Source organism: Clytia hemisphaerica, unplaced genomic scaffold, assembly GCF_902728285.1.
Source record: "Clytia hemisphaerica strain Z4C2 unplaced genomic scaffold, Clytia hemisphaerica genome assembly, whole genome shotgun sequence".
Lineage (NCBI taxonomy): Eukaryota > Metazoa > Cnidaria > Hydrozoa > Leptothecata > Clytiidae > Clytia > Clytia hemisphaerica.
In genome coordinates, this window is record NW_027103271.1 from 104,600 (window position 1) to 176,688 (window position 72,089).

The 72,089-nt window shown below is 33.6% G+C and overlaps 4 protein-coding genes across 5 annotated transcripts; 1 reads left to right on the forward strand and 3 right to left on the reverse strand.

The window, feature by feature from the left end:
- Positions 1–22,257: 22,257 nt before the first annotated feature.
- LOC136801625 (uncharacterized) lies at positions 22,258–23,233 on the reverse strand. The gene is made up of 4 exons (XM_067058269.1): positions 23,183–23,233; positions 22,951–23,057; positions 22,703–22,816; positions 22,258–22,446 (listed from the first exon to the last, which is right to left on the reverse strand). Exons 1-4 carry the CDS (start codon positions 23,231–23,233, stop codon positions 22,278–22,280), a joined length of 441 nt encoding a protein of 146 aa, XP_066914370.1. The 3' UTR covers positions 22,258–22,277.
- A 1,883-nt stretch (positions 23,234–25,116) lies between these two features.
- Positions 25,117–30,694, reverse strand: LOC136801636 (uncharacterized). The gene is made up of 8 exons (XM_067058280.1): positions 29,836–30,694; positions 27,996–28,454; positions 27,387–27,612; positions 26,698–26,810; positions 26,298–26,372; positions 25,822–26,036; positions 25,504–25,644; positions 25,117–25,218 (listed from the first exon to the last, which is right to left on the reverse strand). Exons 1-8 carry the CDS (start codon positions 30,380–30,382, stop codon positions 25,195–25,197), a joined length of 1,800 nt encoding a protein of 599 aa, XP_066914381.1. The 5' UTR covers positions 30,383–30,694; the 3' UTR covers positions 25,117–25,194.
- A 4,961-nt stretch (positions 30,695–35,655) lies between these two features.
- Positions 35,656–39,079, forward strand: LOC136801703 (uncharacterized). Of its 2 annotated transcripts, XM_067058359.1 has the most exons (7): positions 35,656–35,698; positions 35,999–36,092; positions 36,209–36,273; positions 37,426–37,521; positions 37,777–37,892; positions 38,198–38,316; positions 38,467–39,079. In XM_067058359.1, exons 3-7 carry the CDS (start codon positions 36,244–36,246, stop codon positions 38,733–38,735), a joined length of 630 nt encoding a protein of 209 aa, XP_066914460.1. In that variant the 5' UTR covers positions 35,656–35,698; positions 35,999–36,092; positions 36,209–36,243; the 3' UTR covers positions 38,736–39,079. The 2 variants fall into 2 exon arrangements, with proteins under 2 accessions (XP_066914460.1, XP_066914467.1); XM_067058366.1 differs by lacking the exons at positions 35,656–35,698; positions 35,999–36,092; positions 36,209–36,273 and adding an exon at positions 36,965–37,161.
- A 14,795-nt stretch (positions 39,080–53,874) lies between these two features.
- LOC136801646 (uncharacterized protein PF3D7_1120000-like) lies at positions 53,875–56,682 on the reverse strand. Its single transcript, XM_067058292.1, has 2 exons — positions 56,127–56,682; positions 53,875–53,939 (listed from the first exon to the last, which is right to left on the reverse strand). Exons 1-2 carry the CDS (start codon positions 56,680–56,682, stop codon positions 53,875–53,877), a joined length of 621 nt encoding a protein of 206 aa, XP_066914393.1.
- Positions 56,683–72,089: the final 15,407 nt, after the last annotated feature.

Here is a 72,089-nt window from a genome sequence, read left to right on the forward strand (position 1 = left end):
TTTTCTTTTGCGGAATAAATAGACATCTAGAACAAGAGATATGATAAAAAGTACACTTGTGTACTGATTACCCTGATACTCCTTTTCTAGACCTTCATTCAATTATTTTTTATGTGTATACAATAAATGGATGGTTTGAGAAGGTGAAACTTCGGTCAAACAAGAAAAGTAACAAAAATTCATCAAGAAAATGAATAACAAGTACACACCACCAAAAGTGTACTTTTTACCCATTTTTTAAAATGATATATTGATAATTTTTAGTGTATCTAATGACTAATACCCTCCCACTCTATACAATCGATAACTTTTTCCAATCGATAGATTGGATATCGATTGCTTCCGATAATTAACAGGTAATCGAGCCTTCTTTAAAATCCTGCTAATCGATTGGTAATCTAATCGATTGTTGATCGATTGATAACAATCATTGAATCTAATCGATTGTTGATCGATTGATAACAATCATTGATTGGGGTGGGGATCGATTGTTAATCTGTTCTACAGTGTAATCGATAGCCAATCGATCATTTACAAGCCAATCGATGACCAATCCGAATCGATCAGCAATCGATAACGATAGGTAATTTACCAATTGCCTATCGATTATCAGAACCAATTGATATCCAATCCATTGATTGGTCATCGATTGGAAAGAGTTATCGTTTGTTTCGAATGGGGGAGTCTGGATAAGAGGGGGAGGGGTGACCTTGGCTTATTTTTGGTTGTTTTTTCTTTTCTTATGGGGCGTTAGACACTTCGGCGAATGTGTTGTTTAAAAAGCCCTTTCAGTGTCATATTTGTAACATTTGAATGATTCGATTAATTTCATTATTACATTTGGAAATGAACATTGTGTGCTGAGTACGATTTCTCGTTCAATTTTGGTTCAATAGTACTTAAAACTAAACTGGGAAGGTGTTATTAGTTAGGGGGGTTGGTATTTTAGGTAAAATTGCTACACAGAGAAGGTGTTACTAAATGGGAATGGGTGGTTTTTTGCCAATAAAAACAAGGATGCCCTAAAATTTAGCTACAAATTAAATCTACTACTTAAATCAAGAAATTTCTTTGCGTGGCAGGGTATTTTCGAAGCACTTTTCCTTACCACCGCACCGTTTTGGTCTGAAAAATTGAGTTTCAATGCAGTGGTATTTAAATGTCGCCCACCATGGTTGGGCGGCGAAGAAAATTTTTGCCCTCTAAAGGTCCTAAATAGGTATTCTCATGCATCTTTAATAGCCTAAAAATTCTAACTTGATTATGAAATAACCTTTACTTGAAATGTCTTGTACCATTTGCATTATTTACCACCTTTCACATTTTTTTCACAAAATTGAGTTTCAAAACTCAATTTGAAATTGAGTTTTTGCCACCGAATAACGGTGGTAAAAAAGTGCTTGAAAAATATCCTGCTTGGTAAGAAGGGGGTTGGAATATAAAATGTCCTAGTTGGAAAAAATAATGCAAAAGGTAATTTGTAAAACTTTTTCCAGAAAATTGGTTTAGTAGGCATGCCCCCTGTAACCGATTCAACAGTACCTACGAACTGGTTAAAGGACAGTTGTTGAGGGTGGTAAAAAGCAATAAATCCAAATGAAGACCACACAGCATAGAAAATTTTTAATGAAGAATAATTTTTGTCTTTATTGTTATTATGCATAATTTTACTTCCCATTTTTCTGCAAAATCAAGCAATTTGTGCTTTTTTAGTTTGCATTTTACCCACAACAATTGTATTTACCTGATTCGACTATATGCAGAAAATAAACAGTTTTAAACTTCTGAAATACTTTAACTAGTACTAGACATTATGCCCTCTTGCACCTGGAAAGAAGATCTTGTTTTAAAAAGTCAACTTGAGACTTATGTACGTCAAAACTTCAAGAAAGATGAAATTTTGGACTTTATCAACAGGGATTTTTCTCATCATTTTTCTGGAGGTCCATCAAGCTTTCGGACATTAGGAAGAATGCTCAACCATTTTGGAATAAAGTTCATTGATAACCACTGTCCTCTTGAGGATGTTCGTTATGCTGTTGAGGCTGAACTAAAAGGTGCTGGAAAAAATTTGGGTTACCGTGCCATGACTCAGAAAGTGAGACAAAAACATAAACTAAATGTTCCCAGAGATTTAGTCTATGCAGTCATGGTAGAAAAGGATTATGACAATGTTAAACAAAGAGGCCTAGGAAATAAGAAAAGAAAAAGAACAAATCACTTTCATACAAATGGTGTCAACTACTTTTATTCAATTGACGGTCACGACAAAATGATGGGGTACCAAAATTCAACATTCCCCATTGCTATCTACGGAATGCTTGAACAAGCAAGCAGAAAGATTGTGTTTTTGAAATGCTGGACCACAAACAGCAATCCAGATATTATTGGAAGCTGGTACATGGAGCTATTGGAATCAAGTAAAATTTTACCACAAAACATACGTATCGATAGAGGCACAGAAACTGGAAATCTATCAACAATACATGCATATTTGAGGTCGAAACAAGGAGATCTGGTTGATCCTATGGATTCTGTTGTATATGGACCATCAACAGCGAACCAGGTAGATTTTAAAGAAAATTTGTTTCTTTAGGGAATAGTACATTGACAGGCAGTGAAATGGTTGGAATCTTATTTATTTTAAATAGCAAAAGCTCTATATGGAAAACTTTTTGATTGATTGACTAATTTATTTCCCAATACTTTCACCTCCGATTTTGATTCCAGCATAGGAAGGCCACTTTTGGCTCATGTAGGTTTTGAGAACCCCCCCCCCTTTTATTAGGTACCGAAGAGTAAGTTTGAACCAATATAACTGAAATATCAGCATGAATATAAACAATGATCAATGTTACCAACTATTACCTTAAGCTAAGGGAATAAATTAATGCGAGAATAAATTAACACGGAATTTATTAATGCGAGCGACCCCCCAAATTTTTATGTTTTGCGGAATAAATTAATGCAAATAGGCCCATTTTAGGGATTTTGTGGAATTAATTAATGCAAAATACCCTTTTAAATTTGGTGAAAATCGCCCAAAATTTTGGCGAAAATCTCTCAAAGGGTCCCAAAAATGTCAAAATTCTTCTCTCAAAAAACAATGCGGAACTTATTAATGTGAACGGCCAAAATTCTCAAGTTTTGTGGAATTTAATTTTGCGAAAAAGGGCTAAATTCGCATTAATTAATTCTGCATTAATTTATTCCACATTAATTTTTTCTCGCATTAATTCATTCCCTTAAGCAGCCTTAAGGTAATCATAGTTCGCACCCCCCCTTTATAAATAGCCATCTTCTGAAAATTTCAGAAAGGGGGGTTATAGAATTTTCTGTAGAAAGGGGGAAGTTTTCAAAAAGGGGGAGGTTCTACTAGAAAGGGGGGTTAACACATTAACAAAGTTTTTGAACCCATCTTTCTAAATTTCTAGTTTTCCAGTCTTAGACCGGGTTAAAATCCTAAAAATTTTCTTACTCGCTTCGCTCGCAATTTACTTTAAACAATTTAGTGAAGGGAATGTTGAGAATATATGCAAGTGCACCTCTTAAAAGAGTGAATGAATATGCTATCATTTTAGTTACTAATGGATGGTGAATAATACCTTGAAAGGGGTAAAATTTTGTTGACATCGCAATTTTGAAAGGGGGTAGAAAGGGTAGAGGGTTGCTCTAGACTGGGGGTAGTGACCCCCTTCCAAACTATGTTAATCCAACACCCATGGATATTACATATACACCTTTTTTACTTAAGCATTTTGGCTGAGGCTCAGGTTATGCTTACAAAATCTATTGTTCCAAACCATAGAGCTATATTGTTTCGAAGACCATTTCTGATCCTTAGTATGCTTTATGCTTATTATAAGAAGAAAAAGGTGTACATGACTTTTTATATTATTTTTAGATTGAACGCTGGTGGAGGGAGCTTCACGAGAGACTGGAAAAAGGGATCAAATTAGATCTTGTTCAACTCCTTAATGAAAATAGCTACAATCCACATTCACAAATTGACAGGTAAGAAATAGAATGTGCCTTTGTTTTACAAGGTTAAGAATTTACCTAAGAATTTAACTTCTACTTCAAATTAGGACTGAAAAATTTTATGTCAGATATCATAGTTTCTTTCCCTTCTATGTTTAGGGGGCTTTCATTCCTTTGCATGATATTTTGAGGACTATTATGTGCTCCAGTATATATAGGGGGGCTTCCAAAAATCCGGTATTGACCGGTATTCCGGTATTAGACGGAAAAATGACCGGTATTCCGGTACTGAAAGGCCAAATTTCCGGTATTCGGTACTCGTCAGAACATTTTGGCCGGTATTTGCAAAATTTTTGACCGGTATGTCGGTATTTCATGAAAAAATTACTGGTAATCCGGTATTTCGTACCCTCGGAAGCCCCCCACTATATAGGTCAAATCATTGTAAATTTTTAAAGTATTGAATTGGTAAAGAGGTGGCTAATACAATTTTGGTTTGAATAAAATCTTTGGTTTTGGTTTTGGATGAAAATTTTTAACTGTTTTTTTTACCTATAGGAATATCTTAGCTTTCATTTGTATTCCAATGGTTCAAAGGGAATTAGACGAGTTTAGAACTATTGTCTGGAATTCTCATCGAATAAGAAAGCAGAGGCAAACACTTCTTCCCGATGGAATTCCTGATCACATCTATGAATTTCCAGAGAAATATGATCTTGCTGAATGTGGTATGGTATACTCCCTATTAAGTGGACAATTAATCAAGTAAACATAATACTGTCTTTCGTTGTCTATAATGTCTGACTCTTTTAATTAAAGTTATCATGTTGGATCCTCTTCGTTCATAAACAAAATTTTAAAGAAGACTGTATTTCTTTCTCCAGGAATTCAATTGAATCAAGAAATGATTGAAGATGTCAAGTTTCAGTCAGGAATTGATGGGAATGTGCCCCACTTTTTGTCTTCAGATTTCAAAGAGAAATGTGAATCAATCATCCCTCACCCTGAGGAAATTCCGCTACACTGTTTAAAAGTTGCATATCTGCACCTGAAAGATCAAATCTCTCATTAATAACATTTATTAAAAATATTATTGTGATGACGTGAACATATTTCTAAGTTTGATATTTCTTTTTTAAATGATTTTGGATCTGAAAAATACATTAAAAACATATAAAAATAAGTACTACATGAAATAATATTATTCTATTATTCGTACACTCGCAAGCCCCCTTTCATATTTAATTAAGAGGAAGGAGAGCAAATTTTAAAGAACAGAGTTGAAGGGAATACTAACAATTTGTTATTTCTTTCCAACGACCTTTTTCTTTTGACTTATAATTGTTAACTTCCATCTGTCTAACTTTCAAGTTTACTTTCTACAGATTAAAAAATAATTATTATAATGGCAAAAAAAAAGAACAACCCGGAATGGGACAGAATTATGAAGGATTCTGCTAATAAACGACAAGGCAAGTCTCCAGTTGCACCGAAAAGTGCGAATACAGCAAAAATCAACCGTATTTTATACCGCAATGAATTGCTAGTACAGAGGATGACAGACGTAATGGAAGGTAAAACAAAAGCGAAGTATAATACCTTTGGTGCAAGACAATTCGTACGTTTTAATGATCCGGACGTTACCATTGACGGAATTAAAAAAGCCTGTCAGAGACATTATGGAAGGTTGGATTCCTCAATCAATTTCAATCATTTGTCTTGTGATGTGCTGGCGACTTGCTTTGGTCCTTCTTGTGATGATGTCGAACAAATCCCCGACATTTCACTTATTCTTGTGAGGTTCACAAGTGAAAAGCAATCGAAGATTAAACAGCGGGGTTGTTCGATCATTAAATCTCCATCAACATTAACTAAGGTTTCATCAACCTCAACAAAAGTGCAATCTTCGTTCTTGTCCGTAAAAAGTACGAAACCGAGGAATCACGAGGAGCCAGCACCCTCCTTGACCCTCTCTACAATGCTCAAGATTGGAAAAGGAATCAAGACCACGAAAGATCCATTAAAGATCAAAGTAAGCAATTTCAACCTTCCTACTCAAACTTGGGAAAATATGGGATGTGTCAATTTCTTCCTGGAAGATTCTCCTCTAGGACAGGGAACTTTTCGTAATGTATACAGTGCCACATCTGACGATGTAAGATTCCCTAAAAGATGGGTTGTCAAGAGGTACAAAAAAATTGCAATCGATCTCATCCATCAAAGGGAAAACACTTTAGAGAACCATACAAAAACTGCTGTTCAAATGACAAAGCTATGCGATAACTTTTGTTCTCAGCTTGAAAACGAATCAACTTCAGGGATCAATTTCAAATATGTGAAAGTTTTCTATGGTGTTCTGGTCACAGATGAAGGCAACGAGTACGTCACTATTGAAGAACAAATCGATGGGCACTTTAGAAAGTATTTGAATAACGACGGCATTTGCAAAGAGAAGGCAAATGATCTTGAATGCAAGGCTCAATGTCTTGCCCACTTCTCCTTTGAGAAGACCAACCACCAATTGCTTATAACGGACGTTCAAGGGTTCGGACAAAAGCTTACGGATCCTGAAATTGCTACATCTTCTTTTAAGGATGGTGATTTGCCATTATTTTGCGTTGGTAATATTTCGCGAAAAGCGATAAAGCGCTTTGCCCTTACACACAATTGCAATTCATATTGTAAACAAGTCGGCTTGAAATCCATCAATAAAGTAACTTATGCTGATTATGATGACAGTATTGAAGGAGTGGCTTGAGATGCATCAATAAAGTAACTTACCCTAATTACTACTACAATATTGAAGGAGTGGGTGCAAAGAATCTGTCTTTCTCCCTATCGATGTATTTCACGTTGATATTCTGTTCTGCAGACATTTTGTTCCAATTTATTTTGTTGAGATATTTAGTTTTGAAATTTCATTTAGAAGCCGTTGCAATTAAAAGTTGTTAATCATAGTTTCTAGAGGGGTCAAGACCCCCCCTTCAGTAGGAAGACCCCCCTTAAGTGGCAACCCCCTTACGAAAATGGAAAATTTTTTGAGACCCCCTTTACATTGCAACCAATGAAGTTTGAAGTACACAATATATGGTGAACAAGGTGAAAAAAGCACCGCAGGCAAAATCTTTACAATTTTCATTGTCAAAACAGAAGTACTGTAAACCTTTTAGCACCGCAGGCGAAAATTTTTTTCATCAAGATGAAAATTTCAATTTTTATATTTGAGATAACCCCCCCCCCTTAAGTAGGAATACCCCCTTAACTGGCAACCCCCCTTAGGAAATTCAAACTTTCAATACCCCTCCCCCTTGCTTGGGTTTCACCAAAATCCCAGACCCCCCTAAATGAAGGGTAAAGACTATGTGTTACCTATTGGAAAATAATTGGCTCAACATTACACCTCTCAGCTTGTACCGTTTCGTTTTAAAAATTTAATTTTGCTTGTTATTTTATGTCTGACATTGTTTGCTTTGTTTTTTTCACTGCTTTTGTCGTCATTTTTTCGACTTAAGTATGTATGTTATCTCGTTTATTGATTTTTACTTATAGTTTTGTTTGTTTTAGTGATTTATGACAAGGCTTATCCAATAAAACCATAGAATATTCCATTTAGGGAATTAATTTTTCGCGATTTTGGGTATAATTCGCGAAATTTAGTTCCGCGAATCATGATTTCTCCAAAAATCTGGAAAAAAAAAGTGGCCCAAAAGTCGGTGTCTTTCGCGAAAATTAGTTCCGCGAAATGCGCAAATTTCGAGTGTTATCCACGAAAATTAGTTCCCGAGAAATTTAATTCCCTTAAGGTACGTTATTTGTTTAAAGCAGTACTCTTCTGTGCCTAATTTGAAAGGGGATCATTTTGCAATTACTCAACCCCAAAATCACTTTATTATGACCAGGCCCCGTTTTGGCATTTATTGAGTTTTTTGCCAAAAAGGGAAATACCTTCATTTTCCTAGGTTTTTTTGTTAAAATCACCCCAAAATAACCTTATTATGACCCCCCCCCCATTTTACGGATTTTTTTGGAGTGCTACCCCCCCCCCCTGCTTATTAGACTATACCCTTCTTGCTTATTAGACCCCCCTACAGTTGGGCAGAAAAGAGTAGGTTTTAAAAAGTTTTTTTTTTAATTTTTGTGATTATTCGTGCTATATTTGCTATTTTACTGCAAAACTATACATGTTGGTTGTGAAATACGCATTATTAACGCTTCTTTAATGCCAGTAAACATTTATATAAGTTAACAAAACTGCTCAACGATCTTGTTTTAAAGATTTTGAGATTTGATTCTTTGACATTGCCTGCAAAAACGAAAGTTTAGAATTTTTAAGCTTGTTTGTATTTGTATATTTTTGCTCATTTTATTGTACATACATTTCAACGACGACTAAAACATCGATTGCTTCATTGAAGATTTATTGTCTATTGAAGAATTTTGTGACTTTTCCCATACTTAATTATTTTTTACATCCCCGCCCCCTAAGCTCCCCCTAAGCTACCTAACTATCGGGGAACTGTGGTTTTTGGGTTTTTCTCGCAAAAGGGAAGCTCAGGGAAATGAAGGTAATTTGGGCAAAATAATATTCTGAACAATTGCAAAGTGGCTCCTTCTCTCGAACAAATTCGCTGGCACGGTGAAAATTTTCGAATAAACTCTATAACTCGAACCTCCATAACTCGAATGTTCACTTCTCTCGAACGAATTTTCTTGTCCCTTGAAAGAATATCCAGAAGCAGCCAACGAGCCCATTTCCTCGAAATATCTGTTTCCCTTTTCCAGGAGAGCTTTTTTTGAAAATTGGGGAAACAGATCTGATTTTCTAGAAGAGACCTTTTCCTTATAACTATCTGTTTCCCCGCTCCAGCTGATGACGTCATCAGAGAGAAACAGATCAATACTTCTAGGAGATGACATAATAAATTGGGAAACATATCTGTTTCCAAAAAAGATGATATTGCATTGGAAACAGATTGAACTTTATGGGGGAAACAGATATCAATAACAAAAAGAAAGGGAAACATATGGAAATTTCCAGGAGAGGGGAACAGATATCCTATATTCGGGAAAACAGATCAAAATTTTAATTCTGAAAATTGTGGAAACAGATCAAATTTTCTAGGAAAGATACTTTGAGAATAAAAATTTAGGTTTTGCGGAGAAACAGATCTTCATTTCTAGGAATAAGATTTTTGAAATATTCGGCCAACAGATCAAATTTTCCAGGAAGGGTATGTCTGGGAAACAGATATTTAAAAAAAGGTCCTCGTTGGATGCTTTCGAATATCAGGCTATTTCGCCTCTATATATCGAACTCTCCATAAATTGATCGATTATTTGCTCTTCCATGAGACTCTACTGTATATTCTGACTCTCCCGAAGCTGAAAAATTTGGTAGCGAAGGACTATTCACAATTTCCGGGGTGAAAAATTGCGTATTTTTCTACTTATTTCACTAAAGAAGATTGATAACAAAATAGAGAATTCTTCCGTTCAATAGTTAGCCCTCAATTAACAGCGCTCCATATGGATCTCTCAAACGCAGTTTTTATTTTGAAACTTGCCGAAATTTTAGTGGCACAGCTCGGCCACGAGTTGGCCGACCGATGCCAGCAATTAAAATCTGAATAGAAAACAAAAAAAATTTAAAAACAAAAAACAAAAATAAAAAAAATAAAAAAAAGAAAATAATAAAACGAAAATAAAAAAACGAAAATAAAAAAAAATAAAAAAAACGAAAATAAAAAAAATGAAAAAACGAAAATAAAAAAAAATATAAAAAACGAAAAGAAAAAAAATAAAAAAAAATGAAAATAAAAAAATTAAAAACGATAGAAAAAGGAGAAAATCCGTAAAAAACTTAACTGGCATTCCTCGGCCACCATAGATGGCCATAGTGGTATAAAACAAAATTCCTTTCCCTTGGCAGTTCAAATGCTTAATTGCCTTTCCAACCTGAGATATTGACGGAAAAAATCCAATCCAATTCACCCTTTCCCCAATGGTAACAAAAAGCGTTCACATGGATGAATGAGGACAGAATTACCTTGAGTCAAAACGGTCTGATTTTGTGTTTAAGTTATCTGCAAATCTATCAATTGTGATTTTTCCAAAATTTATATAATCATACCGGGTGCAACAAAAAAAAGTATACAAGTTTGTCGAGATATTGTGAGCTTCAGGGTTTATATTTTTTGTTCATTCTTTTTTTATTGTATAGAGAATGCTCTGACTTGAATTTTACATTAAATTTTAAAAAGTATTTCGAAAGTTATTTCCAAAAAACTGACTTTTTTCAAAAAATCATTGATAAAAGCAGTCACGCTATAAATAAGACAAAATGACCAAAACACAATTTCATTGTCTTTTTTATTCTTTTTTTCTCCTATATTTGCCAGCGGTGTGTCCATCTTATTTACGCGTCATGAATATTTACAACACCAGCAAACTCAATGCAGACCCAAGTTCTTTGAGCAACTAGTTAAGGAAAGGTTTTCTCACGTAGCACACCACACCTCTCTTGGAGACTTCCAGGAAAATTTTCAGCTTTACCAAAAATATTTTTCCACATGGGAATAGCTTGTTTTACCATATTCTTAAATTCTGTAACTTCTGCATTTTTTGGTATTTTTATGTGTAAAGAAGGTAAGTGCCTAGCCTGGATATCCAGGCTGTAAACTATTTCACAGTCTAGTTTTTGATATTTTATGTTCTGGTTTACAGCCTGATCTCCCTAGAGCGATTTGCATTCTCTTTAAGAGAATGCAGTCCGCTTGCTTGCGCTCACTTCGTTAAAACCGTAAGGGCCAATCTACACGGCGTGGATCAATTCTAAAGCAAAAATAGGATAGTCCTCCAGTTGCTAGTGAAGACAGGGCTTTCTGTTACATGAAAGCATGAAAAAGAAGAAAACAGAGGCAAGTTCATTTTCCAAGAAAACATGGTTGGTCATGATAATGCATGCAAACTTTTTTATGCACTTTGGTGTAATCTTTGGATGTTTTAAATAGTTTTAGATCTTGTAAGACTGCTTTTTATTAATTTCTGTTTTGCTGCCCTGGGTTGGCTAGGAAACATGGGTTTGCACTTTCATTCTCTAGGGAGACCAAGCTCTATAATTTTAGAAATTTGTATGTTGAGGTAAATTTTGTTTTTTCTAAAATTTTGAGCTTGGATATCCAGGCTAGTAAGTGCCAAGAGAAAAGTTTGCTCGCTGTTTTTGATGATTTTTTGAAATTTCGACATTAAAAAAAAGTCAGTTTTTTTTAAATAATTTTCGAATTACTATTTCAAACCTAATGTATATATAATAGCTCAAAATTCAAGTTAGAGCATCCTCTATGCGATAAAAAAATGAACAAAAAATCTAAATCCTGAAGCTCACAATATCTCGACAAAGTTGTATACTTTTTTTGGTGCACCCGGTATATATTATATTTTAATATAATTAAAGCTTTCTGTATCGAAATGGCCTCCGCTGTTTGGTTATCATCTCTTGGGATCCATGATGATGATGAGAACTTGCCCTCCCATTTCTTTAACAAAAGAAACCAATAGCAACCCCAATCAGATCACTGCTACCCACGTGACCCTTTTGTTCTCCATTTTCCGAGCCCCTGCCCACAAAACCGCTTTTTGAGACTCGCCCTGGCATCGACTTGCCCTCTCATCTTTTTTTTGGACCTAAATCCGGGTACCCCGGTGGAGGTCCTCTAAACTAACCCATGTCGGTTCGTTCGTCCGTTCGTTCGTCTGTTGGCAGCTTTTCTCAGGATTGGCTCATTAGTTTTTTCTGATTATTGCACAATGATGCAAAATGGCAATGCCCGAAATGTAACGGATTCCGAAAAAAATTTCCGGCCGAAAATGCCGGAAATATCCCGAAAAATTTGGTTTTTTGCCACTTTCTCTAGATTTTATCATTAGTTTTCTGATTTTTTGTTCAAAGATGCGTATTAACAGTGCCCAAAACATGGCCGAGTCCGATTTTTGAGAAAAATTGCCGTTTTTCTGGATTTTCATTGGACTTTTTCCTTATAATTGGTTGTTTTTTCATTCAAAAACATTATTAATAGCAATGCCCACCATCAAGCATGGTTCAATTTTCAATGAAATTGATTTTTGAAGCCGGAACTATTCAAAAATCGCCGTAACAACCTATTTTCGCTGGAAAGACAGTATTTCTTGAATTTCTCGAGCTTAACTTTATATATTTTTTTGAAATTATGTAGCTTGTTTATTTTTATTTTATTTTTTTTCTTTCGTTTTTTATAATTCTTTTTTCAGATTAAGGTCTTTATATACAGCTTTAACCCTATAATAAGTAGGGTTAATCTTTACATTATCATGTCAACTAAGGGAACTTATGACTTTACGTTTACTTTTTTATGTGACTACAACATTATTTAATATTGAGGCACTGTTTCAAATTGGGGAGTAAAAAATAAATTTTTCTAATAATTTTTCTTTGATTTCAGACTTAAAATGAAAAAACAATATTTACAAAAAAATATATCTCATACTGCTAAATAAAATATATACACTGACACATGCATATTTCTGAATAATAATGTAATTTTTCTTTTCATTTAAGACAACATATAGCTTTCATATTAACAACTTATTACATTACTTTTCGCCATTTATTGGCATGTTGTTCCTGTATCGTCAAACGCAGTTGTTAGGAGAGTTTTTCATCAGGGTGATATTCAAAATAATTTTTGATCAACTTCGATGCGATTTGTAGACCAACAATACGACACATTCAAATGATATATTAAGCAGATATTCAATGGGTAAAAGTTGGTTATTGAGATTTATTAACCCAAGGTGATGTAATATTCAACGAGGCGAAGCCGAGTTGAATATACATCACCGAGGGTTGATAAATCCAATAACCAACGAAAACCTATTGAATATATGTTTTATTATATACCTAGAGGCAAAAACGAAACATTATATATGGCAATTGTTAAACGTTTCACATAAAACATTCCAATATAATTGAACGTTCGAATGTTTTTATCTTTTAATAATTTTCTTAATTACTTTGAGTCATAAAATGTGTTCATGAAATTGACAATAGATTTATTTTAATGAATTTCTTTGATATAACAACAAAAACGACAAAGAAATCAAACTTTGAAAGCAAAATTTGAAAAAAAAGTTCTACCGTGGTATAATAGCCATGGTATATCAGGAATTATTCAATGGCTGTTTTTGCCTACAGGTATATAATAACTTGTCACAGTAAAACCAATTTTCTCCGTCTATGCGAGAGTGTATAGAATATAACGTAGTCAGAAAAAAACACATCATCTTTCTAATGAATATTTCGGCCAACTGGCCTTTTTCAACCTAATATAATATAATAATAACAATAAACAAACATAAGAAATTTCAAAAAAAATATATTTCCTCTGCATAATCATTTAGTTTTACATTTTGTAATATTGTGGACTTTTTGCCGAGATAACAATTTTAGAACCTTAAAATCTACTATTTGTTTTTCTTTCGACTTCGTAGTTTTGTGGCAATGTCCTTTTGTTCTCAACTGAAAACCATTTTCGTGGTACCTTTAGTTTTTATCTTTTTCACGCCATCGTCCAAGTTTATTATAATTCCATCATCTTCATCATCCTCTTGTAAGACGCCAGTATCTCTAAAGTTTAGCGATTGGCCACTTTCTTCTTCGTCTTTGATCTCGCCTTCTTCGGGTTCGTTGTCTTCAAATTCTGCTTGCTCTCTCGCTTGAGAGACGGCATCACCCACTATTCTTGTTTTCTGAATGTTTGGAAGATGTTTATTCACTTGTCGGTAAAATGAACTGTCCTCCTCAGCGTCTACATTTTCGCTGTCGTCGATTTGTAAATGAAAAGACATTGAAATGAAAGCTTCGAGAAAAAAAAGTTTTGGGTTTTTTCATCTTCAAGACGGAGAAGTGAGACTCGGTCGTTGGAGCTATGATTGTTTTTATAAAAAAAGTGTTAAAAAAAGGGCACCAATGCGAAAGTTCAGATTGTAATCTGTTTTAATCAGAAATGTTAAAAGGAAAAAATCGATTATCTCCTCTTGTTTTGACTTTCTCAACGCTTTCCATTTACACAACGAGTCCATTGCTACAAAAATACAAAAAAGAACAAGTGATAGAAAAACAGTCCTTTGTGACTTAATTACAATTTAAATGGAAGTTCCATAACAGACCAGGATGAACATAGAAGGGATTTTAGATATAATAAGTTTTAATTTATTTTTTATTAGCGCGCATACACATCTTTTTACATTCTTTTATATGTGGTGGTATCTAATTAACACTGCTTGGCCTACCTACCTACACAACCCTATTTCCATCATATAGGAGGATATTTTCACAAATGGCCGAAATCCTGTGGAAAAACTGAGGAACACATAATGTGTTTTCTTGAAATATTTTTTGACTCATATTGATCACTAGTTTTGCATTGATGGATTTCTATGTCATGATATTTTCCTTTTCAATTCCAACCTGATTAATTTTCTGTGAATGTTCATTATAGATTTTTGTTGTATTTGTATTGTCTTTTTGTTTTGTGGGTTTCGTCTTTATTGTTTCCATTTTGAGTAGTTGAAGGTTTTATACGTCTAGACTATATTACCGTCTTGTTCATTCTCGAACCAGCCGAAGTGTTCGCTTTTTCCTCTTGTTCTGATTGTTCAGGCGTCTCCTTTTTCTGTTGTGAGTCCGGTGCTGTAGATACAAAACGTGAGAGAAAAATAAACAAACCGTTTAATGCAACTTGAAATAAGAGATTAAGTTAAAGTTTAAAGATTTATTTTACAACAGACATTTTACTGAATATTAAGATATGGATAAAATAAATTGACATTTACCGTTGAAGAAGTCTTTATTCATTCCCACGCCAGAGAAAGTGATTGCTTTGGAACACATCTTCTTTTTCTTGGCTGATGTCATTGCAGCTTTCTGACTTTTGACTTTGTGAGTCGCCAATTTCATACATTCTTTCATTTCATCATAATCGTCTTCTGGTAAACCAGAATCAAGGCGCCCAAGGACGTGAAGGGCCAAGCTAAAAATTCTGTAATAGAGACAAAATACAAGGATACTTGCTACAGGGTTAATTTGAAAAATAATCCGCAATAATTTTATAACAAAAATTCTATAATTTCCGCTTTTGTTTTATCTTATGACTTACAGTAGATTGATTAAAACGATTTGATTGATTAATCTTAAAACGAATTTTTCAGTTATTCGAGCTCCCGGTTATTCGAAGTAAATTCTTATCCCCCTTGGAGCTACGAATAACCGGGAGTCTACTGTTTTTTTTTCACATTGTAGGGATCGATGATCAAACAACTGGACGACCCAATTTACATTCCCAAGGGGTTGTGTAAGGAGCAAGAGTTCCTGAATATGTAAATATCAATAGTAGTTTTTAACATGTAATATATCTAGACATTGTCACTTTTTAATGATACTAAAAAATTCTCTCTTCACTATTTCACCCCATCCCCCTTTTTTTGAAGGGAAAATTGTACCCTTCGTTTGCAAAATTGGTTGTCACTTTGTAAAGATAGTAAAAAAATCTCCCGTCACTATTTCAAAGTTGTCTGATATGGAGAGTTCTACCATGACCACAGACAAAGAAGGTTTTGAAGGGCTAGATCAGAATCTATGCGGCAAAAAGTGAAGTCAATTTTGGATGGGATTTCTTAACGTTGGCAGGCGGTCAGCGCAAAATACCTCCGATTGATAGATTAGAAATAGAATTTTATCTACATTCACAAATTTTGTGACTTGAAAATAATTTTAACCATTGAATTTATGAAGAAAAATGCACGGGTATTCGAATTTGATGCCTTGTGCTTTATATCTATGGTCTTGACGGATTGGATTAAAATTTTTTTTTCTCTTTTATCACCAAAATAATGGTTATATAACAAATATTGTTTTCTTTTCTTTTTAACAACCATGTATAAGTTTTGTTTTTTGTTTTTAAATCCGGGGGGGGGCACTCATATGATCTGGCCTACGTCATGTGCCGCGCTTAAGGGTGGGGGTTTTTCAGTGAGATTGCACTGCGAGGGTCGAATTTTAAAACAAATTCAAAATAATTGATAAAAAGAAAAGTTTTTACTTCTCGTTTGTTTGAAAAAGTTTCTCTTGTCTGATAATTACAGCCGACAAGAATAATTTTCTCAGTTCTCTCAGAAACAGAAAAAAGCTTCTTTTATCACGCAGATTTACAGTTGAAAAATAAAGTGCACTGTAAGGGTTGGGTAAATCATGAGAGCTAGAACAACGGAGAATTCTAAATGTAAACAAAGTCAAAGTGCAAAGTTTGAAATTTGTGTTAATTTGTGTTACTTTTATTGTCTGAAAAAATATTATTTTGATAGAAGACTTTTTTGAAAACTCAATATTGGAGGCTTTAGTACAAATAAATAGTAAACAGTTTTCAGTTTTTCTCTTTAAGATCAATCTTTTTCAATAAATAGCAACAAACTAGCCGTCACCCGGCGTCGCACCCGCCGAGTAGAGTGTTGTTGAACACATCAAAAGCCCTTTGGATGGTGGGGAGTAACGCCTCAATACCAACATCACATTTATTATAGCAGATTATAGAACGAAAAAAATTTCGAGTCGGTCGGTCTAAAAAGTGAGTCGGTCTGTCATTCTAAAAAGTGAGTCGGTCGGTCGTTCTAAAAAGTGAGTCGGTCGGTCTAAAAAGTGAGTCAGTCGGTCTAAAAAGTGAGTCGGTCGGTCTAAAAAGTGAGTCGGCCGGTCTAAAAAGTGAGTCGGCCGGTCTAAAAAGTCAGTCCGTTGGTCGTTCTAAAAAGTCAGTCCGTTGGTCGTTCTAAAAAGTGAGTCGGTCGGTCTAAAAAGTAAGTCGATCGGTCTAAAAAGTGAGTCGGTCGGTTTAAAAAGTGAGTCAGTCGGTCGTTCTAAAAAGTGAGTCGGTCGGTCTAAAAAGTGAGTCGATCGGTCTAAAAAGTGAGTCGGTCGGTTTAAAAAGTGAGTCGGTCGGTCGTTCTAAAAAGTGAGTCGGTCGGTCTAAAAAGTGAGTCGGGCGGTCTACAAAGTGAGTAGGTCTGTCTACAAAGTGAGTCGGTCTGTCTACAAAGTGAGGCGGTCGTCCGTTCTACAAAGTGAGGCGGTCATCGGTCGGTCTACAAAGTGAGGCGGTCGATCGGTCTACAAAGTGAGGTGGCCGGTCGGTCTACAAAGTGAGGCGGTCGGTCGATCTTAAAAAGCACGTGCAAGAAAATGTCCTTAAATTCACAACCAAAACTTTTCCACCTTTAAAATGCATTTTAAAATATCAAGGGAAATTCAATCATTAGCTATCAGGTTTAAACTTGTTTACTTACTGTAAAAGCTAACCAGTTCTTATCTAACCACAACCATTTGGGTACCGCATCTACCATCTGACAACCATCATAAAAAAGTGAGTTCAAACTTTTTTGATGTTGCAAGTATTTAATTCTTCAATTATACCTAGCATTGTCAAAGTTGATAAAATGTCCATCCTGTTTTTCAAGAAAGAGATTGCATCTCTCATGCCAAACCAAACGAAGAATCAAATCCAGGAAAGATTAATAATAAAACTTCATCATCAACCATTTCTTGTAACAATCAAACAAAAATCATGATCCAATTCAACTCATTAAAGCATAAAAACCAAAGAAAAACAGCGAAAGTGCAGTAGCAACCACTTGTTTATTTTTGCCGCCATCTTTATTTTGACTGTTAGAAAGCAGTATGGTCCGATCAAAAATACGCTTCCGAACCGGGCGACGTTTCCCGATCGGCAAGGAACCGTAGGGATGTTTTCCGGTGACGTGTCTCAAAAGAAACGTACTCCGCCTCGAAAAAAGAACACTGTACTGTTTTCCCGCTCGGAGCTCGATCTAAAAAGAGACTTGGAAAAAATCCATAATGGCCACCCCACGGCTCATAGAAAATTAGACTTTTAGTATATAGAAGGAACAAAGTGTAATTTCAATCACTGTTTGTGATAAAAATATTTCTAATGTAAAAATGAACATAAAGAGTTGACTTAGCATACCTTATTGGTATATATTTTCGCGTGTTACAAATTTTCTCGAAACAACGTGTTTCGCCTGTATAAATTTCGCGATTCACTAAACTAGGTATTTTCAGAAAGTGGGAATATAAAGCAAGAAAAGACTGATTTTGCTTGAATACAACGTTTTTGATGTAAAAGTACTAACAAAATACTAAGAAAAATTTTTTCGCGAGTATTTAATTTCGCGATTTTGTAATTTTGAAATATTTAAACGGTATTAAATTTCGCGAAAATTGACCAAAAAACTCGCGAAATTAAGTACCCGCGAAAATTTGTAACACGCGAAAATATATACCAATAAGGTACTTTAGAAAGTTACGTACCAAACCCCTGTTTTTCTGATCTACAATGTTGGTCATAATATATTGGCAAAAGTCAATTGTTCTTGTTTCTTGTGGATAATTTGGGCCAAGACCCCCTTTTACCGCCAGTTCAATGTTGGAAAGAAGTTTGAAAAGAATTGCACACCTCTTCCACCCATCAACATTTATTTTGGGGGTGAAGGGGAGGGGGATTTTTTTATCTCAAAGGTTTTTGACAAATATTTTGTCCAACATTGTCTGAATTTTGAAAAAAAAATTAAAAAGGGGAGGGACACACTAGGAAAAATGGGCACAAAAAGCAAGCGAAATAAGGCATATCGAGCTTACATATACTATTTACATAACTCTCCAGACATCCCAGACAAGTTTTTCACCACAATATTTATTTTTGAATGAAAAATTTAAGTTACATCATAATCAAGTCATTACAAGCCTCAGGATGACCTGCTAACCACAAATTTCACTTAGAAAGAAAGTGCCGTGACCCATGTGGTACTTTATGTCCGGAGTTTTGCATATCCGGAATTTCGAGCGCCCGATTTGAAAAGAAAGATGGTAGCTGAAGTTGCGTAATGTTCAGCCACGAGCTTGGAGGGCCTGTCTGAGGCATGTCTGGAGTTCCAAAAGTGGAAAGTCCTACGTTTTAAAACTTCTATGTACATGGTAACTTCTATTTAGAATAAAATGCTCTATTTTAGATAATAAAAGTCAAGACTAAATAAAGTAAAGCACAAGATGGCTGAAGTTGGTTCTCGGTCTGTTTATTTGGTGACTTACAGTCAAGCGGACAGACGAAAGTGTGAAAGCGCAGAAAAATTTGCAGAAATTATCACCGCAGCTTTTGAAAATTGCAAAGTTTTACAATAGGCAAGTTCAGAAGAATCACATTCAGAGGGGGGGGGGGTTTCCACTATCATTTGGCACTTAAATTTGATAGAGTCAAAGGTTGGAAGAAGGTGAGAGACTTCATTCAGCAGAGGTATGATATTTGCGTTAATTTCAGTAACAGTCATGAGAATTATTACAGTGCGTATACCTATGTGATTAAAGAAGGCAGCTATGTTTTGAGTCAAAATCACCCAGTCTACACAGGATCTCCGAAAACGGGCAAAGCTTCTCGCAAAAGGAAGGAAGGCAGGAGTGAATCAGATGAAAGTTCAGCAAGTTGTTCCAGGTCGAGAAGGTCGATCACAGTTTTGGATGTACATGAGATGATTGTAAAGCAGAATGTTAAGACTGATGATGAGTTATATAGGCAAGCGAGCAGAGAAAAAACAGATGGGAAAGTTGACTTGGCTGAATTCATATTGAAGAAGCGAGAGAACAGGCGTCGCGAATTGATAAAAACTGCCTGGAAAATCGAAAACGCAGAGAAAGCTTGCGACCCGAGGGCATGTCCATAATTTATATTTTTGAAGCGACCGGCCAATTGGCATGCTCTTGCCCAGAGTATTGCAAGTGGTATGAGATGGCAGGTCAGGTCCTTTACAATAATGATATCGATATCACAAAATTTGCTGCAGGCATCTATAACGCGCTATCCCAAGGCCGCAGAAAGTTTGCGAATTTCATGATCACTGGACCTACAAACTGTGGGAAAACATTTTTACTTATGCCCTTGACAAAAATTTTCAACATATTTCTCAACCCCGCATCTGGAACTTTTGCTTGGGTAGCCCTCATAAACCTTCAATTATCTGAAAAGCATTTAAAAAGCATTAGAAAGCAATGTTAAATGGTAAATAATCTGAAAAGAGTTCAAAAACAATCACAAAACTAACGGCATGGATAGCTTTTGAATCACAAACTACAGATGCTTTTTGGATGACTTGAAAGCAATACAGACAGTATCCATGTGGATAGTTTTGAGATGGAAAATTCCAAATGTTGTTTAGATGGCTTAAAAACCAATCTTTGCGATATTCATTTGGATAGCTTATGGATGAGAATACCCCGATGCTTTCTTGATGGGAATTTATACATTTTCTACAAAAATCTTAAAGAAACAGTTTTTTATAAAATAGTAGACGCTTTCCAGATGGTTTTAACCACCACAAAGAGCTTTTAAATTGTAGACTTATTTGTTAATTTTTGAAAAAGTGTTGAGCTATCAAAATCAGGGCATTCCCGAAATTTTGCGTTTTCTGGTAGAATTTGATTTCCCATATCTGCAATATAATTTTTGCAGTTGCATTTTCCAAGACAGAAATACTGGAAAAAATAAGCTGAATAAAATTCTTCTTTAGAAGAGAAATAAAATTGAAAATTTGGGGGGCATTCAAAAAGTACGTTTGTAGATTTTCACTAATTTTTAAACCCTCTCCCCCACCCTCTGTTCGTCAGCGTTTGTTTCGAAGTAACCCCCCCTCCAGTACGTTCGTTTATTATCTCTAACATTTTTACCCCCACTCCAATTTTGAAAGTTTCAATTTTACACTTAAAATAAAAATTATTTTCTCGAGTTTATAAAATCGTCTTGAAGATAATTATTGGAAAAATAAAGGTGAATATTTTCTCACACTTGATATAGATAATAAAATTGGTCAGTCTTTCGAATAATAGAACACCAATTATAACAATCAAGACTTGACCCCTCCCCCTGTCCGCTTTCTGGCTGACCCTCCCCCATTCGGTGACGAACGTACTTTTTGAATGCCCCCCTTTCAAATTTTCTGACAGCATTAAAGTAACAGAATACAATATTAATATATACCTGTTGAAAGGTGGATGCATTAATTGAAATATGTCTTCTTTTTCAAGCTGATTTGTATTTGTAATATTTAATTATTATGTTTATTTGATTTGAATTTTTAGTTAACTCTGAAAAAAAAGAAAAAAGGTTTGTTAAAGTTGTCAAAAACTATAATAGTGTACCAAAAGAGGAATGGTTCCAATTTCGAAATCACAAGCAATTAATCTGAACCTTTTCAAGAAAAGTCAGCTAATACTTGAGATAACGGAATTAAATAGCAGAAAACGGCTAAATACTAATTATGAAATCTCAATATACATCTTTTACATAGTATCAGCATAAGATAATTAGTAGAAATATATACAAGAAAGTATGCAATAAGAATAAAATTTGCTTCTTAAATAATCTTACAATATTCTAAAATTTATTAAAAATGTAAGGAATAAATATTTTTCATGCTAAAGATACCCCTGATCCCTTGTCCCAAAATCCCTTGTCCCCAAATCCCTTGTCCCAAGATCCCTTGAAAAGAAAATTTGATTTAACAAGAGTTAGTTTTGGCTGACAAAATACTTCACTTTTGGGCGAGTTTTCAGGATTTTTAGTATTTAAATTTCATATTTGGTTTTATTATTAGTCCTACTCATTGGTGCTGCTGAGAAAAAAAAATCAGTCTGTTTCATGAGGATTCACAAAATCAATTAAAAACAGCTTATTTGTTGTGAGTTTCTTCACATTCGTTAGCGGTTTCACACAAGCTTTCTTCTCGACAATGTCAGCAAGTTCAATGACTTTGAAATTTGATACTGAAATAGTGATATGGATCTACATCAAAAGTTATATCAAATACTTTTAAGACTGTTGATACTAATACTAATTTAGTTGGAGGTTTCATAACTAAGAAATCCTACAAGTTTTGATTCTTTGGTCAGCCCTAAATGTTTTCCTATTTAAAAAATATCATTAACCCCGTTTATGAAATACCTGTTGTAAGACTTAATGTGTTCAAGAGTTATCTTTCTACCACCCAAACTTCCAGAAAAATCACTTTTAATTTGTTCAACAAGGAGACAATGACAAATACACCATCATTTTGATTTACCTAAAAGTAAAATTAAGAAACAACATTAAAGTATTTGATACATTAAATGATTTGAAAAGAATTGATCTAGTAAATTTTAATCCCTGCCCTTATTATAAAAAGTTGGTTACTTTAAGGAAGGTCTGTATCAATCCAGCTTGATTAATACCATCTGTTTTGAAAATGATAGCTGCATTTGACCTTCTTGGTGATCGTTTATAGCCAAGGGATTTAAATATCACTCCATTATGTTTCAACTTATGGAATTCAGTAAGATTTGATCTGAAAGTAAATGATTGAAATCGAATGAAAAGAAAAGAAGCATATGGTTGTCGATGAATATTGATCAGACTCAAAGTTGAAATTAGTATTTCAAAGCTTGCTCATTCTCCTTTGAAATTTTGGCTTTCTTAGATGCATGTTTGATCATTTTTGCATCTAGGCAAGGGGTTTTTTTATTCACACTCTCACAATTTCATTTGACTAGGAATTAATTGGTTTGCCACTCTTTACTGAATTAGGAGGGTATAATTCATACTTATTGTTGGCCTTTACAAAGTTTACAATCTGCTTTTGTGTCAAGAAATTTTCTGGATCAAAATTTTTGAATGGCCCATACATCTGAAGAGATCGCTTTCCTGAATGGCTTTTACTGTAAATGGAAAGGAAAAACATATTTTTGTTAAACTACTTAGAAGGTGTTATTACATTTACAAATGAAACTTACAGCATTTAATTTCCACAAATTAAGCATAAATTTTCAGATATGAAAAAAGAATTCCTCACCCATCTCTTTTGACAAGCTTGTTGTATAGCGATTTCTCTGCAGAGCCATCTAACATCTTTGATGCATGAATTGGTAATTTTTGTGCAGCAGAGATAGCTTTAGTTACCTGGGATTGAGGATAAAATAATCAGGCAATCAGGCAATCATTCATTAAAAAAAGATGAAAAATAATTGAGACAGTCAGATGCAGTCAAAATTTAAAAAAATCCACTTTGAGTGAAAATTCCATACCTGTTCTTCAACCTTGCGAATAAAAAAGAATAAGAGTAAATGGACTACCATAGGGACTACTATGTAGGTAAGTTTAAGAGTTTAAAAGTTTGAGACTTTTTAAGTCTAATATTATGTCCCAGGTGCAGTATAGTTACACTTAAAATTATTTAAAATAAAACAGTCTTTACCATAAAGTTTATCTGTTTGAAATACGAATACTTTTAAATCTTCCTCAGCAGATTCAATTTCATTTTGTGTTATTGATAGCTTTTGTAAAGTATATATCCCTTTGACAAGGAATAGAAAATGACTAAAATAGAAGAGACACGCATTATCAATAAATACCATTCTTGAACTTCTCATGAAGTAAATTAATTTAATTATTTAGTACCGATAAAATGTAATTGGATATCAAACAATTCAAAGGCCTTTTTAGCTTTCATATAGAATGTCTGCCCCCTGGATTTGAGTCACTGTAATTAAATCCTTTACCATTAATTTTTACACCCCTTTTCGCAAAGAAAGGGTTCAAAATTGCTTATTTTTGGGAACGCTGCACAAAATCTAAATCAAAAGACAAGTTTTAGAAGACAAAGAAACCTTTGAAAGTTCCTCAACCTTCTAACCATAGTGACATCACTATTATAGTTTTGAAGAGGAGTCAATTTAAAAATCCATAGTCTTTTGAATAGACTGTATACCTGTAAAATGGTTCAGGCAGAAAACCAAGCATAATAACTGGTCCATAATAATATAGCCAATTACGAAATTCGTTTGCTGAATTTGAAAAAATAACAAAAATTAAATTATTGAATTTCTTTAAGGTAATTCTGCTGTATTAGTCTCCTTTTTAAAAATTCTCCACCCAGGACATTTTGATTCCAACCTCCTACTTATTAAGTTTTCAGATTTTTTTCCAAACCCCGGCTATTAGGTACACAAGAGTAAGGCTCAAGGAAATCTATTATTAATATTATAATAATCTATATATTAATAGCCGTAGTCTGTATGTCATTTTGTTTGTGTGTCACTTTCGTTTTCGCAAGCAATGTTTTGTTCTTTTAAAAGATGACTTTTGTTTCTTGCTCCACAAATGTGTTAAATCAGATTCGCGCCGTTTTATAAAGACTTTGTTTTGATTGATAGATGTGACTTTGTCTTTTTTTTTCTTTCTTTTTTTTTGTTTTATGTTTTCGAATGTAATTAACGACCTTATTTGATTTGAGACATTCGAATTCTTTTCAAAACAAAAGAAAATCTTTTAAACAGAATCTGTTAAAGAAAAGAACAAATATAAAATAAAACATAATAATCACAAGACAAGTCAAAAAAATCTAATTTCAAAGCCGTCTCGGACGTCGCTGGTCGCCGGTATGGTGTAATTTGGGAATGGCGCCCTTTTTCTGTTTTCTGATCATTTTTGCCACAAAAATCTTTTTCAAAATATGGTTAAAAGATACGTCACCCAGGAGGGATAGAGTCAAACTTTGAAGAGAATTCTTCTCTTTAATTTTGATTTCATCGTGTTTATGCCACCTTCCCAACATCCAAAGGACTTTAAATGCGTTCAGCAAACAGTTAAACCGGCGTGCGACGCCGGGTACCGGCTAGTTATTATTAATATTTTATAAATAAAAAATAAACAACATTTGAACCTTTCAAAATATCACATGTTATAGGGTAGTACAATCATCAAAGAGGAGCTCAAATTATAAATAATCTTATTGTATAATTGAATAAAGGATAAACATAAAAATTTATTAAACATAAAAAGGATTCTCGTTAAAGTGTCCTTTCAGTGTTGAAATGAGGTGAAATTGACATGTAAGAATTAATATTCGACAAAACCCCTAAACCCCAAAGAAAATAATTATCTGGTATTAAATTGATAACCTTTAAAGTAATTTCGATGTTTTACAATGCTTCTTGGCTGCCTAGATACTTCATCTGGTGGTGTCATTGCGAGATAAACAGAATCGAGTGTTTTCAAAACCTTTCCAAGGTACCATGCATTTTTATGGTTTTCAGTGTCAAACCACAAGCCTAGAAGTCTTCTAAAAATAATAAAACAAGAGAATTTAAGCTTCATTATGGGAAAGACCCCTCCAACCCCTTATGCCATCCCAACCTGAATTTTAAAAATTCCCTTATTTCAAAGGTAAACTACGTTTTCAAAAATAAAGTCATCTTTATACATATGCTTCAAAGCAAACTCTCCCATCTATTTTAGCCAAATTGTTAGGTTGCATATATTTTAAGATCTGAAATGTTTAACTTGATATTACTCAGTTCAAATAACCAAAATAAAAATAAACATCAAATTACAATACATTACATACATCCTGTATGAAAGGAGTGAAAGAACTACTATACTTTGTTACACCCAGAAAAGCTCCATGCATGGTATCAAAAGGTACTCCCCAGATAATATCATAATATGTAAGTTCACCCAATACAGACAAGCCTCGAATACCGTTTACCTGAAAAGGAAAAAAGCTTTCATTAAAAGTGTAAACCATTAAATTTTCACAAACAAGTAGATTTTCATACTACATGAAATCTTAAATCTTGCTTTATAACAATTTTTAGAAATATCTATAACCTATATCGTTCTGATGTGATTATTCATAAAATTACGTTTTGATAAACATGATTACCACTAAATTGTTTTCCAATGATACCATTGCTTGTACAATTGTTTTTTCTTTTGTCCGCTTTGATGGTAATTCCATTGTTTTCATAGGAAAAACAATTGTCGAGGTTTTGACATATTTAGTCCCTTTTAATTTCATTATGGGTTCTCCCTCGATTTCACAGTAACTGCACCCATAGTATCCATTAAACTGAACGGTTTCTTGGACTAGACATTTTGCTTTAATATAAGAAGAGATTGGATTAATATTATTTAAATGAACTTTGATTAAAGATAAATACAAATACAAATCACCCCTTGCTAGTTTTAATTTTCTTTTTTAATTTTCTTCCTTTTGTCTTTTTTGTGCACGTTAAATACTTGAGTATTAGTGTAATAAATAAGTCTGGGTACATTGAGCTCCTATCAGGGCAAATCACTATGCTTTGGTTACAAGAGTACCTTATCAATTTATTTATTTCAATTGAAAAAAAAACATACCGGGGAGATCAAACAATGAGCTAAGCAACAGAACTTTGTAACATTTTTGTTCTCCATTGTAAGTAAATTGGATACCTTAGGTATGAAAATGCATAAAAATAGTGTGAAAAGTTTTTCTGGCAGGTTTTGCTTATTGAAGCTTATGAAAAAGTTATGTCACAAAATCTAAATTTTTATTTTCGAGGAAAAGCTTTCAAAAGAATCCCAGAAACAAGAATGCATGGTTAGCTCAGTTGGTTAGGCGTGCGCCTTACAATACAAGGGTGATTTTTTCCAACTCCTAGTGGGACTTTGGAAATGGAAAAAAAAAAGGTACCCTTAAGTGCGGGACATGCCGTACCCTCCATTCGCTTAAGTACCCCCCCCCGGAGATTTATGGCAGGTCAAACATTGTCATTACCTTGAAAGTACCATTGCTTTAACATTTCAACTAAAGGACGCAAGAAACTCCTCATGTAAGGTTTTTCCTCTCCAAACCAGATCCCAACCAAAACACGGAACTTTTTCAATTTCCTGAATGATCAGAATTGAAATTCAACAATGTAAAATATTCCAAAATATTGTTTGACAAATTTGATGAAGCTATATTTTCTACAAAATATAGCAACAAATAATTAACTAAAATTTGCTATGGTCCTACAATCATGGTCCAAATATATGGGAATTTTGGTTATTTCCTTGTTTTTTGAAATTTGAAGTTTGGGAGAGAAAGTTGGTTTTGGGCTATCTGTTAAATGTAATCAAATATTTCAATTTGGGTGGGGTTTATAGACTTCCAGGCTATTTTTGTTAAAACTCTACCTTTCCTTTTGAACTTTGGTGGGAATTTCCTTTTTTCTCAAATATTACTACCTTAAAAATTGGAGACCTTTTCATAATCTCGATTTTCCTTTATTTAAATATAGTGATCAAGACAAAACAAGCATGAGATTATTTCATTCCAAACAAGCGAGAAGGTTTACGGTGTTGAGTTTGTCTTTAATTAATGTTTAACCTAATCGACTCAGCCAATTTTCTTCCTATTCAAATTTCCTGACAGTTCCTGAAGAAGTGTTTTAAAATGTATTTGTTGAAAATCAGAGTATTTACCTTAATGCAGGAGGAAGTTCATTGATTCTTAGATAGATGGGCCATACTGAGTAATTACATGAATTGAACATCTTCACTCCATCTGAATTCATCTGCAATGTGATGGTATTACTTCCAATGATTCCTGATTCCAGTAGGTCTTGATAGACCTTTCCATCACAATAATCTCTCAGCACATTGTCAACCTTTTTCATGGGTGCTTTAAATCCTTCTTGGAAATGTGGCCCTAAAAATCAAATTATATTTTGTCAGTTGAGTGCTATGTATGCTAAGAAAGGATAACAACTTTAAATCGAGAGACACTGGTCAACCTAGCAACAAATTTTCAGCCTAGCTCTCACTGTGATTGGGCAAATGATGAATTGAAATCAAACCTTGTGTCTTGACTAAGGGAGTGGTCAGAAAGTATCTACTAGGGGGTGGGATTTCAGAGGGGGGTTCGAAAATTGTTTTGAGGGTTTAGTTCGGGGGTTCCAAAATATTTTCAATCGAAAAGGGGGGGGGTGCGAAATTTTAGCAGTTTATATTTCCTAGCTTTTTTGTGATAAATTTTTCAAACATTACCCAATTTGGAGCTGAGCTGCTAAAGTTGAATAAAAAAATACTTACTTTTTAATATACCTTTCAGTTCTTCTTCAACATTTGAATATATAAAATGTCTTGTCTTGGAATCTTTACAGTGTTTACATGTTTCATTTTTGTTGATAATTTGTTTGCAATTTTCACAAAAATAGTGCTTTTGGAATTCATCTTTTATGTTTAAACTTCTGTAAAGTGAATTGACAGTTGTAGGGAAGTTGTTAGGCTTGGGAAGATGGAGCTTTGTTAAAACTAACAAATCTTTTAGTGCTGATTTACTCAGATGGTGTCTCTCTGCAAAAGCCAGGTGAAGCATCAGCGAATCTTCCAAAGAAAGATTGACATTTCGTGCAACATCAGTCTTTTTATTGTTTTTCAGAAACGAAAAAAATTCATCCTCATCATCTTCATTATCATCTTCAGTATCATTGTCTTGACTTTCATTCCCAGATTGTTGGTCCTCATCAGAGAAGTGAGTTTGTAACATCTCTGTAATGATAAAAGATAAAACAACAATATTTATTATTTGACAATAATTATTTTGTACCGTGAATGGTAACTTGCATCAGTGGAGAGGCCCCCCCAGCGGTTTGTGTGATGGCGTGATTGGGACTTTTTTCTTGCGTGATGGCGTGATTAGAGATTTTTTTGGCGTGATGGCGTGATCAAGAATTTGGCATGATGCGTGATAGGGCAAAAATTTGAGGCATGATGCGTGATTTGGGCTATTTTTCGCTTTATTTTTTGCGTGATGACAAATTTGAGCAATTTTCGTGATGCGTGACTGAGAAAATTTTTTTGCGTGATGGCGTGATTAGGGGTGCCGCTGGGGGGGGCCTCAGTGGAGGGAAACTTGCATAACCATCAAATGACTGACCAATCAAAGCAGCAAAATATCAAAACAATCAAAACAATTGAACTACGCAGCTCCGCTCGCAGCTCTACTCTACCACGACCCTCGACATGGCCCAAGAATTCTCGGACCTCTTCGGGCCATGTTCGGGCCGAGAGACCCTATCAATCTTTTTGGGCCAAACATGACCCGAGTCATTCGGGCCATGTTCGGGCCATGTTAAATGTTAAATTGATTCAGCATGTCCATTCAAACAAAATAGTACAAAATAAGATTTGTCTGTTTTGTTTATATCCCTCAAAAAAACTTTCCGGGCTTCCCGTGGACACGCTTCAGTTTAAAACCAGGACCAGTTTACTAGCAAATATTTCCACCCTAAGTATATTTATAACTATGTTTTCACACCAAATAAGATATTTGATATTTATATGAATTTTACAACATTCATATATTTAATATAATTAAGAGAAACCAAGTTTTTCTCAAAGAAAATGTTAAAAAAATTCAGTCCTGAAATTACACGCCTGTTTAAATCATGTTTTCAAAAATTGGCCCGAGTGTGGCCTGCGTGTGGCCCGAACACGGCCTGAATTCTTGGGCCAGCTCGGGCCATACTCGGGCTTTACGCAAATTCCAATAAAAGTTTTGGCCCGAGAATTCTCGGGCCATGTCGAGGGTCGTACTCTACCATTTTGTTTTGATTTAGCTTTGTATTTTAATGACCAGACAGGTCATTCATTTAAGGGATATGCAAGTTTCCCTCCACTGATGCAAGTACCCAACTTCGTGGTATTTGATAACCACCATTTCACAAAAACTTCTAAGTCATTAATTTCAATGCGAACGGGAAATTATGAAATACACAACTTCTATTTTGCACCGAGTAGGCTTTTTAAACGAAATAAATTAGTGGCAAAACGATGGACGTTTGACGTCACTTGTGCGCGAGTTACACACTCCCCATCTCTTTCTTGAGAAGACCACAAAAGACAAGGATGGTATATAAACTCGACCAACCTGACGGTGGTAGTTCTGTTCTAAAACAGTCATTCAGATTGTATGGTGGTATGGATGAGTGAGAATCAAAATTCTGGCTCTGGAAAGTATCATTGTTTCCTTTTTCTTGATTGATCGATTGATCACTGCCATCTATAACTGCAGTAACAGTAGAAACTGGAGAACTAGAGTGTTTATCATTCAGTTCTAGTAAAGGTGTGATGTTTGCTGTCTCAATATTATTCCTGTTAGTTGTTAACTCCATTGAATGATTTGAAAATGACAAGTCGTAATTTTCTTGCGCTTGGTCTAGGAGATTGGTTTCTTCGTTCGCTGCATCGTTATTGGCATTCAAAGTGTTATTTAAGATAGGACCAGTGATTGTCTCAGGTTCATTCAATGTGTTAACTAGATTGACAGCATCTGTGGTAGCTAGATTTGAAGTGTTATTGTAGATGGGAAAAACAACATTTGTAGCAGGTTGATGATTCGACAAAAATGCCTGGAAAATCGGATTGCTGTCAGACAAGCATGTATCTGGAACTTCTATTCTCTTTCTTTTAACCATTTCTAATCATTTAAGGAAGAACACTCAAAAAATTTCAACTTGGGTCTAGCCCAAAGCACAACCATAGGGCATAGCCACAACTCCACTGGCAGCTCCACTGCTCACTCCAAGATCGCAACTTCCCATTACTTTTGCTACCATTATGAATATTTTGATGTTTTGATAACCCTCTTCCCGAGTGCTCTTGTTTTGGGGACAGCATCGTTTCAAAACGGCAGTTTTTCTCTTGCGATGGAGAGCAACTAGTTCCAATCCTTTTTCGCAAGCACGAAATTCCCGCCAAATTCATCATCTTCTCCTCAACCTCACGACAGCTTGACAAATTGATCTGGTCACAATCTGCTGTAAACTTTTTCATAGCTTATTCAACTTTTAATAACCATTATGCTTGTGGCAAAGAGAATTCGAACGGCTAAGCAGATAAATGATTTCGAAGGTAAGTTAAGCAATCTATTATAGATATATATGTGAAGAAATAAGAATTTCTGTCCAACTATATTCACTCAGGAGATTTGGGTGGCAGAGCAGCATATGCATTTCATCCTTATTAGGACTCGTCAGCACTGCATACCCTGGCTGGCTAGATCGATTTAGCCAGCATCTCTAAACCACAAAATCACTTGTGGTTCAAACTGAGAGAAATAGCTAGTGGAGAGAAAACTGGAGGCCCTGATCAGTCGGGTGTTTAAGATAAAAACTGCAATTATTGCTCTTTTCGGAAATTATTGCCGAAAACGGCAATTTTTTTAACGATGAAATGCTGAATCAGCAAAATGTGTTGTCCTTTTAAGGGAAAAGATGTCAGAGGTGTTTGAAAATAGTAAAATTGCATTGAGAAAAAGGTTTTTCCGATTTTTAAAAGTGATTTTTTCAATTTTTCGTTGCTCAATAACATGAAAAGTTCTAAAATAATAAGTTAAAAGATCCTGCATCGTTGCCGAAACACAGCCAGAAAGAGATAACAAACCCCCGTTGTAAATTTGTTTACATATGACTCGATTTTGCTATCTGCATTTCCAACAAAAACCAGTTGAAAACAAAACTAAACGAGGCACAGCGGGCCTTCTTATTGCGAGGGTGTCAAATACCACGTTTTCAATAATAAAATCAACTTTTATTTGCAAAAACGGCAATAATTGCCGAAAACGGCAGTTTTCATTTATTTACTTTTTTATTTTTCTGCTGATTCAGCATTTCATCGTTAAAAAAATTGCCGTTTTCGGCAATAATTTCCGAAAAGAGCAATAATTGCAGTTTTTATCTTAACACCCGACTGCTGATGTCCTCTACTGGAGTACCTTTGGAGATATATAGCTTTATTCTGAACCTGTTTTAGCCTTTTGGCAGATTGTGGGTAGTTCACTAAGTATTCACTTTGTGTCCAACCCCTATAAAGCTTGTGAAGATGGAAAATTTCTTCTGCTCTGGGAGCTTTGTCGTTGTCTTTTAAATGTTTTTTCTTTTTTATAGAATCTGGTATTGTCATTAAGGTCAAGTTTGATGATGGTTTTATTTCAGAAAAGGACTCACTTTCCCTCAAATTTACAACAACAAATAATATTGATTCCGTTCCCAAAGATGCTAGCAGTAAAGCTTTTGGACAAATTGTAAGCAAGCAACTACAGTCAACTACTCCAACTTGGGACGAGTGGTAGCAACATGGGACTTGTTGATATATCTTGTCTGTATTTTTACTTACTGTTAAATCACTTTGACAACAAATTTGTTTTGATAACTCCACCAAGTCTATCAATCATACTTCTTCGCTCCTGTTAGAGAGTGCACAGACGATTTAAATGCGATAGAGAAATTGTGTATTTTTTTAATACGCAGTTCATTAAACTCAAATCAAATGACTTTGAGGTTTCGGTGAAATGGTGGTGGAATGGCTGTCCCATGTTGTTTCAGATAGTCCCATAAGTTGAAGCAGTTGACGGTAGCTATGTCTCAAACTTTTTTTATAATTCATGGCCGAGAGTTTAAATTTTTTCATCAGCCCCCTAATTTAATTCAGAATATTAACCCTTATGTTGGCCCTTGTTACGTCAGCGATGAAAGTTTTATCCTTCTTTGGACGAAACATGCTTTTCATTTAATTTTTTCTAACCGTCAAAATAATTTTATTTCCAACAACAGGCATGAAAAATTCTAAAGTAAATCTATGTAATCTACGATTGGGGGACATCAAACCATCAATTATCATATAGGCGCTTCTCAAAAATTATGTGCTTGTTTTTTGCAGGGTATTTTTCATAAAGTTATTTTCAACCAGTTCCATTCAATCGAACCAATTCAAACAACCGAACTCCGTCGAACGATTAATGTTCAATTAAAAAAATCATTTAAACTTAGCGAACACTCAACAATTTTTGAAGCAATATGAGTTCGATTAGTTCAGTCAGTAAAAAGTTTGATTAGTTCAATGATATTAAATCCTAATATCTTTCCTTTCCTTGCTGTCCCTTGCAATATCCTTATCCTGGCACTCGACTACCATTTCAACAGTTTCCAGATTATTGTATATTTAAATTGTACTTTAATCATTTGATTGGTAAGACAAGTTTGATTGATTGGGTCTGCTTTTAAAGCTAATCTGTAAACTATCATAACATTTTATCCTTTTATTTTAATTCTCAGGAAATTCCAGATGGTCGTCTAGTTCCTGCTGATGAACTTGAATCAGGCCTTAATGGTTTTGCCTTATATGAAGGGAAATTTTATATGTGCACCATATTGAATGTACGCACTGGCAACAAAAGAAGTAATCAAACTCTTTTTTCATTTCATATCCATACAGCTTGTCCTAAAGAAGCGCTCAGTTTCCATATATTGCAGTGTACTAGATTTGAGATTTTTTGCAGAACTAAATTTTGCAGATTTTTTATTATTGGCAAAAATTACAGCCATTTGTAAACTATTTAATCTTTGTTTTACTAGCTTGAAAAGTTTTGGGAATAAAGTTAATATGCGATACGGGGCAAAATTGGGTCTGAGTACAGACAACACAAATGCGCAAGCAAAACCTTAACCAGTGTTTGTGATGACAAGAACTGTCTACTCATATATAGTTGCAGTTTTCACATAGCATTTTTATATAATACTCATTGATGCCCTTAAAAGACATGTCACCACAACAAAGAAATTTGCAAAATTTAAAAGTGCTCCATAGTGGAGTTCCATCATGTTTGAGGTTAGCATATAATTTAGCCCCAGTTTTCTGGTTAAATTCAAAATTTATTTTGTAATTGAACTATGTTTTTCTTCCATAGAGAGTGATTCAGTGATGACCATTCCATCCAAATCAAAAAGTCCAAAAACAAAAAAATCTAAGAAAGGTTTGTCTGATCTGATGTAAATTTGTTTATGACATTTGGGTCTAAATATAACCTCTTGGCTTTAGGGTGTGAGCTTTTTTCTTCATTTTTTACATTCAAAATCTTGCCTTGATTTCCTTGTACTTATTACAATAGAGATATCAATTCTGGTGAGGACTATTGTTAAAAGGTCAAATTTTTCCAGAAAAATCTCTATTGAAAAATAATCTACACTGGAAAATCTATCCTTTCCAATAAATAATTCTTGTTTCACAGATCCAGAAAAGGTAACTGGAAAAGATGATGAAAATGAGGAAGGTTAGTTTGGGATTGGAATTTTTTTCTAATTTCAATATGATGTCAGCCAAAAAGTTACCTTATGAGAAGAAATTTGGGTGAATTTTTTGCAGAACTAAATTTTGCAGATTTTGATTATTGGCAAAAAATTACAGCCATTTGTAAACTATTTAATCGTTGTTTTACTAGCTTGAAAAGTTTTGGGATAAAGTTAATATGCGATACGGGGCAAAATTGGGTCTGAGTACAGACAACACAAATGCGCAAGCAAAACCTTAACCAGTGTTTGTGATGACAAGAACTGTCTACTCATATATAGTTTGCAGTTTTCACATAGCATTTTTATATAATACTCATTGATGCCCTTAAAAGACATGTCACCACAACAAAGAAATTTGCAAAATTAAAAGTGCTCCATAGTGGAGTTCCATCATGTTTGAGGTTAGCAATAATTTAGCCCCAGTTTTCTGGTTAAATTAAAATTTATTTTGTAATTGAACTATGTTTTTTCTTCCATAGAGAGTGATTCAGTGATGACCATTCCATCCAAATCAAAAAGTCCAAAAACAAAAAAATCTAAGAAAGGTTTGTCTGATCTGATGTAAATTTGTTTATGACATTTGGGTCAAAATATAACCTCTTGGCTTTAGGGTGTGAGCTTTTTTCTTCATTTTTTACATTCAAAATCTTGCCTTGTACTTATTACAATAGAGATATCAATTCTGGTGAGGACTATTGTTAAAAGGTCAAATTTTTCCAGAAAAATCTCTATTGAAAAATAATCTACACTGGAAAATCTATCCTTTCCAATAAATAATTCTTGTTTCAGATCCAGAAAAGGTAACTGTAACTGGAAAAGATGATGAAAATGAGGAAGGTTAGTTTGGGATTGGAATTTTTTTTCTAATTTCAATATGATGTCAGCCAAAAAGTTACCTTATGAGAAGAAATTTGGGGTGATTATTATAGATTTTTAAGTTGGACGAGAAGTGTTTTGGGAACCACCCACTTTTGTTGAATATATTTTAGCTGAAAAAGGAGGAAAAAATTATTTCTAGAAGAAATACAGACTAAAATGAAAAAAAAGAAAGAGCAAGAATGATTTTGGCAAAATAGATGCATTTTTTTGACAATTGACATTTTTGACAGTTGTCCAGGATGACTTTTGATTCGGGTAAAAATTACAGCCATTGCGTTTTTTTATCATTGTTTTCTTGCTTGAGCCTTCAGTTAATTTTGTAATTGAATTATGTTTTCCTCCCATAGAGAATGATTCGGTGATGAGCATTTCATCCAAGAAACCGAATAAGTCAAGTCCAAAAACAACAAAGTCTAAGAAAGGTTTGTTTGATCTGATGTGTAATTATTTATGAGATTTGGGTGTAAGTAATCAGTCCATCATAAGCTGTAAACTAAAATGAAAAACTTTTTTTTCTATAAGAACAATATACAACCTCCTGTCTCTAGGGAGAGCTTTTTTTATTTTTTATGTTATCATTGTCTCAAAATCTAGGCCTGATTTTCTTTTAGAAGTCAACTTGTGAGGAATATTGTGAAAAGGTCAAATTTTCCATAAATTTCTAAAAATCTCCATAACGGTTAAAAAATGAATTCATACTGGAATATTTATCTACTCCAATAAATAATTCTTGTTTCACAGTTCAAGAAAAGAAGTTAACTGAAAAGGATGACAAAAATGAAGAAGGTTAGCCTGGGGTTGCAATTTTTTTCTAATTTCAATAGAACTTCAGGCAAAAAGTTATACATCCCTAATGAAAAAACTCTGTCTACGAAAAACTATGTCTCTTGAATGGAAAAAAAAATAGTTCAGGAATTTTGAATGCTACATGATCAACATGAAGTGAATTTGTGCCCCATGAGGGAGCTTTGAAATATACGCAAAAATTGTGATTTTTCATTTTTCATCTTATTGTTGTTAATATTGTTATTATTGAAAATCTCGACAGGGAAATCCGCATTTCACCAAAAATTCACTCTTTTTCAGCTTTACGTCTAGAAGCTGAATTAAAGCAGAAAAAGAAAGAAGATCTGAAATTACGACTTGATATGCAAACTCAAGAAAAACTCAAGGCAATAAGGTAAAATAAATATACAAATGTAGACTGATCAGCCAGAAACTCTGCATTTTTGCACTTGGAATCACCCATTGCGCCATCGTGAGAAAATTATGCGCTACATTTTCTTCTTTTTTCAGCCAAGTGACAGGACCCATTGCTACACCTACCAAAAATGCCACTATTCCAATGTATGTCCCTGGAGGTAATGTATTTTCAATTTTTTGCAAAAATAATGTTTTCCAAATGTATTTATATGGAATTGTCAAAACTACTTGATTAAAAAAGACGTAGGTACTGTATGGACAAAAAAAGTAGTAAAAAGTTAGTTACAGTGTGTGATATATAGATTCATCTTTTTTAGGTAGTCCCTTGGCCATGCGCCACTTTCAATCTGGATTCCAAAGTATGCTTTCTGACACCTGTGGGGATTGCACCTTAAAAGAGGTTAAAATCCTGAAATATGAAGAAGAAATGAGATCATGTAATTATCATATATTTTTTTTTTGTCGCATCAACTACAAATGGTTATAATGGGGCCATCCAGATAATATATGCATTGAAGGGGAGAGAGGGTCAGCAAAAGCATATACATCTAATGTAAAAATGACATTAATTCTAATGTTTTCTATATACAAGCAGGATAGGGGCTCAAATATTTGTGTGTACTAAACAGAGAACCCTTATTTTTAGTTTAATTATAAAATGATCAGTAGACATTTTTACTATTTTCATTTTTATCTATCATTTTAAAGTGCGCAATGGTTTAGAAATTACAAGGCAAGAGAATATAATCTGTAAGTCTTGTCATATTTCGTTTTAAAAGCCAAAGTTTTCCCATGATTAGGAAATTAGAGAGGCAGGGAGACAATTGAAAACTGAAAAAGTGTGGGTATAATTGAAAGTTAATTCTTGTTGATGGAAACTTGAAAGTAGTTTACTATTTTTACAGCAAAAATTAGTTTTTCTTAAGATATCAGTGCAATTAGAAATTCAAAATTTTAAAAATGTTTTACTATTTGATTATGTTGTCGCTTTCTCTTTAGTACACAGAAAGATTGAAGACATGACAAAAAGCATTGAGGCACAAAATGTATGTTTGCTAGAATAAAGTATCAGTTAGGTGATAAAGTTTATATTTGAGAATAAAAGTCTAAAATTCAAAAGTTTATGATGCTAGGAGTCTTCTCTGTAAACCTTTAAAGAAAAATCAGAATTTAAGAAATAATATATTCAGAAGAATAGTCGTTTGAACATTTTTCACAAAGCAGATAGAGATATGATAAGGGGATACTTTAACTTTCTCTCTTTCTCTCTCTATTTTCCTAGATGCTATACCTTTTATCTTGATTTACAGAATATTATCCGTGAATTACAATCAAGACCGCCACCAAACGAAACAAACGAATCGACTGAGGTGCCAGATGATTTTGACGAGTCTGTGACAGAGAATGTTAGTGTTGCTTTTTCATATTTTTTCTGTGCAAATCCTATTTTAAGGTTTTGAGGTTATGATTAAAATTCTGAAAATATGGAAGTGCCGATCTCTTATAGTTGTTTTTCTTCATTTTTCTCGTTCTTTCTTGTTTTTACTTGTTTGCCGTTCTTTCATCATTTTCATATACAACTCTTACTTGGTGCTCTCAAATTGGAGCTTACAACCATTCTTGTTACATTTTTATTATAATTGTCTTATTCTTTTTCTCAGGGAGAAGACAAACATGAATTGGTCCGAAGTACCAAGGTCTTTGTTAACACGGAAACAATGACAAAGGCACATTTAATGCCACTTGCTGGGGATGTCATCCCATATCTATTGCGACGGTTAGTCAATCAGTTTGAGTCTAGAAAAAAATTCAGAGAGAAAAATATCCATCATTCCCAATGAATTTTCAAACTTTTCTTTATGATCAAAATTTTTTAATGAGCTTGGGCCTCAAAATGACCCCAAGATATACAAAAAAAGAAAGCAATCAAGAATTTCTAAATATAATAAGTGGTATTTTTGGCATTTGGCATCAAAAAGCATATCTGAGGTATTTCAATGCAAGATTTGATATATTGGGGGATCCTTTTATCCATCACACATGTTTGAAATAGTTACTTCAGGTTTTTTGTATATATTTCAGACTATTTTCACTACAAAGACTGGCAGGTGCCTCCCTCCTTGAACCAAAGGAGGAGTCAAAACGAATCAAGAAAAATGGACTGAAGCCATTGCCAGAAAACATTCTGGTAGCTATAAGAGGTAAAATTTGTTTTCCTTTTGAAAAAATATAAGATTGATGTTTTTGAAAAGTTTTTTTTTTTCCATACAGTGAAATGGCTTACAATTCTATCGTGGAAGTATAATTATACTGATAAAGGATTTTAAGATATTTGACTTACATTTTTCTAGCATTTGTTATCAGCAATAAACTTAGACCCAAGAAGGTCTACCTAAAGAAGAAAAAGAAAAGTAATGGCGAAGGAGAGGTTGAAGTAGAGGAAGAAGAGGATAAGGAGATCAAGACGGATAAAAAGGGGGGGAAGTATATCATTAATCTGGTTAAGCCAGACAATAGTTCCTGTAATCAATACATCAGGAGAACATTTTATTCGGCTTGCCGTTATGCAGGCAACCCTAACCTGGTCTGGCCTGATAAGAAAGAGGATGGTAGGATGTGATTTTTTGGGAATCTTGTATTGGATACATTAAAGGAAGAAATTTTGGTGGGAATTTAATTTGGCGGATGGCTGAAAAAGTTTTTTCAGAGGGAATTTAATTTGGCGGAACGGTACTGAAATTAATTTTGGCGGCAATTTAATTTGGCAGACTGAGTATGAAGGTTCAAAATCAGTGTGAAAATGTTGAAAATACGCCCATTTAGGGCCTAAATAGTGAAAATCAAACGAAATATGAGAACTCAATTAGGTGGATAGTTGAAAAAGGGAACCTAATTCAGCAAAAACAGCCAAATCCACCAAATTTTCTTCCCACCAAAATTTCTTCCTTTAATGTGTCTCATGGTAATATTTTTGATAACGCACAGTTTTGTTGATTTAATAACATTTGAATCATTTCCAATGGGTAAATTTAAACTTTTTTACCATCTTTATGAAAAAAGTGATTGTGAACAGTTGTGAAAGGATTTGAGATTTGAAATTCTGATTTCTTTTGCTGTAGATATTGCTTTAACATTTATCATAGATTATTTTAATTTTAATTTCACCTTCAAACTTATGTAAATTTTCTGATTTCAGTTTTGTAAAAAAAAATTGACAAATAAGACTAACTTGTCTCATTTTTTATTACTTATACAGTACAGTTCCTATAGTATGAAATTTAAGCACTGAAATCATGCCCTAATGTTCAGCTCTGCAAGTTTTATCTTACAAAAGTGAAAGACTCATGTTTGCCTAATGCAGCCTAACGAGCAAAAATTAATAGCACAATGTTTGAGGTAATCTGCTTGAGCACAAAGAGGTATAAAAATTTTTTTCTATACTCAAAACTCTATTCTTTAGAGGGAAAGGCATAACTTTGTAATTACAAACATTGAACAAATTTACTCTTAAGATCTTTTACCCCTTAACATTTATTATTCTATTTCTAGACAATAAAACAAAAAGTATTAGTATAAAATTATTGAAATGTTAAAAGTGTAGTCTGGTACTGGTTGTAATGGTGATCTGTTGCTGACTCCTGTATCAAGTCAATGAAGAGTCACGTTTTTCCACATCGGTAAGTTTTTCTCTTCTGGTTATTCAACTGATAATAGGCAAAACTGGTGGGAAAATGAAATTTAACATACTCTCGGGTACCTAACAGCCGGGGGGTTGGAATAAGCGGGGGGTTGGAAAAAATCTCAAAACTTAATAAGCGGGGGGGTTGGAATAAAAATGTCCTGGGTGGAAAATTTTCAAAAAATTAATTAGCGGGGGGACGGCTATTAGGTACCCGAGAGTAGTCGATATACAGTCAATATCTTTAAGAACTAAATTAGGTAGGAACTTAAACCAGTCAGTGATTTTTAACAGAAAGCTTCTATTGGGGATTGACCTTTTTCAAGATCAGAACCCCTTCTGCACCTTCTACACTATGAGCATACAGGGAAACTTGGGTTAAGTTGGCTCTGTTATTAGAAGTCTCTCGTCCTGGTCTCAAAATTGTATTGCATAATCTTTCTAAGTATCATTAGTCGAATCGTATATTGCAGAAGAATAAATTGAATTCAAAAGCTATTTAAAAGCTCACCTGAAAAGCTTTCTAAATAACATCCATAAAACCATCTGAAAGGCAGACATGAGACCATTCAAAAAGCATCCAATGAATAATTTGAAAGCTATCCAATTATTGCTTTTGGATTGCTTTCCAGATGGCTTTCTAATACCATTCCATCAATTTTGATCTTTTCATCCAGAAAGTATCCGTAAAAGCATCAAAACAGTATCTGTAATCACTATTCAAAAGCTATCTTGGAAAGCAATCAAAAAGCAATCTAGAAAAGCAATTCAAAAGCAATAATTGGATGGTTATTGAATTAGCAACCAACTAGTTTCTGGATGGCTTTATTTAAAGCACAATGGATTGTTTAAGAATGGCTTTCAACCATTTTCCAGATGGCTCTGATAAAAAACCATCTTAAAGGCATCTCTGAACACAAGGGTTGCAGAACGAGCGTTCTGTTTTCGCAAAGCGAAGAAATTCCAAAATGTACAAGAAATCGACGGCTCCATTATTAATACAGAATTTAAAAAACAAACTAATATGACCTATACATTGTGATATGATAAGATGCGAGTTGCGAGTTACGAGTTACGAGTTGCATTTTAACAAAATAAAATCGCGAGTTGCGAGTTGCATTTTAACAAACAAAATTCGCGAGTTGCAAATCAAAAGTGCGAGTTGCAAATTAAAAGTGTGAGTTGCAAATCAAAAGTGCGAGTTCCAAATTAAAAGTGCGAGTTCCAAATTAAAAGTACGAGTTGCAAATTAAAAGTGCGAGTTGCAAATTAAAAGTGCGTGTTGCAAATCGAAAAGGCAGTAAGGGTGAATGAATAACATTTCTATAAATGGTTATTGCTGCTCACTATTACACATAAAAAAGAGCAAACATTTGGTGGATCAAGAAAAAAATGTACACAAAGTATGTATTTACATTGAATGAGTGTAAAGTACTGTAGAGAAAAGTGCGCCCAGGAGGGGGTAATAGGTATGGAGGATGTCGTGTATGTTCGGACCGGACCTTTAAACCCTTACCCCTAAAGAAAGTTTTTCTGAAAATTTGCGAGAAAGGCAACTCTTAGAGACACTTTTTTTACTTTCTTTTTGCAGATTTTTCAGCATTGAGACCCTTAGACTCCCTTGACTTTCGATTTACGCGACCCATATTTATCCAAGTACCTAAATAGGCATATACACTTAAAGTTGTTTTTTATCAACTTTTTGAGAGATTTCGATGGTATTTAATCGGTTTTTGCTAGTTTTGAGTTTTACAAAACATCTTAAATTGTTTTTGGGAACCTTTAAGGTTTTTCCTGCGTCCCGTAGAAAAACGTCCGAAGTAAGAATTGGCCATCATAAAACCTTTGACCCTAAGGATTTTCTTAATTTAAATAAAATTTCTGTTCCGACTGTTATAATGGGTAGGTTTTTATCTAAAATTTTCCTCAGTTTTTCTGAAGTCAAACATTTTAAATAGTTTCAATTTTATAGTGATTGTCATTTTCAAAATTATTTATCAATTCAAAAACAAAGTAACAGTTCCAGTCATCTCAGGTACAAGAAAATCGAGAAAAAGATTCCAGTAAGTGAAAAAAGCTTCACTGCTAACAGAACTGGCTAGGATGGTCGTGATTTCAAATGAAAGAACTGCAGAAAGAAGTACAGAAGACATGTCTTTTGATGAACATTTTCAGTTACAAATCAATGACCTAAAAACTTATATTATAAAAAAATAGGTAAGGCACTACGAATAACATAAGAAATTAACTAAGTACTAAGAGTATTACTATTACTAAATCTCAAAAGGGAATTGAAAAAAAGACGTCGAAAAACGAAAAATTCCTAAAGCTTTACACGCTTTTTTATAAGAATATCAGGGTGAAAATTGGCCAAATCGTAAGAATACCCAAAGAATACCCTCTATGGTAAGTTTCACAGAATGATTTGATAAGAATACAGTCATTTTGTATTCGGTTTGCTTCTCTTTTCTTGTTAAAGATAAATTGAAGCGTTGAGGAAGAAATGTAATTTTAACCCAAAAGTTCACTCAAAAGTCCAAAACTCTCAAATTGATCATTTCTCATGTTTGTAAAAAGTCTAAAAAAATAAGAATACGTTGAGAATATTTCACCCTCAATTTTGGCACATTCTTAAGAATACTTGACCCTCATCCAAAGTACACTATACTTATTAAAAAAGCGTGTATTCTTGATATGAATTGACGAAGAAAAATTTCGAAAAGCGAAAACCCACGTGGTCATTCTAAATCATAAAGCCTATAAATTATCAAACGTTCATCCAATAACTGGAAGATATTTCCTACAGAAGAAAAAATGTGTGAAATAATGGCTTCAAATCAAATCAAATCAAATCAAATCGCTCAAACCCCTCGCTGATGGAAACAGAGGCAACGGAGAAAACTACGAGGAGACCTTAATCTTGTTCTGATCATCATTTTAAATCAGCTTTGCTCACAAACTCAAATCATATAAACACCAAAAAACTTCAAAACATAAACAAGAAAAGAACCTGTACAAAAGACTCAACATCTGCAGCGCAGCAGTCCTGCCCCATCTAAAGAAAAAGGTATACCCTACAAAAATCAACATGTAGAACATCAAGCAGTAAAGACAAAAGAGGACCTAGTATATCTAGTTTTTTCTTTTCTAACAAAAAAATTAAAAACCTGTAAACGCCAAAAAAACATATACGAAACGTTCATACATGCATGCTTAACTAACATATACTAACTCACTCACAGACTATTTAGAATCTTTAGACCAGGCCAGACTAACTAGTGTTACAGTAGTTTGTGTCTGGACTGTTTGGAATCTGATTGTTTTGTGTTTCCCTTTCTTTTATGTTCTTTTTGTCTGACACAGTTCGAAACTTGTCTTCGAACTCTCTCTAATCGAGCCAGAAGGCATCGACTAGACGTATTGATTTTTAATCAATCATCTCATAGTTCAAACTTTGCTTTGAACATCGAATTATCCTTGGTAATTCCATCTTGTCTCCTATCAGGTTTGATAGAACAAAATAGAACACATCCTCAGGAATAGTTCATATTTCATTTCTTTTTCCACGGTCTTGTAGCCTAGAGGCAGAGTCATCCAGACTCCCGTATCTCAAAAACACTTTTACTTCAAAAACCACTTGTGGTTCCCCCAAAAACTGTTTCTCCCCCCATGTTCCATCAAAAATTCAAAATGAATACAGACGATACAGAAAAACACTCTTCAAAAGTAAGAATCAATATCAAAAAAAGAACTCTTTTTAGCCCTGAAATTCCAAATGAAAACGTCAAACGTATTAGAAACGAAAACACTGAAAACAACACCACATTCACTTATATGCAATCACACCATTTTGACACAGAACTAGACGCAACTACAGAAATTCAAAACCTAATCGGAAACGACATAAAAGTACTTGGAACGAAATAAATATATCCAAGCGGCTTTCTTGTAAAATTCTACCGGGTGCACCAAAAAAAAGTATACAGGTTTGTCGAGATATTGTGAGCTTCAGAATTAAAATTTTTTGTTCATTCTTTTTTTATTGTATAGAGGATGCTCTAACTTGAATTTTGAGCTATTATACATTGAATTTGAAAAAACAGTTCGAAAGTTATTTCCAAAAAACTAACTTTTTTTCCATGTCGAAATTTCAAAAAATCATTAAAAACAGCAATCACGCTATAAATAAGACAAAATGACAAAATAAACAATTCATTGTTTCTTTTATTCTTTTTTCTCTTATCTTTATATTTTCCCAACAATATGCCCATCTTATTTGCACGTCGTGAACATTTCCAACACCATCAAACTTAATGCAGACTCAAGTTCTTTGAACAACTAGTCGAGGAATGGTGATCTATTTTTTTTTTTTAATTTTCTCACATAGCATAACATCAAAACCATGGAGATTTCCAAAAAAAGTTTTCAGCTTTTCCAAACATATCATCTTACATGGGAATATCTTGTTTTACCATATTCTTAAATTCCGTGACGAGTTTTGATGAACACATTTGCATTTTTTGGTATTTTTATGTGTAAACAAGGTAAGTGTCAAGAGAAAAGTTTGCTCGCTGTTTTTGATGGTTTTTTGAAATTTCGACATTAAAAAAAAGTCAGTTTTTTTGAAATAATTTTCGAACTACGTTTTCAAATTTAATGTATAATAGCTCAAAATTCAAGTTAGAGCATCCTCTATGCAATAAAAAAAGAATGAACAAAAAAATTAAATCCTGAAGCTCACAATATCTCGACAAAGTTGTATACTTTTTTTTGGTGCACCCGGTATAATTCAGACCTCATCAAATGCTTTAAAGATCATTCAACAAAATTTAAACCTACATCAAACACAATGACCAAAAAAGCTTTTTGCGTCAACAAAATTGACGACACAGTAAGCATTGATGAGTTCCACAAAAACATTGAAAAAGCACTAAACCAAAAAATTATTTTTAGCACCGTTGAAAACAAACTCCTTCTTGTCCTAACCGAACATTTCAAAGAAAACACCACAATTAACATTTCTTTCCAAGTAAACAAAAAAAACTACTATATCCGCAATTACGATCCAATTTCAAATTATATCTCCCAATGCAAATCATGCCACAAATTTAATCACACCAACTGCAAAATTAAAAAATGTAGAAAATGCCAAAAAACAGAATGTAACAATGATTGTACCGAAGACGAACTAAAATGTGTAAACTGTGAAGAAAAACACAGCCCTTACTACAAAAAGTGCAAAGCATACATTGAGATCTTAAAAGAAGCACACGAAAACCGTAAAAAAAGAATTGAAAATCAAAAAATTGAAAAAATAGCCCACAAAGTCACAAAATCAAGCCTCACTGACATGAACCTCAAATACTCTGAAATCGCATCTTTAAACACCAACCACAAAACCAAATTAGAAAAACAGGAAAACGATATCGCACAACTAACAACAGTCGCAAACTCTTACACAGACACCATAGAAAATCTCAATAAACAAAATAAAAAACTAACCGACCGCCTCGAAATCCTGGAAGTAGAAAATCTAACTCTCACAAACAAACTCGAACAGTACGAAAAAGGATTACCACTCACCGAATTACTACCACTACTATACACTCTATTATCAACCGTACACAAACAAAAAATGGAAAACACTGAAATATACTCTCTAATTATAGACACCACAAAAAAATTAACCGGAAATGACCCAGCAAAAGACAAGGCACTAAAAACATCATTCGAAAAGCTAGGCATAGCAAACAGAAAACCAAAAATAACATTACCATCCACAAGCAGTAAGCAAGCCAACCTTTCTGCACAGTATTTCACGCCAAGTCCAAAAAACAAAAATCAATAGAACTTCTCTCAAAAAACCACAAGTAAAAACAACACTAAAAATGACGGAACATAATAGCATAAAAATCATTTCCATAAACATCAATGGAATCCAAAACAAAATTGACAATCTAATAGATTTAATTGAAACATCAAAACCAGATTTACTACTGATACAAGAAACAAAACTCAATAAAAACACAAATCTAAAATTCTCACATCCAGATTACAACATCAATGAAAATAACATTATTTCACCAGGCGGAGGGTTAATGACCCTAACCAAAAAAAATCTCCAAATAATTGACGAATATGAAAAAAACATCAACAATAACGAATTTCTATCTACAAAAATAAAAACTAAAAAAAATAATCTTGAAATCATAAATTACTACAATCCTCGCTCACGATTGATAGACACTGACAATATTCTAAATCTCACAAAAAACAAAAACTCAATTATCATTGGAGATCTAAACTCAAAACACCCAAACTGGCATAATATTCAAACCAACACAGGCGGTAACGCCCTTAACACCATGATCTCAAATCACAATCTCGAACATAGCGAACACATTGAATATACGTACAAACATCAATTATTCATTCAATAACAACGCAAAATATAGATGAAGTAGGCAGTGACCACACCCCAGTTTCCTTTCAAATAAAACTAAAAGACGAACTCGAAAAATCAAAAATAAACAGCAAAATCAAACAGTATAATAAAGTCAACTGGGTTAACACAAATAACCTCCTCCTAAACAAATTCCAAAACACTCCAAAAAATAAAAATGAAATTGACGAAAACATCTCTAGACTAGAAAAATACATCACAACAATTACTAAGGTTATCCCAGAAAAAACAATAATCAGATCAAATCACGGCATAAACTCTCAAATTAGGAAAGACATCAAGGAAAAAAGAAAACTACAAAAAGAATACAAAAGAACCAGAAACCCCGTCACAAAAACCAAAATCAACAATCTAAACAAAAAAATCCAAAAAGACATAAGGCAATCTGAGTCAAGATTTACAAACAAAAACGTAGATCTTGCGAACTCCAAAAACTCCAAAGACTCATGGAAAGGTATTAATAACATCTTAGGTAAAAAAGAAAAATCATCCATCAAAAAAATCTACAATCCCACAACAAAAAAGGATACAACAAAAAAAGATGAGATAGCTGATCTATTCAGGAAAAGTCAGGAGGAGATATTCAAAGGTAACATAACAGCAGACATAGAACATGAAAACAACGTCAATACATGGTACAATGAAACAAACTTTACGAACATCTACTCTAGAACGGACCACTTTGAAACAGAAAAAATCTCGAAAATTATAAAAAAACTCTCAAATAAAAAAGCTCCTGGAATAGACAGTATGCAAAATATAATCATAAAATACCTTGAGCCAAGCCTATCACCCATTTTAAAAAATATATTTGACTCATGTTATGTAATAGGATATTTTCCCGAACGTTGGAAGGAGAGAAAAGTGATCATGCTTTATAAAAACAAAGGACCAAAAAATGACACAAAAAACTACAGACCGATAACTCTCCTCAACCAACTAGGCAAAATATTTGAAAAAACTATTGAAATAAAAATTAGAAAATGGGCAGAAGAAAACGAAAAAATTAATAAAGAACAATCAGGTTTTAGAGAAAAAAGATCCACAAACGATCAACTTTTTATAATAACTCAAAAAATTACAGAAGCCTTCAATCGCAGAAACGGCGTAGACGCAATATTTATTGACTTTGAAAAATGCTTTGACAAAATATGGAAAAAAGGTCTTCTTTATAAACTTAATTCAATGAACATTTCAAATAAAAACCTCAACATTATAAACAGTTTCCTACACGATAGAAAAATCCATATACTGATTGAAAACGAAAAATCAAAAAAATTCTCACCAAAAGAAGGTCTCCCTCAAGGCAGTTGCCTAAGTCCCCTACTCTTCATATTATTTGCAAGCGACATTCCTACAGACGAAAAAAATACCTTTCTCTCACAATTCGCAGACGACCTAGCGATTTACGCACTAAGAAGAAATAGAAACTACACAAAAAATCCAGCATTACAAAAACTTCTAGATGAAATAATCACATGGTGTGAAAAATGGAAATTAAAAATCAACCTCGGCAAAACAAAACATATCACATTTACAAAAAGTCCTGCAGAAATCGACAGACAATATACAATAAAAAACAAAAAAATCGACAAAGTAAACGAAATCTATTTTCTCGGACTTACATTTGACAAAAACCTTAATTTCAACACCCATATTGAAAACACCATCAACAGAATAGCTAGATGCAGACACGTCATTCACAAATTTAACAATCTACAAAAAAACATAAACATCTCAACAAAAAGGAAAATATACCTTTCATTAGGTAGAAGCATTTTAGAATACGGAAGTCCAGCACTAGTTAACATCTCTCAAAAAAACAAAAACAAACTAGAAGTTTGCCAAAATAACTGCATGCGTACAGTCCTCAAAACAGATTACAATACCAGCATCAATGATCTGCGTACCAGACTAAAAATAACATCAGTTCAAGATAGGAAAACAACACTAGCAAAAAATTGGTTCGCCAAAGCATCAAACGACGGAAAAAACATCATCAACCATATCAATTACAAATATTATCCTTTCTTTGACAAACATAAAACACCACATTTCATCATTAATAACCAATAAAAATCCTAAAAAAAGAATCGTGATATATGCACATACACCTATCTTGAACTTCACCTAAAAAATCAAAAAGACCATAAAAATCAAACAACTTAATTTCTTGAAAACCACAAGTCATAAAAATCATAAATATGTTTCCATCACCTGGATGAGTAAGTATACTTTAATTACAAATCACAAAAACCAATATCGAGATCCTTCACTGTCTAAGCATTTCCATCCCTTTATTCGTTTCAGTATATTGATATTTTTTAGGAAAAACACACAGATGTACGTTCGGTAAGCTGAAGCAAGACGCCCAAACCAACCAAACAAAACATGAACCAATCAAGGATGGAAAGAGACCAACCAACGTCTAAAGGCCATCATAAAAACACAAATCATCATCAGATTATTGCTAGTCCTCGCAAGTAAGGTTTAATCCCTTCGCTTACTCTTGGTTACAGAACAAGTAAAAAAGATCAAAAGAAATAAAGCGTGAAACAAATCAACCAGAAGTCAGCGAAAGGGCCATAAATCTATCAACAGGAGAAGAAGAATTTCGAAAAACTTATGCCACTCACACTTAAAAAATAAACTAAAGATATTCCAAAATATGCCAATCACACTTAAAAATAAACTAAAGATATACCAAAATATGTCAATCACACACATAAGGTGCATAGTAATATTATAAACTATTACATATTTGGTAAAATTTGAACACTTTCAATGTTTTCAACTTTAATTGCGTTAGCTTTAATCGTGTTCAGTTCGGCTTGGGTAATGTCGTTTAATGCTGGATCAATGCGTATAACGGTATCAGCTCATATTGATCATATGTTGTGAAGAGAACTCTTTATATCTCTGACACATCTGCTGGTTATGCAAAATCGAAGTTTTGTCTCAACTACTCGGTCACGGTCTTCTAGATGAAGGAGTCCTTCAACGAATAAATGAAGATTCCCAGTTACAATTGTTCTTGGTTTTAAACATCCCGAACAACACGCTGATTGTTTTACTGATTTTCTTGAAAGGTACCACGTTTGGGATGAGTTGAATTTTGAGTGATCTTTCAATTTCTGTAAGAATTTTCGGTCAGTATCCCTTGAGTTGTCAGCAAAGTTGGAATTTCGGTAGGCATGGAATTTACAAGACGCTGAAACGACGAAGCCCCTATTTCTGTTTGGGCAATCAACTGGTCGTTTTCACTGATGCCAAAGAGGTTTAAATATAGCCAAACAATATGATGACACAATTTTCTTGACGCTTGCTGGGATTGTGAGCAATCACACGTCACTTCTTCAAGGCTTATTTCAACATTCCTTATTGTGTGTGATTGTTTAACTGTGAATTTCAATTGAGATGGATTTTCAGTCATTTCGACTAAAGAACGTTTTCCGTGAAGCTTTTTAGCTTTTTTCAGAACTGATTGGCAATGCTTGCTTTCCAATGATTTCAATCTTCTTTTCTTCCCTTTTGGTGGTTGTGAACTTTCATTTTCTGCTAATTCCGTGACATATTGATTGGCTCTCCCAATCTGACGACGTTCACTCCTGCGTTCCAGGTCCATTCGAGATGGCCCCATTTGTTGGGGTTGTTTGAAGCAAAAGGTGAGATCAATATTTTTTAACACGTATTCTTTGTATATAACATACGTAACATGCATATAACATTGAAAACATAATTTTTTACATGTGTGATATATGTAATATACAATACAAGTATTACAGGATTGTGTTATACACGGCATAAAATGCGAAATCACGCGGTGAGCACGTAGATTTTTAGCTTTAAATATTTCTAGATCAATAAAATATTACACTGACCTGTCAACACTGACCTGTGACCTATGTTTTCACTAACCGACACAATTAGGCAGACAAATAGAAAAAATAAAACCATGATTTTTAGGTCACGTGGCATTAATACAAATTTTACAAGGACCTAAAATCTTTTAAAAAAGATAGGTTACATTTAAAGCATCTAATGCTCTGATCATCTAATGTATCATCCATCTCTATACTCCTATCTGATTGCTCTTGAATTTTCATATGGCGACCAAGGTCAATCAATGGCTCGTACTTCAAAAGTGCAGCAGTGTTCTTAAACATGAAGGAACTGGACATCCTTGAGCACTTCTGTGAAAATGTATTTCATCAAACTGACGTAAATTTTACGCAAATTATACGCAAGGTATTGAGCTTAGCTAAGGTTGGGTACTGAGAACATGTATCACCATCATTCTTGCTAAGAAACTCCATGACAATACACTTTTGCTGATCTAATAAACCATAGCGAAAGGGGAAATACTGACTTCCTGATGATGTTAATAGAGCTACAACTTTGACAAGGACACTTTTTTGAGATGTTTTCTCATCCAATACTTTTTCAACAACAATTATTCTAAAAGTATGAATTTTGGCCAGTGAATTTTGGCCAGTTTTACTGAGCCAAACACACCAGCACCAATAGTACAATCAAATGCTTTCCTTCTAGTTGTCGAATTACATAATCTTTGGACGTTGTCACATTTAGATGATTCTTGTGGTGAGTGGCAATAACGGTTCTCCTAAAAAATGACGAAATTTTTGGTAGTTTTTTACGTTGAAGTTGGTGCAACCTTTTGATAGTATCATCTTTTTTTATGAGTTCCAGTTTTGATTTCAACTTTGCTTTTTCAACTCTTTGTCGGACTTCAGTTTTCTGATTTTTCTTCTTTTTCCCAGCTTCACTTCTCTTGTGACGATTTTTCCTACAAAATAAAATGAGAAATAAGGTAACAATTACAAAAAATTAATTCTGTTTTCCTTTGTGAAAAGTGCTACCTTAAAAGGGAAGATATTTTCGGAGAATTAAATTTGCGATGTTAGTTGTAATCCCTTACGAATTGTTTTGCAATTCAAAATCTGAATGTATTTGAAATATTTTGAAAATAAAAGAAGAACAATCCAAATGTGATTCACAATCTGAAATGCTTTTGAATTGTATTTTCGATTTTCAAAAGAGTTTTCATGAATGTATTTCAAATACAATCCAGAATGGATAGTATTTGAAATGTCCAGGAAAACAAAAACGGCAACATTCGATAATTCAAATGCAATCCAGTACTGAGCATGACCAGGCTTGTCAGAAAATCGAACTCCAAAATAAAAACAAACCACTTCAAGATTTTTCAGAGTCAAGGAAGGTCGACGGAAAGCTTTACAAATTATTTTTTAATGTGAAATGCTCTAGATCGTATTATGAGGTTGTTGATTGTGGCTTTTTTGAAAGATGGTTGTGACATTGGGCTCTTCCAGAAAAAATTCGTTCATGGGGGGTGGAGGATATATTATTTTTTTCATGAATTACTCCTGGACATTTTGATTTTTAACCCCCTGGACACGGGTTATACCCCTGGACAAACATTAAATCAACCCCGTGGAAACAAAAAAATACCCCTGGACATTGGAATTTACCCCCTGGACATTGCAATTTTTTGGTATTTTTTCAATACCCCTGGACAATTCATCCTCCACCCCCCATGAACGGATTTTTTCTAGAAGAGCCCATTATATATTTTCACATAGTTCCCGCCCTGGCAATAATGTATGTAAGTTGTTGATTTTTTATGACTTTTGTGCCTGTTAATAATTTGACAGGATTATTATTCTAAATTTACATCAATATTTGGTTTAAAAGGGAAAGATAGCAAGAACGGATCCGAGTTTTTATCCATTTGAGATCTATAAAGAGAGATCAGAGAAGCTGCTAGTATAATTTTTAAATAAAATCTTACGTTTTATAGGAGTCAATGTTCTGGAAGTCTTGATTGAATTTTTACTAAACAACCTCATTCTTTTTCAAAAAATGCTTGAATGTTTTGAATTAACAGGAGGTAACAGGTTTGTTAAATTTCATATGAGTATAAAATAATCTTTCTTGATAATGAAATTTATTTTCGTAATAAAACTTAGCAAATTTTCTGGTGTTTTCAAATTCTGCCATCTTGTCCAATTTTAATTGCATGGTGAGATGCATAATTTAGATTGCATTTGAAATGTGAAATGTGCAATGGAATGACTTCTATGTTTCAAATACAATTAAATTTGAAATGTATTTGAACTATAATTTTAAAACATAAAAAGTGATTTCAAAAAACATATTTCAAATACAATTCAAATTAGATATTTCAAAAACATTTCACAGATTGCTTTTGAAATTTGTTTTTGAAATGCTTTTGAATTGCTAACTATTTTCTTGTAAATTCACAATTCAAATAAAATTCAAAAGCAGTTCATGGATTGCTTTTGAAATGTCATTATGAAGTGCATTTGAAATGCTAACTATATTCTTAGAAATTCATAATTCAAATACAATTCAAATTAAACAATCCAAAAGCAGGTGATGAACTGCTTTTGAATTACCTGCGAAATGTATGTGAATTATTATTTGAATTGTAACTGAACCTTCTTTGAAATATATTTTAATTGTACGATTCACATTCGTAGGGAAAATCGCGAAATTTAATTCCCAAAACAGGATTTTTCTTAGATTTTCAAAAAATGACCTTAAAATTCGTACTCTTTTAGATTTTTTAAACTTTTTAAGACAGTGTATATTTATTCCATAGTCTGTTCTAAAGCATTATCGTACATGACAACAACCCCAAAGAAGCAAAAGCCTAATCCTTAAGGTAAAATATTTGTATGGTTTGTATTACACTTTTTTTTAATAAGAACCAGTAGAATTTTTCTGTGGCTGAACTGTTCTTATCTTGTTCTTTCATGCCAATGTTAAAATTAGTTTGGGTGAGTCTTCTGAATTGTTTTCTAGTCTGACAGCAAAAAAGGTGTGTGGAAATGAAGTTAGTTATATTTGTAAATTTCATGATTCATTTTCATATTATTATTTAACCTTTTTTGTTTCGCCTTACAGAGGAAGAACGACATGACTTTGTGATTAAGCTGTTTGATGTTGCTACATCACCTTCAAAAGTTCGTTATTTTAATGCTGTACTTGATGATGGGAATTCGGAACATCCTATTGTTTGTTACAAACCAGAACTTCATGCGAAATTCCAATCTGCTAAGCTCAAAGATCATCCAATCAAGGTCTCCAACTTTACAGAGATGCACGATGAATACCGTAATGCTGTTACATATAAACTTGGTCACAGTGCTTGTGTTGAATTGTCTACTAAAGACTTGTCTTTTAATCAAGTTAAGCCAAAAGTACAGGCTGTAAATGCGTTCACCAAACTGCAAGAAATCAATGAGAAACCAGAAGAAAGTGTCGTTAATGTACAATGCCACGTCAGTGTTGTTTGTGAAGCTCAAGAGGTTTGTTTCTTTAATCTTCTATATTAAATACCCTACTATGCAGTTCCGGTCCTCATTTCATTAGATTGCTGTCCTCATTTCATTAGATTGACACACGCTTTGGACGGAGAAGAAAAATGTCTATGGTCTATGTCAATGATGATCCTATTAAAGACCAGATGTGGCTTGTGATTTGGGGCAATCACCTCTCTCATGTCAACAAAAGTGGATCATATAGATTTAAGGAGCTGCGCGTAAAGAATTATAATGGCAAATATTTCACCACAACAGCACACACTGAAATTGCTGCTGCAGATGCCGAATTTGCTACAATATAGTAACAGTCTTTGAATATTGATTTAATATTGACAAGTGTATCACAGCCTTTATGCTCAAAAGAACGAAAGAATTGCGTCTTCCTTTTAAATTTGATTACTGGCTTATTGCGTAAGAATCTACTTGTCAATGAACCATTTTTAACAAACAGGTTTACCCTGTGCAGTGGAGGGTTTCATTGTGCAATATAGTTAAAATACGGCTTGAACTTTGAACTCAAGTGAAAATACTGAAGTTTTGGTAATTCTTTCGTGCATCCATAGAGAAAAGACTACAAATATATCTTTCACTATTGAGGTAGTTTTAAATAGCCACCTGCTTGAACTACTCGTGTACAAAAATTGAGATAAAAAGCTCAACGCTGTATCCCGCGGAGGCGCCATTTTATGTATTTTTTTAGCGATTTTCTCCACATTAAAGAAATTCTATGTAAATATTTCACCGACTTGATGGGTATCATTGAAACCATATTGAAATTCTATGTTTTTCCGTCATGAAGTCGAAAAAATTTTGAAAGAGTACCCTTACCAAATTTTCATGTCATAAACTATACTTTAAGTGTATTACAAGCATACTTATTCAATACTTCTGTTGCATGTAGTATAACATGGGTATACTTATTTTGTACTTCAAAAGTGTAGTATGATTAAGGTATGTCAAGAATATTACTGAACTAAAGAAGTACAACATACTTCTTTTCTACTTCCAATTTGGAGTATGAAAAAGGGTACGTACTTTTCTCACACTTTAATAATGAAGTATTAAAAATGTATGTCATAAAGACAACGCACAAAAACTCCCATTTTTCAAAAAATAAAAGTCAGCAAGTACTCAAAAAATACTTCAACCGTCTTCAAACTTCAATTAAGTTTGGAGTATAGGCCTAGTATATTAAATTGTAGCGTGTCAAAATATCAGGATACAAACTACCAGATACTACAAACATACTACAATACTTTGAAAAATTCAAAACATACCTCTTGAAGCAAGCCAAAATGCTTTACTAATAGCATACTCCAATGATATAGGGAGTTTTCCAAGTTACACGCTTTTTTTATAAGAATATACTTTATACGGCTAGTTCGAAACGCAGGTCACAGGTCACAGGTCAGTGATGACAGGTTGACTCTAATCAATGTCATTGCAAAGGAAAATGTTTGGAAAACACAAAGAATTATCAAAAACATAATTCTCAAGCAATTTCATCCATATAAAACCATTTCAAACATCAAAATTTAACCATGTGCTTTTACCGATCTTTCGCAGTTTGCGCCGTGTATAAGGCAGACCAGAAAATATTTGAAACCATATTATACGTATAACAGGTATATTACATATTGTAATGTTTGTAATGTTATATGATGGTTACATATAATAAAACACATCGCTCTAAAACTACCTTCTCAGAGAACTTACGAGCTTCTGATTGGTGTAATTTTATATCCAGCCATATTATTATCATCACATTCGGTATGCTAAATATTTTTGGTGTTTTTCTCTTGTAAGACATGATATTTGGTGATTCTGTCAATATTTTTGTCAAAAATTGTCATTAAGTCATTAAAATAACAATTGAATGATTAATTAGTTTCATCCTTCTAAAACCACTCTCTTAGGGACCTCACAAGCTTCTGATTGGTGCCGTTTTATATCCATTCACACCATCAACATCACATTTTGTATAATAAATATTTTTCGTGCTTTTGTCTTGTTAGGCATCATATTTTATGATTTTGTTATTATTTTTGTAAGTAAGTGTCACATGTCAAAATAGGTTGTTATTCTATTCAATTGTCATTTTATAATATCTAAATAGCATGTATATTACTTTTTTGTAATTTAATGCGCTATGTATTGATGTTATGTTATGTATATGTTATGATTTTTTTTTCCGGTCTGCACTTTGTTGACCTCTGACCTGTGACCTGTTGACCTGTAAGTAAGTAAGTAAGTAAGTAAGTAATACTTTATTTCATGTTGACGAAAAGGTAGCAACAAAGGCTAATAAAAGTCAACGCTACTTTACAATTAAAAAAGACTAATGTTTTGTTGGCAGCTCATCGTCGCTGCTACTGAGGCTAGATATTGACAGCTTTTGGTTGGCAAAGTTTTTGTTTGTTTTTATCAAGTGAAGGTTATCTGTTCTGGGACTTCCTCTCACACGCCAAATGAAATCACCATCACATTCGGAGTTCCATTTTTTAGCTTTTTCGCACATCTCTTTGATTTTTCTTCTTTCATTGATGGTGAAATCATCAGTGATGCTTAGATGATATCCAAACTTTTTTAAGGCTTTAAGGTTGCTCATTATTCTTTCTTTTTCTTCTTCACTTTGCAAGGTCACCTTTATCGGACGATTTTTCTTCGATTTTTCATGTTCGAACCCAATACGATGTTGATGCGTTGGTTTGATGTCGCGGATGCCTATATCTTTGAGCAGATCCTCAATTTCCTTTTTGTCCTCTTCTTGATCTTCTTCTTTCGTGTCTTCACCTTGTTCACAGAGTCCATGAATTATGATGTTTTTTCTTCTTGATTCGATGTCTCGTTTTTCTCTCCTCTCCTCTTCTTTTTGTTCCGCAACAACAGATTTAAGATTTTCCTTGTGTGCTTTGGTTATATCAGCGTAGGTTTTACGGGATGACTCTTTCATAAAATCTTTTGTCTGTTGTATCTCTTCTTTTATCATTTTCCTTGTTTTGGCTTCTAGGTCGCTCATCTTTTGTGTTAGCATTGTTTCGATGTCGTTGTTGATGACTTCTCGGTTTTTGGTCAGTTATTTTTTGAGTTTTTTGATTTCGTCGTCTTTTTTAGCAATCTGCTCTTGCATCATATGGTACTTGTTTTCTCCGATTTTACTTCTTAAGGATCTCGTTATTCGCACACAATTGTGACATACATATTGATTATTGTACGTGTTAGCGAATATTTGCAGTTGGTAAAGTGGCAATTGTGTGCATTCATAATGTACCATACGTTGGCAGCTACGGCATTTGAGTCGATTTTGATCTTCATCATCAATACACGTAACAAGGGTGCATGTTGCAGTTGTGTTTGCTGCTTCAATTGGTGGGTCTTGGGTGTTTTTATCGCGATTTTTGTTCATTTTTAGCGAATTTCGATGCTTCTTTGAGTTTCCACCAGTTTTTTGAAAGCGATGCAGAACACGTCTTGACTATTTGACGTCAAATAAAAAACTGAAACAATCTTCACCTGTGACCTGTGTTTCGAACTAGCCGTACTTTATAAGAATCTTTATGATGAAATTAACAATAATTCTAAGAATATTCCCATCATGAATTTTTTTTGCCAACCATAAATTTCTATTTTTATCTTTTTATGTGAGCCTAACTCTCTTAATTTACACTAAAATTTCCCTTCTCATAGCAGTCCTAGAACCCAAAGAAAGTAAGTATTAAGGTCAATGAATAAACTCTATCTAAAACTGCAAAACGGTCCTAGCTGGCTGTGAAATAATCAAGTGACTCACCTACCAAATCAGTTTTCAAGAGATTTTGTCTGACATCCAACAACAAAAAGTATGAATATTGTAGAGGGTCTAAGATCCACAGAAGCCAATGCCGTGGGCTAAAGAATCAAATTTTCACTCACATCATCAAGTGGATGAACAGCAACCAGTAATTTTATTTGGCAATAATTATTCTTTTTTGATATTTTTATTATACCTATAACGAGAATAAAATTTTTCAGCCTAGGTGTATTTATGACATATTTTAAACAACAGATAATATTTTATAAAAGAGCAAAAAAATAACATATACAGACACAGTTCTTCTAAAAAATGGGAGTAAATTATAAATGGGAAACTGTCACAGAATGAAAACTTCTTGAAAACATGAATCAACATTATTTTAAAAGTGACTAAATAAAGGTCTGGACGATATTTAATTTTCAACGGGGATGAAATTATGGAGCAACTTCTCAATGGGGTTTAGTCAAGGAAGAGTATTTAAAAATTCTCTCTCCAAGAGCACCAGTGTGAGGCTCGAAGTATTAATTCTACAAGAGTATCATAGCAAGGGAAAATATATTCCAGACACATATCAACTAACTACAAAGTAAGTGGACAAACTAAATAAAATAACAAATTAAATTAGAGGAATAAACAAATAATAAGGGCTTTCGAAAGGGGCTGACGACTTAAGGATGGGTTCTGGGCGCATGTTAGAGCTAGAAAACTAGATGTGTTCTAAAATAAGGAGACATGGTTATCATAAAACTGATGTATCCTTGATGATATTGCCTAGGTGACCCTAAAAAGCTTCAGATCACATCCTTCAATGAGACAGGGGTATCATTAAGAGAAAAGCTGAAGTTATTTATTGCCTAGAAACCTTAGAAAGCTTAAGAAAACATCTTTCTTTCAAAAATGTAATATGTAGACAAAAATATTTTTCTACATTTCAGAACATCTCCTATCATAGTGCTAAACTGTGTAGCTTTTATTTTTTGTTCAACTATCATAGTAATATAAAGCAGTAATAAAATTAGGTTGAAAGTCATTTGAATAAAAATTAGAAGATCATAACAAAAGGTAGAAAGATGAAGAACATATATTTCTGACTTTTCTAAAGAATTGCTTCGCCGGCTCCTTCTGAGTTTTACTCTTTCTCGATAATCAAGATATTATGATATCGTAGAATTTCCAATAAGTCAGTAGAAATATGAAACAGTATAAATCCAAAGAGGGAAGGTTCAAAGTGATGACTTCTGGCATTGTCCATTAAAAGTTATCTGTAAAAGTAATGTCAAGCAAATTGTATCATCTTTAAACTTAATCATTTTATATTTTGTTTGGAAAAAGAGCAATGTAATTGCCAGATTTACATGTAATACAATCATGCATACATCAAGAGTATGTATATTAAGTCTATTAGGTTGTCAATTTTGTTTTGGATCCCATTGTATGGAAATGATTTTTATGCTATTATATTCCGTCATTTTTAGTGTTATTTTTACTTGTGCTTTTTTGAGAAAAGTTTTATCGATTTTTGTTTTTTGGACTTGCCGTGAAATACTGAGCTGAAAGGTTGGCTTGTTTACTGCTTGTGGATGGTAATGTTACTTTTGGTTTTCTGTTTGCTATGCCTAGCTTTTCAAATGATGTTTTTAGTGTCTTGTCCTTTGCTGGGTCATTTCCGGTTAATTTCTTTATGGTGTCTATAATTAGAGAGTATATTTCAGTGTTTTCCATTTTTTGTTTGTGTACGGTTGATAATAGAGTGTATAATAGTGGTAGTAATTCAGGATGTATTCATTTTGAACATGAGGAGAGAAACAGTTTTTGGGAGAACCACAAGTGGTCGTTGAGGTAAAAGTGTTCTTGAGATGCGGGAGTCTGGATGACTCTGCCTCTAGGCTTCAAGACCGTGGCAAAAGAAACGAAATATGAACTATTCCTGAGGATGTGTTTGATTTCGCTCTATCAAACCTGATAGGAGACAAGATGGAATTATCAAGGATAATCCGATGTTCAAAGCAAAGTTTGAACTATGAGTCGATTGATTAAAAATCAATATGTCTAGTCGATGCCTTCTAGCTCGATTAGAGAGAGTTCAAAAACAAGTTTCGAACTGTGCCAGACAAAAAGAATATAAAAGAAAGGGAAACACAAAACAATCAGTTTCCAAACAGTTACCAGACACAAACTACTGTAACACTAGTTAGTCCGGCCTGGTCTAAAGATTCTAATTAGTCTGTGAGTGAGGTAGTAGATGTTTCTTAATCATGCATGTATGAACGTTTCGTATATGTTTTTTTGGCATGTTGAATTTTGTAGGGTATACCTGGTTTTCTAGATGGGGCAGGACTGCTGCGCTGCAGATGTCGAGTCATTATACTGGTTCTTTTCTTGTTTCTTTTTGAAGTTTTTAGTGTTTATATGATATGAGTATTGTCAGCAAAGCTGATTTAATATGATAATCAAGACAAGATTAAAGTCTCCTCGTAGTTTTCTCCGTTGCCTGTTTCCATCAGCGAGGGGTTCCACCATGAGAAGTTGCGGTTTAGTCTTGTGATTCAAATTTGAAATGACGAACTCAGGCTATTTATAGGGTGTGGATTTTCGGACGTTAAAGAAAACATACAAGGCAGTCTACATTGAAAAATCTATTTTCGGACGTAATAGTACGTAGTTAAAAAATTCTTACAATAATATACAATTTTTTTCGGACGTAAAAGTAGCTACTCTACTCAACTATAAAATTCGAACGTTCGAATGTTCTGTTGCGGACCTACACGTGACCATGAATAATGAAATGTAGAACATTCGATTAATACGTCAATCAAATTCGAACGTGACGTAAAACGTAAATCTGAACTCTATAAAAGAGCAAACGTTTAATCAATCGCTCTCCTGGTTTTTCACAAAACTTTACAGAACAGAAGCTTAGAAATAAGAAATCTAACCTTATTTTTTAATCTACATCTTATTATTTCGTTGTGTCAAAAAAGCCTTTAGCACCAAAATTTGCTTTGATGCATTTTGAATGCGATAATTCAATTAGTGTCGTGTTGACAAAAAGTTTGGATTGGCTGGAATTGGGAAAACTTGGCCATTGTAAAGATGGATTTAAAAGGCCGGTTGGACTGGTTTTAAAAATGGCAGGTAAGACCTCAATTCTACATCCTATCTTGATCACGAAAAGTAATTCGAGTTCCAATCTCGGACCGTACGTAAATGATCAAGTTATTCTTCTGTTCTACGCTGTTTTAACTTAGGATGAGAAGTAATTCGATGAGCCGTTCCTGGATCATTTCAAACCATGCGTAAAGAATTTGTTAGAACAGTGCTATAAAGAACAGAAGGATTGAATACGTTAAACTTAAACTACTAAAATTAAAGATCACTACTAGTTTTCTTCACCAATCGTGCGAAAATGATTAAATTATTCTTCTGTTCTATGCAACTTCTCTTAGCTTATAATGAGAAGTAATTCGATGAGCCGTTCCTGGATCACTTCGAACCTTGCGTAAAGAATTTGTTAAGAGAATTGGATAGAACAGAGGAATAAAACAGCACTTTCAAGCCCTATTTTTTCATTTCATTTCTTGAGTCTGGAAAAAACCTAAAAAGGTTTTCTAAATTTCAAACCTCAGGGCTTATATTTTTCATTCAAAAAAAAAAGAAAACCGTCTAATGACTCTGACACGGGGATGAAGAAAAATCTGACGATACACAGGTATATTGAGTTTAAAGCCTGGAAGACCAGAATTATTGAACTTTCCGGATCTTGGAGCTTCAAACTCAACAGTTAAATTTATTTCAAATAAAAATTCTAGTTCTTTTTAACAATCCTTTCCGAGTGATTTGTTGTAGCCAGTGGAACCAAGAACGATAACTTTGAATTTGCATTTTCGATCGTTTACAAACCGTCTTGTTTCCGAGTTATGTGCGTCCAAAAATCCAAAACAGGTGATAGTATTCCATATACACTATACGCAACTCTTTGTCAAGAGAAATGGCCGTCAATTTTATCGAGAACTTTGAGCTCGCAAATGCTGTACCTCTTCCGGGTCGCGTACCAAACCATCGCAATGACGATGCTAAACTTTTGCTGATACCCTCTTTTGATACAAGGCCTTGTGTGAATCTAAAACATATAATTTTTTAAAATCATTCAACAGCATTAGTAGGCCATGACAAGGCCCCCAAAACTTCTCATGTCATGTTCAAAATTTTAAAAATCTTATATCCTTTAAATTATTATCCTTGGGAAAATCTTTCCATCTTTTTAACATAGCATTAGTTGGTGCAGAAAAAATGTCAAAAAACCTCGTATTTTGAAACAGATTTTATGGTCAAAATAATGATTGAAAACAGGGAATTTCTCCGCGATTTTCATAATTTATGCAGAATGAGAATGAGACTTTTATGCAGGGGGGGGGGGTACAGACACAGGGTACTGACCCATAGCCAGGTGGTGGTGTCTATTTTTGCATTTCAAAAAGTTAGTACCCAGTACTATTTTGGGGTGAGGGAGAGTATTTTTCACTCTTCAAGCAAGTACAGGATACTATTTGGGTACTTTTCCACAGAATTTTGCTGTTTTTCAATAAGAAGAGTAGTTTGTTTTTTTAATTTTTTTTGATTTGAAATTTTTTTAATCTACAATTTTTTTGGTTTTTTTGAAGACAAAACTTACAAAATGGTCAAGAAGTGTGGAATGAAAATCAAAGGACAAAAGCTTCTGACTCCATCATTGATAGTTTGCTTGAATTATCTGTCACTTTTCAGTCTGAAAAACTAACAATCTAATCGGTCTAATCTGTAAAATTTAAGATTTTAGGAGTGGTGTCCCTATTTTTTACAGCAAAAATGGAGTAATACCTGGTACTAAATATGGGTGGGTGGTACTAAACAAAATGTTAGTAAAAAATCAAGTTAGTACTCTATGGGTTAGTACCCCCCTGTTTTATTCAATACAATTTTTGCTCAGTTTGAAGAGCTTTATCACGTGGTAGAGTCTTTTTTCATTGTGAAGACTTGTTTCAGCGTGTACTGTATATTAGTTACAATGTTTTTACTATATAGGAAGCCAAGACGACAAAATCGAAAAAGCAAGAACCCAAGCCGAAAGCAAAAAAGCCATCAAAAATCACGCCCACTCAGCCAAAGCAAAGGATTAGATCAATGACAAAAGTGGACCAGAGGAAGTAATAATAATAATAATTCTAACCGCAGTATTTTGATGCATTTGATGTGGGTTTTGTCAATGATTGAGTGAACTTCTCAGCATGAATATTTGTGGAACTCAGTCCAAACCTGAAAAAGTAATTTCAAAAAATTTGTTTCTATGTTCATAAATAATAGTCACCTTAATGCTCCCTTCTCATTCCTATCAACACTAGGCTTTTAACAGACTGAGCTTTATTTTCTAATACCTTAAAGGAAGAAATTTTGGACAGGAATTTAATTTGGCGGATAGCTGGATAAATAAAATTTGACGGGAATTAAATTTGGCGGTTGCAGGATATTTTTGACCAAAAGTGTTATTAAATAAGCAAAAAGACGTGTTTTTGGGCTTGAAAAAGCACAAATTTGGGGAACGCGCAAAATAAATTAAATTTGGCAGAATTTAATTTGACAGACGAAGGAAAAAATTAATTTTGGCGGGAACTTTATTGGATGGATTTTGGCGAAATCCCGCCATTTTTTTTCGGCCAAATCTTCTTCCATTTATAATTGTCTGATGAAATTCCAAACGACAATAAAACCTTTTTCAGCCTCGAGAGAACAAAGACGAAGCTGTTATCCAGAAATTCACTGATCAACAGAATGAGAGGATGGAAAGTTACAATTCGTTTTTGGTGGAAAAATTTACGATAGAAAAAGGAAGAGCCAGAGACGGGCAAAATGAGGCAAAGAACTTTTTAAAAAGGCCAATGACAAAACCATCATACCCTCCACTTCAGTCATCACAATCCAGAAAGAATTCACCTCCAAATTTATCTCCCGAACCCAAAAAAACATCTCCAATGTCATCTCCCGAATCAAAAAAATCATCTCCAATGTTATCTGTCATAAAAAAATCATCTCCATCTGTCATAAAGAAGCCATCTGACAATGCTTCAGCTTCAATTATCATTAACTCTTTGAAAACACCAGAGCAGAAATTGCCACAACACATCATTGCTTCAAGTGCAGGTTCTGTTGATTTCAATTTAATTTCAACATCAATTAGTAAAAAAAAATTTGACCGCATTTATTAATAAAATTGACAATCTAGACAAATTTTTGCGGACAGAAATGCGAGAAACGAATGATCGTTTAAGTAGGCTGGAAAATTTAGTAACTACTAACAACCGCAGTGACATGGATGCGTTCGTGGCAGCAGGTAATAATCGACGTACCTATCTCGATATTGTGGAGGACCCTGAAGCATTCTTTGATATTCCAGAACTGGACACACAGGACGACCAACCACCTCAGCACTAGCAATCCATCAACCACAACATCGAACCGCCTCAATCGAACAACCACAATATCCAACCGCCACCTCCAACTGCCTCAATCGAACAACCACAACATCAAACAGCCTCAATCGAACAACCACAACATCCAACTGCCTCAATCGAACAACCACAACATCCAACTGCCTCAATCGAACTACAACAACATCCAACTGCCTCAATCGAACAACCACTACCACCACCCATCTCAAATGATCAACCACAACATATCTCAAGTAATAAATGACCAACAACAAAACCAAATGTGTAGTATAAGTGACTACAAGTTCAAAGCAGCCATTGAAATGGGTAAAAATTCCATAATTAAAGACTTTGACCATGATGTGGTTATGCGATCAAACATTGAAGGGGTCCAGGGGTACAAAAAGTTTAATGAACAGAAGGTAAAAATCATTTTTGATATTGTTTTGAACCAGTTTGGGCTTCACAAAGATGTGAGATCGTTATTGAAAAAAGAAGTTGGTGCCGAGTTGAAGGCATACAGAAAATAGATAAAAAACGTTAGAGTGACTTGATTGTAAAGTCTTGATTTCACTTTATTTTTTTCAATTTAAACTAAAACAGAAATTAAGATTTGCCATTAAGTTAACGGCAGGTACAAAATGCATAAAATATAATGCATATTGCATAAAACATAATACATATTGCATAAGTAATGCACAATAGTATTGTGTAATTTACAGAACGATTTTATATTTTCTAAAACTCTCCTTTGTAGAGGCTAAAACCGCAACAACCTCTTTGCAGTAGAAGAGTTTCTTAAGTAAACATTCCAATCAGAGGGATTTCCCCAGACATAATATTTACTTTTCGAATCCGAACGAAAGAGAAAACATTCGAATCATAACAACAAAGAGTTTTCCGTCAGCATAAATAATAAGAAGATGCAACAGATCAGAAAGGTTTCCCTCTTCTTCTTTCTCAAAAAAAAGTAAACACATAAACATTCGAATGTAAAAAAATTCGAAGTCTATTTTCTTAGATCTATCTTTCGCTTGAAGCTCTATATTTATATTGGTTGGATATTGGCTTATCTAACAAAAGCATTCACATGGTTAATGCTTTGTAAGAGGGAAAACCCGTTGAAATTTATTAGCAATTGTTCGAAAAGATCTCTGAGAAAAACCAGAATTAATGATCTTGTTATAAAATTTACGTTTTCAAGTTAGAAAAGTAATGTACGGAGGAGATAGTGTCGTGTTTTTTCTACACTATACCACGTTCTGTTAAATACAATTAAGAAAATCAAAATGGCGACAAGCATTTTCAGTGGATCATGGATTTTTTTCATCATCCAAAATTCAAATTTACAGCTTTCTACCCTTTATTTTCTGGCAGAAAGAGGTATATTTGTTTTGTTGAAAGTATTATCTTTTAAATTCAACTTATTATAGCCTCTAAAATTGACATTTTTCAAATATTATGCAATATGCATTTTGTACCTGCCGATTAATTTAAGTTAGTCTTCATACTGGAATAAAATCTTGCCTCCTTGACTAAGTTTTGACAAATATTTGGAAAATACTACTTTTTTATAAGAACAGCGTACTTTGGATGATGGTTAAGTATTCTTAGAAATTGGCAAAATTTAGTGCGAAAATCTTAGCGTATTCTTATTTATTTAGGTGACTTTTATACAAACATGAGAAATAATTTGAGAGTTTGGGACTTTTGAGTACACATTAGTAGCTAACATTATATTTCTGCTTCAAAGTTTAAATTCAAAACCTTTTTATTCAAATTCTTATTGAATTCTGTTAAATTCGGTCATGTTTTATTTGATATTCTCACTAAAGATATTCTTATAAAAAAGCGTGTAAATGTTTAAGACTGAAATATTGCCTTCTTTTTGTCATTAAAACCTACTAGTGTCTTTTAGATTTTGTCAGTGGTTTTTTATCTTTTGATTCGATTTCTACGGTTCCGATTGGGCCCAGCGGTCAAAATAATGGGTCCACTATATTTTCTAGTAATAGTTTAGTTCATTTTTGATTTGTTGCTAAGCTAAAAATCGCGCACACAAAAAACGAGTCCCCTTAAGGCTTAAAGGTATTTAATTTTTATTGTTCAAAATATGAAGCACACTGTTGATAAAATTTTGAGAAAACAGTTGAAATATTATTTCACACTTTACGATTGGATATGATTCAGCAATTTTATTTTTACAGAGAATTTCAGTCTCAAAGTTCCTTATCGAGTTCCTTATTTACATAGCTGCTAAGTTTGGATTCGCGAAAATTGGATTCCTTAAAACTTGTTTTCTTATTCTCAGCCTGAGCAGTTCCTTAACAATTCCTTATTTTTTGGACCATTTTCAGCCTCGAGTTCCTTATAAAAAAAATTATTGTTATTATTTTTTTGTTTTTTCTCGTTTTGCAAGGTTTTTTCCAAAATATTCCTTCCATATATTTTACGACTTACTATTTTTTGAAATCAAGGATATTTTAGGTTTATTATTTTTTAAAGTTTCTGCTTGAAAACTAATAGAAAATCAACCAAGATACGAAAATCCTAGATTTATAATTGTCATGAATTTCCCAAGAATGTGTTACAGTATTTCAGAATTTAAGAATATTTTTTAACTTACTTTCACAAGATAATGCCTTCTTTACTTTACTTTACTTTACTTTATTTTCTTTCAATTTCTAAAGTGTTTTCGAGATTACAAGAGACAAACCTGGAAAAACTGTGCAAGGCTAATTAAATTTTGTGAAATTCTTAAGTTTGAAAGTGATTTGAATTTAATTCATGCAGGGAAACTTATAGATTATTATAGAAAAGTAAAACATTGAATTTGAGAACTTCAACTGTTTTTTTTAGGCTGACGTGCCTGAAAAGAACAAATAATAAGGGACCGTGTACAAATATTGTTTTAATCGTTTGAGAAAAAATCGTATAGTGAAAAGGTATGAAACGATTTAGTAGCCAAAAATTTGAAGAAAAATCGTTTTCTAAACGATGACTGACAAACTATGAAAAGGAATTCGTTTTCATTCGTTTTAAATTTTGAAAATCGTTTACAACCGTCTTAAATATCCAGATTTCGTTTATTTGTACTCAAAATCGTTTTGGTGCTCTCAAAATTGTTTTAGGCTTATATAGATAGTTCTTTTAAATAGAAAAACGTTCCATCCGAAGGCAAAACGTTTCAATAAAATGAAATCGTTTTTCCCCCATTAAAATTCATCAAAAAACAGTTCGTGTACCAGACATGGCCAAGTAAAGGTACAAGAGTGGAGAGAAAATACATAGGTCCATATATAAAATATGTGGACTCTTAATTGTCGGTGTGAATGTTCATGTTATTTTGATTCCCCTTTCCAAAAATGTATACAGTAACGAGTGCTAGAATAAATGAACATGTTTGGCGAGAATTGTGAGCTTTTGGATAATAATTTAAATACGTTCATTTTTATTCTACTGTTTAAAAGGAACATTCTACCAAATGAATTTTGAAGATTGGTTGAAGTTATAAACAATATGATCAAAAAACTTAAAAATATCGTTTTTCCAGATAAAAATCAATCAAGACGATTCCCAAAGTACATTTTGTATTTTTGAAAGAGCTCTGTTTTACTACATTGGTGCATTTTAGGGTATTTTGTATAATATTTCAGATATTTGTTTAGTAGGTTAGATATTCGTTTACTAGTTTAGATATTCGTTTAATAGTTTAGATACTCGTTTTAGAGGTAAGAAATTCGTTTTGATAGTTTCAAATTCGTTTAATTGATTAGGCGATCGTTTGAACTTGAAGACTTTCTTTTCAAATCGTTTTACCACTTTTTGTTCAAAGAAAAACGTTTAAAATCGTTTCATAACGTTTCAGCCTGACATCGCTTTAAATTGGTACGATTCTTAAACGATTAAAATCATTTGGGAAACGAAAGAAATCGTGTAAATTCGTTGAAAAGTGGAACAATATTTGTACACGGTCCCTAAGTACTTTCATTTCAAAAAAGATGTACGTCATCCAATAGGGGTAACAAAAATTTTCTGGAATGACCCATTGTTCCATTATGATATCCTCAAAATAAAACTATGTAAGGCCTGAAAAAACATTTGCACTGATATTGGGCCAAATCAGAAAATTTGCAGCTGATAAAGCGGTAATTGTGTCCACTCAGAGTGTACCATGCGGTGGCATTTTCGGCATTTTAGACGGTTTTTTCCTTCATGTTTTTTATTTTACTTGTGTTCGTTTATATAGTCACTGATTGATTAACTCAGGTCCTGAATTACTTCGTCACTAAAATCACCAAGAAATCCTTCACATTGATCAATATGGCCATGTTGCTTAGATTTACCATTATATTTTTAAAAAATTAATAAAAAAAATAATCTTTTAGCACGGTCAAGTACAGTTTCTAGGGGAAGATTGAGTGCCATGGTTTCTTCTCTCGCACCTCCTCCAGTCTGCGTCCTCTAATTTGGGTATAGCTGTTTGATCCAGAAACAGAGTGCTACAGAGTACAGAGTACTATTCAGTACTTTAGAATATCATTTCGTGTAAACTGGCCCTTGTGTAAACTGGCTTTCAAGAAATTGTAAAACTAAAGCAAAACAAGACGACTGATAGTCGAAAATTTCGCCTTTTGTAAGATTATTAAATAGTTAAAACTAGACGGTTCCCGTCAGCGCAAACGCCGGTTAACGGTTTTGCTTGCACATCAAAAGCCCTTAAAATACTATAATGTGGGTTAATTCCTGACATCGTTTTGGCTTAAAATGCCAAATACAATAATAAAAATTATACTTCTAAACTTTCTACATTAGTCAAAATTTTGTGTCTGTAAGCCTCGATGATATGTCTTTTTAAGATAACGGAAGTTTGTGTTCAATGAAATGCCATAGTGACTGTCAAAATTATCGAGGGTACCCGTCGTTGCAGACGCCCAAAGGTGTCTGAGGTAGTGAGAGGGTTGCTTCTAGGAAAGAAAAAGCCTTAGTTGTGAAGGAGAGGCTCGCGCTTTGCGATTGAGCACTGAAGGTTTTCCCGTTTGTTGGCTTCACATGCAAACAGCTTAAGACCGGCGCATATGCAATGCAACCAACATTGAAACCTTTTTAAATAATGTTAGACGAAGTTTAATCAGCAAACAACAATGTTGGATTTTGTTGCGTGTGTTGATATAAAATAATTCGAAATCGTGCAACAAAAATGCCACATTTTTATTTGAAGCTTTGTGACGTCGCAGTACTTTTTCATGAAATTGACGTCAGAACTTTTTTCGTTTACAAATAAGTTTTCTACGCTTGTCAAACTTAGCGCGAGACTTTTTGTATCAAAGGTGGATAGGTTTTCCGGCCACGGCGTTCAAATTTTAGAAACCTTAATATGTTACTTGGCTAGCGTTACAAAGTTTTTTCATAAACTTAATTAGTATAGAAGATAAAGAATTAAAAGCCCAAGGTATAAGTCAGAATCGAATAGACGAAAAAATTACCCTTAGAGAGACATGTCTGGTAAAGTTCAAAAAGAGCAAATTAATCAATACAAATCTTTTAATACTTACTAGTTATACTAGAACCTTAAGATTTCCGTTTTCTTTTTGTCGCCGCCCGGTTGAAGGCCTAAAAATGTTATCAAGATGTTCTTATTTCTAGTATTATTATTATTATTTTTAGTATTTTAGTGTAATTTCGTAAGAAATTGCATGTTTATAAAGCTTTAGAATATTCTTACAATGATGTTAAATTTTTGGCCTCGAAGCCTTGTGTTCTTATATACTTTTTTCTTGGAGTAAAAAAGTTTAGTTCGTTCGAAATTTACAGTATTCCTTATGTAAGCAATTTTATTGCAAAACGACCGTTTATCTGTTTCTTTTCATTTATTAACTCCAGACTAAAAAATTGAGACTTCTGTCCTTGACACAATTGTCAGACGAAATTTATTTGGTTGAGGCATATTACGAGCTACTTTATTGATGTCGTAAAATTTCGCAAATGAGTCTTCAACTCGTGAAATTTAATTCCCGCCAAAGAATTTCTGTAGCTGCCTTGTACTAATGGAATACTGAAACGCCGGTCTCTCTGAGAAATATTGCCCAAGGACACGCGTGCCAGAGAGACACGCCGCCAAGGTTAATAATCCATTTATAGCCATGCAAAAAGTAATAAAAGTAATTAACAAGTGTATTCTTTTATTCTACATCGTAAACATTAACATTTTAACTGGCCACTATGGGAAAGAAAATATTGACCGGCCACGTGACACCCATTATCCAATCAGTTTTCTTTAAAAAAATGATAATTGTAATTGTAAAAATCAATTACTCAAATTTTCACTTACCATTAATAGACCTAAAATAGATATTATAGCTACTTATACCATTCTATACCATGCGAAAATTTCTGACAAAGAAAAGTTTTACTCTGATAATCTGTATCTTACAGCCTGAAACAGCCGTAATTTCGTTTTTCAAAGGGTTCCATTTTGGGGGTCCATTTGGGGGATCCAACTTTTGTCGTCGCCCCCTAAAACCCAAAAAGTTAAGCACATCCCAAGGCTTCAAAAATATTGACGTTCTTATAACCACTTGTAAGTTTCTATATCGTGGAAGGTTGTCATCTTCTCCTCATAATAGTGCTCAATAAATCAATAGAGCATTATCATAATAATAAGAGTTGACTCAAGTTCTGATTTTATACTGAGTTTAACCATTTTTTTATCAAAATGCTTCTCATATCAAAAACATGTTTTATAGGAATTCAAACAAAGACAAACCAAGAAGAAAAACTTAATTTAGATGTGTATGAAAGCTATGACGATGAAGATGCCACAATAGAAAATATTTACCACCATCAGATACTGATTCCGATACTTCTGAAGATTCAAATAGTGAAGAAAAGAGCAGACGGAAACTGACACACCTGATTGGTACATTTATAAATACAAAACTATGCATTATGAAAATCATACAATTAGAGTTTGAAATATAATTTTGGGATGCTAATATTTTAAACCATTATTTAACATCGATTTAAATTTTGGAATCTAACGGGTCCATCCAAGAGCAAATCATTTTCTTTATATCTGATAATTTCTATTTCGCTCCCGATAATAGTTTTTTGAAGAACCACAACCGTCACCTCGATTTTCGATTTTAAACTTAATATCATTTTAAATAATATATCTACCACAGGAGTGAAAGCAGTATCCAGAATTATACGCATATTGCAGCTTAAGTCTCCGATGAGAACCAAAGTATGTATTGACATCTTTCTCAGCTTTCTAATATACCTAGTTTATTGTAGAACCACAACCGTCACCTCGATTTTTAAGACCAACATTCCAAATATTCATTTACGTTCAAAATTCTGAATCGTGCGTTACTGTTTACAGGTTGGCCAGAAATTGTGCTCCGATCACCCAGCTTTGAAGACGCCTATAAAGAAATAAATGCCTATAAGATTGATTTAGGTTTCAAATTCGCAAAGTATGATAAAAAGAAAGACTTTGGTAAAGGTAATCCAAGAAATCTACTGATCAAAATAATTTCAATCATTTTGCAATCATTTTTGAATTTACAAAATTTCAGCATAATGATTTTTATACTAATTTCCTATAGCAAATGAGATGTGTGTTGTTTATCACCCAAATAACTTTCTTATCCGAAAATTTTCATTTTTTAAAGACCCGAAGAAGAAGAAACATAAAGTTTACTGGTCAACCAGCTGTATACCGTATACGGAGTTCCCTTCATCATCAATGCTGCCTATTACATGTCCTGTTCTAATGCGAAAGACTTCAATAAATTAAAAAAGGAGAACATGAAACAACAAAAACGTGAGGAAGTAAGGATCAACCAAGGAATATAATTTATTTTGACGAGAACTAATTTGGCGATTGAGCAAATCTTGTCTTTTCTGTCTTATTTTGAGGATTCATTTACATAAATTTTTCAGGCTAATGCAGAACACCCACCCACCTATGAGAAGATCTGGTCATTACGTCCAAGATACAAAGAAAGTTAACTGCCCGGCTAAGCTAACGATAAAAATGTCATATACTTTCCAGAGCACAAGGTAAATAAACCCTTTTCTAAAACTACTAAATTTTGTACTGAGTAAATCAGAGTACGGAAAAAGCAGGATAAATTATCTTTTTTATGACCTGGTTACTTGATTTGTTTTTATTTCTTAAAA

Excerpts from the sequence above, each read along its gene's own strand:
- LOC136801625 (XM_067058269.1), bottom strand. The coding sequence starts at position 23,233 with ATGGTAGTCCATTTACTCTTATTCTTTTTTATTCGCAAGGTTGAAGAA. Across the intron at positions 23,058-23,182 it reads TTCGCAAGGTTGAAGAACAG|GTAACTAAAGCTATCTCTGC; the intron begins GTATGGAATTTT and ends CCTCAATCCCAG. Across the intron at positions 22,447-22,702 it reads TTTGTAAAGGCCAACAATAA|ATCAAATCTTACTGAATTCC; the intron begins GTATGAATTATA and ends ATTTACTTTCAG.
- LOC136801636 (XM_067058280.1), bottom strand. The coding sequence starts at position 30,382 with ATGGTTAAAAGAAAGAGAATAGAAGTTCCAGATACATGCTTGTCTGAC. Across the intron at positions 27,613-27,995 it reads ACTGAAAGGTATATTAAAAA|GGCCACATTTCCAAGAAGGA; the intron begins GTAAGTATTTTT and ends TTTGATTTTTAG. Across the intron at positions 25,645-25,821 it reads CATTGGAAAACAATTTAGTG|GTAAACGGTATTCGAGGCTT; the intron begins GTAATCATGTTT and ends TTTCCTTTTCAG.
- LOC136801703 (XM_067058359.1), top strand. The coding sequence starts at position 36,244 with ATGCCACTATTCCAATGTATGTCCCTGGAG. Across the intron at positions 37,522-37,776 it reads ACGAGTCTGTGACAGAGAAT|GGAGAAGACAAACATGAATT; the intron begins GTTAGTGTTGCT and ends TCTTTTTCTCAG. Across the intron at positions 37,893-38,197 it reads ATCCCATATCTATTGCGACG|ACTATTTTCACTACAAAGAC; the intron begins GTTAGTCAATCA and ends TATATATTTCAG.
- LOC136801646 (XM_067058292.1), bottom strand. The coding sequence starts at position 56,682 with ATGCTAACACAAAAGATGAGCGACCTAGAAGCCAAAACAAGGAAAATG. Across the intron at positions 53,940-56,126 it reads ATGGAACTCCGAATGTGATG|CAAATTCGGCATCTGCAGCA; the intron begins GTGATTTCATTT and ends ACTATATTGTAG.